General features: G+C 36.9%; 1 pseudogene; it reads right to left on the reverse strand.

Annotated features, from left to right (window-relative positions):
• Positions 1-10,645: 10,645 nt before the first annotated feature.
• On the reverse strand, positions 10,646-44,052 carry LOC118533541 (olfactory receptor 5J3-like; annotated as a pseudogene).
• Between the last annotated feature and the right edge of the window lie 28,037 nt (positions 44,053-72,089).

Consider the following 72,089-nt stretch of genomic DNA (forward strand, 5'->3'; position numbering starts at 1 on the left):
TTATATCAAGTGTTCTCCGTAATGCCCATTACCCAATTACCCCATCCCCCACCCACCTCCCCTCCAGCAACCCTGTTTGTTTCCTACAGTTAGGAGTCTTTTATGGTTTGTCTCCCTCTCTCTTTTTATCTTATTTTATTTTCCTTCCCTTCCCCTATGTTCATCAAGTTTTTTCTTAAATTCCACATATGAGTGAAATCATATGGTATATATTTTTTAATTTTTACTTCTTTTCTTTCTCTTTTCTTCCTTTCTACTTTTTTTCTACCAGGCATCTCATAACAAGACCAAGAGACACCTAGGATCTAGCTTCCTTTATGTGTTTTATTTTACCTTATTTTATTTTTAAATTAAAAAAAAAACTTATTATTTATTTATTTATTTATATTTCTTTAATTTTTTTCTTTTTTTCCCTCCAAAATGACAAGATGGAAGAATTCACCCCAAAAGAAAGAACAGGAAGAAATGACAGCCAGAAATGTAATCAGTGCAGATATAAGTAAGATGTCTGAACTAGAATTTAAATCAACAATAATAAGGATACTAGCTGGGCTTACAAAAGGCATAGAAAACACTAGAGAATCCCTTGCTACAGAGATAAAAGAACTAAAATCTAGTCAGGCCAAAATAAAAAATGCTACAACCAAGATGCAAACCCAAATGGAGGCCATAAAAAAGAGGATGAATGAGACAGAGGAACAAATCAGTGATATAGAAGATAAAATTATGGAAAATAATGAAGCTGAAAAGAAGAGGGAAAGAAAAGTAATGGCTCATGAAGGTAGACTTAAGGAACTCAGCAACTTAATAAAATGCAATAATATTCACATCATGGGAGTGCCAGATGATGAAGAGAGAGAAAAAGGGGCAGAAGGTTTATTCAAGCAAATTATAGCTGAAAACTTCCCTAATCTGGGGAAGGATACAGGCATCAAAATCCAAGAAGCACAGAGAACTCCCATTAAATTCAACAAAGCCAACCATTTCCAAGGCATATCATAATCAAATTCACAAAATACACAAACAAGGAAAGAAATCCTGAAAGCAGTAAGGGAGAAAAAATCCTTAACCTACAAGGGAAGACAGATCAGGTTTGCAGCAGACCTGTCCACAGGCAGGTAGCAGGCCAGAAGACAGTGGCATGATATATTCAACATGCTGAATGGGAAAAATATGCAGCCAAGAATTCTTTCTCCAGCAAGGCTCACATTCAGAAGAGAAGGAGAGATAGAGTTTCCCAAACAAAAACTAAAGGAGTTCATAACCACTAAACCAGCCCTGCAAGAAATTTTAAGGGGGACTCTTTGAGTGGAGAAAAAAAAAAAATACCAAAAACAACAAAAACTAGAAAGGACCAGAGAACATCATCAGAAATACCAACTCTACAGGTAACACAATGGCACTAAATTCATATCTTTCAATAATCACTCTGAATGTAAATGGACTAAATGCTCCAATCAAAAAACATAGGGTATCAGGATGGATAAAAAAACAAGATCTGTCTATATGCTGCCTATGAGAGACTCATTTTAGACCTAAAGACACCTGCAGGTTGAAAGTGAGGGAATGGAGAATGATCCATCATCCTAATGGGCATCAAAAGAAAGCTGGAGTAGCCATATGTAGACAAACTAGGTTTTAAAAGAAAGACTGTAACAAGAGATGAACAAGGGCATTATATCATAATAAAGGGGTCTATCCATCAAGAGATCTAACAATTGTAAATATCTATGTTCCCAACTTGGGAGCACCCAAATATATAAATCAATTAATAATAGACATGAAGAAACTCATGGATAATAATACAATACAAGTAGGGGACTTTAACACGCCGCTCACAGCAATGGACAGATCATCTAAGCAGAAAATCAATAAGGAAACAATGGCTATGAATGACACACTAGACCAGATGGACTTAACAGATATATTCAGAGCATTTCATTCTAAAGCAGCAGACTATACATTCTTCTCAAATGCACATGGAACATTCTCCAAAATAGATCATATATGGGATCACAAATCAGACACCTCAACAAGTACCAAAAGATTGAGACAAGACCATGCATATTTTCAGATCACAACACTATGAAACTTGAAGTCAACCACAAGAAAAAATTTGGAAAAACCTCAAATACATGGAGGTTAAAGAACATCCTACTAAAGAATGAATGGGTCAACCAGGAAATTAAAGAAGAAATATAAAACACATGGGAGCAAGTGGAGAAGAGGAAAAGAGACAGGACCCAAATAGATAAAATCATGAATGAAAGAGGAGAGATCACAACCCATACCACAGAAAGGCAAACAATTATAAGAGAATACTATGAAAAATTATATGCCAACAAACTGAGCAATCTGGAAGAAATGGACAAATTCCTAGAAACTTACAAACTACCTGACCTGGAACAGGAAGAAATAGAAAATCTGAACAGACCAAAGCCAACAAAGAAATTGAATCAGTAATCAAAAATCTCCCAACAGGCGTCACCTGGATGACTCAGTTGGATAAGTGTCTGCCTTTGGCTCAGGTCATGATCCCAGGTCCTGGGATCAAGCCCCACATTAGCCTCCCTGCTCAGCTGGGAGCCTGCTTCTCCCTTTCCCTCTGCTGCTTCCCCTGCTTGTGCTCATGCTCTCTCTCTCTAATGAATAAATAAAATCTTTAAAAAAAAAATCTCCCAACAAGCAAAAGTCCAGGGCCAGATGGCTTCCCAGGAGGATTCTAACAGACATTTAAGGAAGAGTTAATACCTATTCTCAAACTGTTCCAAAATATATAAATGGAAGGAAAACTTCCAAACTAATTCTATGAAGCCAACATTACCTTGATTCCAAAACCAAAGACTCCACTAAAAGGGAGAATTACAGACTAATATCCATAATGAATATGGATGCAAAAATTCCCAATAAAATGCTAACAAATCAAATTCAACAATACATTAAAAGAATTATCCACCACAACCAAGTGAGATTTATTCCTGGGCTGCAGAGGTGGTTCAGTATTCACAAATCAATCAATACGATACACCACATTAATAAAGGGAAGGATAAGAACCTATGATCCTGTCAATATATGCAGAAAAAGCATTTGACAAAATAAAACATCCTTTCTTGATAGAAACTCTCAACATAGTATGGATAGATGGAACATACCTCAAAATCATAAAGGCCATATATGAAAGACCCAAGCTAATATCATCCTCAATGGGGAAAAACTGAGAGCCTTTTCCCTACGGTCAGGAACAAGATAGGGATGTCCACTCTCACCATTACTATTTAACAGAGGACCGGAAGTCTTAGCCTCAGGATCAGACAACAAAAAAGAATAAAAAGCATCCAAATCAGCAAGGAAGAAGTTAAGCTTTCACTATTTGCAGATGACATGATATTCTATGTAGAAAACCCAAAAGACTCCTCCAAAAAATTGCTAGAACTAATACATGAATTTAGCAAAGTTGCAGGATATAAAATCAATGTGCAGAAATCTGTTGCATTTCCATACACCAACAATGAAACAACAGAAAAAAAGATCAAGGAATCAATCCCATTTGCAATTGCACCAAAAACAATAAGATACCTAGGAGTAAAATTCACTAAAGAGGTAAAGATCTATACTCTGAATCATGATATAGATTCAGAACTATAGAACACTTATGAAAGAAATTGAAGAGGACAGGAAGAAATGGAAAAGCATTCCATTCTCATGGACTGGAATATGAAACATAGTTAAAATGTCTATACTACCCAAATAAATTACACATTTAATGCAATCTCCATCAAAATGGCATCAGCATTTTTCACAGAGCTAGAACAAACAATCCTAAAATTTGTATGGAACTGCAAAAGACCCTAAATAGCCAAAGCAATCCTGAAAAAGAAAAACAAAACTGGAGGCATAATGATTCCAGATTTCAAGCTATATTACAAAGATGTAGTCATCAAGACAGTATGGTACTGGCACAAAAATAGACATAGATCAATGGAACAGAATAGAGAACCCAGAGTTGGACCCACAACTATATGGTCAACTAATCTTCAACAAAGCAGGAAAGAATATTCAATGGAAAAGACAGTCTCTTCAGCTTCCAGAACCGGCAGAAACTGAAAGAATATGTGAACACTAAGCTGGCCCTGCAAGAAATATTAAGGGGGGGAGCGTTCTATAAAAGGAGAAAGACCCCAAGAGTGATATAGAACAGAAATTTACAGAGATGATCGATAGAAACAGGGACTTCCCAAGCAACATGATGACAATAAATTAATATCTTTCAATAATCACCCTCAATGTGAATGGCCTAAATGCTCCCAAGAAACAGCACAGGGTTGCAGATTGGATAAAAAGACAGGACCCATCCATATGCTGTCTACAAGAGACTCATTTTGAACCTAAAGATACATCCAGACTGAAAGCAAAGGGATGGAGAACAATTTTTCATGCCAATGGACCTCAAAAAAAGCTGGGGTAGCAATTTTCATATCAGACAAATTAGATTTTAAACTAAAGTCTGTATAAGAGACATAGAAGGACACTATATCATTCTTAAAAGTCCTATCCAACAAGAGGACCTAACAGTTATAAATATCTATGCCCCCAACATGGGAGCAGCCATCTACATAAGCCAACTGCTAACCAAAATAAAGAGACGTATTGGTAATAATAGTTAATAGTAGGAGACCTCAATACTCCACTCTCAGCAACAGACAGATCATCTAAGCAGAAAATCAACAAAGAAACAAGAGCTTTGAATGACACACTGGACCAGATGGACCTCATAGATATTTACAGAACATTCCACCCTAAAACAACAGAATACTCATTCTTCTTGAGTGCACATGGAACTTTCTCCAGAATAGACCACATACTGGGTCACAAATCAGGTCTCAACTGATACCAAAAGATTGAGATTATTCCCTGCGTATTCTCAGACCATGATGCTTTGAAACTGGAACTCAATCACAAGAAAAAATTTGGAATAAATTCAAACACTTGAAAGCTAAAGACCATCCTGCTTAAGAATGTTTGGGTGAACCAGGAAATCAAAGAATAACTTAAACAATTCGTGAAAACCAATGAGAATGAAAACACATTGATCCAAAGCCTATGGGATATTGCAAAGGTGGTCCTAAGGGGGAAATACATAGCCATCCAAGCCTCACTCAAAAAAATAGAAAAATCCTGAATTCACCAACTAATTTTACACCTTAAAGAACTGGAGAAAAAAACAACAAATGATGTCTGAGCCATGCACAAGAAGAAAAATAATTAAGATTAGAGCAGAGATCAATGAATTAGAAACCAGAAATACAGTAGAGCAGATCAATGAAGCTAGAAGTGGTTCTTTGAAAGATTTAATAAGATCGATAAACCACTGGCCAGACTTATCCAAAAGAAAAGAGAAAGGACTCAAATTAATAAAATTATGAATGAAAGGGGAGAGATCACGACGAACACCAAGGAAATAGAAACAATTACAGAAATTATTATCAACAACTATATGCCAATAAATTAAGCAATGTGGAAGAAATGGACACCTTCCTAGAAACCTATAAACTACCAAGACTGAAACAGGAAGAAATTGACAACCCGAATAGACCAATAACCAGGAACAAGATTGAAGCAGTGATCAAAAACCTCCCAAAAAACAAGAGTCCAAGACCTGATGGATTTCTTGGGGAATTCTACCAAATATTCAAAGAAGAAATAATACCTATTCTCCTGAAGTTGTTTCAAAATATAGAAACAGAAGGAAAACTTCCAGAGTCATTCTGTGACACCAACATTACCTTGATCCCCAAACCAGGCAAAGACCCCATCAAAAAGGAGAATTTCAGACCGATATCCCTGATGAATATGGATGCCAAAATTCTCAACAAGGTCCTAGCTAATAGGATCCAACGATACATTAAAAAGATTATCCATCACGACCAGGTGGGATTTATCCCTGGGATGCAGGGCTGCTTCAACATTCACAAATCAATCAGTGTGATAGAATAGATTAATAAGAGGAGAGAGAAGAACCATATGGTCCTCTCAATTGATGCAAAAAAGCATTTGACAAAATGCAGCATCCTTTCCTGATTAAAACTCTTCAGAGTATAGGGATAGAGGGAACATTCCTCAAGTTCACAAAAACCATCTATGAAAAGCCCACAGCGAATATCATTCTCAATGGGGAAAAGCTGAGAGCCTTTCCCTTAAGATCAGGAACATGACAAGGATGCCCACTCTTAACACTATTGTTCAACACAGTACTATAAATCCTAACAACAGCAATCAGACAACAAAAAGAAATAAAATGTATTCAAATTGGCAAAGGAGAAGTCAAACTCTCTCTCTTTGCAGATGACATGACACTTTATGTGGAAAACCCAGAAGACTACACCCCTAAATTACTAGAACTCATACAACAATTCAGTAATGTGGCAGGATACAAAATTAATACACAGAAATCAGTTGCTTTCCTATACACTAACAATGTAACTGTAGAAAGAGAAATTAGGGAATTGATTCCATTTACAATAGCACCAAAAACCATAAGATACCTTGGAATAAACCTAACCAAAGAGGTGAAGGATCTATACTCTAGAAACTACAGAACACTTATGAAGGAAATTGAAGAAGACACAAAAAGATGGAAAAACATTCCAGGCTCATGGATCAAAAGAATAAATATTGTTAAAATAAATTTGTATAGAATCAGAAAAAAGATCGAATCACCAAAGAAATGCTGAAAAAGAAAAACAAAGCTGGGGGCATCACGTTGCCTGATGTCAAGCTATATTACAAAGCTGTGATCCCCAAGACAGCATGGTACTGACACACAAAAAGACACATAGATCAATGGAACAGAATAGAGAGCCCAGATATGGACCCTCAACTCTATGGTCAAATAATCTTTGACAAAGCAGGAAAAAATATCCAATGGAAAAAAAACAGTCTCTTTAATAAATGGTGCTGGGGAAATTGGACAGCTATATACAGAAGAATGAAACTCAACCATTCTCCAACACCATACACAAAGATAAACTCAAAATGGATGGAAGACCTCAATGTGAGACAGGAATCCATCAAAATCCTAGAGGAGAACATAGGCAGTAACCTCTTCGACATCGGCCACAGGAACTTCTTTCAAGACATGTCTCCAAAGGCAAGGGAAACAAAAGCAAAAATGAACTTTTGGGACTTCATCAAGATAAAAAGCTTCTACACAACAAAGGGAACAGTCAACAAAACAAAGAGGCAACCCACAGAATGGGAGAAGATATTTGCAAATGACACTACAGACAAAGGGCTGATACCCAAGATCTATAAAGAACTTCTCAAATTCAACACCCAAAAAACAAATAATCCAGTCAAAAAATGGACAGAAGACATGAGCAGACACTTCTCCAAAGAAGACATACAAATGGCTAACAGACATATGAAAAAATGTTTATCATCATTAGCCATCAGGGAAATTCAAATCAAAACCACATTGAGATACCACCTTACACCAATTAGAATGGCAAAAATTGACAAGGCAAGAAACAACAAATGTCGGAGAGGTTGTGGAGAAAGGGGAACCTTCTTACACTGTTGGTTGGAACGGAAGTTGATACAGCCACTTTGGAAAACAGTGTGGATGTTCCTCAAAAAATTAAAAATAGAGCTTCCCTACAACCCAGCAATTGCACTACTGGGTATATACCCCAAAGATACAGATGTAGTGAAAAAAGGGCCACATACACCCCATTGTTCATAGCAGCAACGTCCGCAATAGCCAAACTGTGGAAAGAGCCGAGATGCCCTTCAACAGATGAATGGATAAAGAGGATGTGGTCCATATATACAATGGAATATTACTCAGCCATCAGAAAGGATGAATACCCAACTTCTGCATCAACATGGATGGAACTGGAGGAGATTATGCTAAGTGAAATAAGCAGAGAATCAATTATCACATGGTTTCACTTATTTGTGGAACATAAGGAATAGCATGGAGGACATTAGGAGAAGGAAGGGAAAGATGAAGGGGGGGGAAATTGGTGGGAGAGATGAACCATGAGAGACTATGGACTCTGAGAAACAAACAGGGTTTTAGAGGGGACAGGGGAGGGAGGATGCGTTAACCCAGTGATGGGTGTTAAGGAGGGCACGTATTGTATGGAGCACTGGGTGTTATACCCAAACAATGAATTATGGAACACTACATCAAAAACTAGTGATGTACTGTATGGTCACTAACATAAGATAATAAAAAAAAAGTCTAGTTTGTAATTTAAAAAAAGACAGTCTCTTCAACAAATGGTGTTGGGAAAACTGGACAGCAACATGCAAAAGAATGAAATTGGACCACTTTCTTACACCACACACAAAAATAAATTAAAAATTGGTGAAAGACCTAAATGTGAGACAGGAATCCATCAAAATCCTAGAGGAGAACACAGGGAGCAACCTTTTTGACCTCAGCCACAGCAACTTCTTACTAGACACATTGCTGGAGGCAAGGGAAACAAAAGCAAAAATGAATTATTGGGACTTCATCAAGATAAAAACCTTCTTCACAGCAAAGGAAACAATCAATAAAACTAGAAGGCAACCTATGGAATGGGAGAAGATACTTGCAAGTGACATATCTGATAAAGGGTTAGTATCCCAAATCTATAAAGAACTTATCAAACTCAATATCCAAAAACAAATAAGGCAGTTAAGAAATGGGCTAAAGAGAGGTGCCTGGGTGGCTCAGTCAGTTAAAGTGGCTGCTTTAAGCTTAGGTCATGATCCCAGGGTCCTGGGATCGAGCCCCATGTCAGACTCTCTGCTCAGCAGGGGGTCTGCTTCTCCCTCTCTCTCTGCCTGCCGCTCCCCCTGCTTATGCTCTCTCTCTCTGTCAAATAAATAAATAAAATCTTAAAAAAAAAAAAAAGAAATGGGCTGAGGACATGAATAGATACTTTTCCAAAGAAGACATCCAGATGGCTGACAGACACATGAAAAGATGCTCAACATCACTTGGCATCAGGGAAATACAAATCAAAACCATGATGACATACTACCTCACACCTGTCAGAATGCTAAAATTAACAACAACACAAGAAACAACAGGTGTTGTCAAGGATGGGGAGAAAGGGGAACGCTCTTTCACTGTTGGTGAGAATACAAACTGGTGCAGCCACTCTGGAGAACAGTATGAACGTTCCTCAAATAGTTAGAGCTACCCTATGATCCAGCAATTGCACTACTACGTATTTACACAAAGGATACAAAAATACAGATTCGAAGGGGTACATGCACCCAATGTTTATAGCAGCATTATCAACAATAGCCAAACTATGGAGAGTGCCCAAAAGTCCATCTACAGATGAATGGATAAAGAAGATGTGGTATATATATATATATTTGCAGCGATGTGGATGGAGTTAGAGTGTATTGTTCTAAGTGAAATAAGTCAGAGAAAAACAAATTCCAAATGATCTGACTCATATGTGGAATTTGAGAAAGAAAACATGAACACATGAGAAAGATGGGGGGAAGATAGGGAAATAAACCATAGGAGACTCTCAGCAATAGAAAACAAATGGAGAGTTGGTGGAGAGAGGTGGGTGAGGGGATGGGCTGGATGGGTGAGGGGTGTTAGGGAGTGCAGTTTTTGTGATGAGCACTATGTGTTATACATACGTGATGATTACTGAATTCTACTCCAGAAACCAGTATTGTGCTGTATGTTAACGAAGTAAAATTAAATAAAAAGCAAAAACAAAAACCAAAACAAACCAAAGTCCTCCAAGATCTGACCATAAAAAAAAAATGTCATGCTCACAGTGTGTGTGTGTGTGTGTATGTGTGCGTGTGTATGTGTGTGTTTTATTGGGGGAGGTGCCATGTGTGTACTGTCCCATAAGCAAAAAATGGCAGATTGGCATCCAAGGCAATGTTGGTGGTGGGAATTTTGAGTAAAACAGATCACATTGGTCTGCCCAGCCAAGGCAAGCAAACTCAGAGTACTTATGTTGTCCTTATGTTTATAGGAGAAAGGACCCAGAGGTCTCTGGAACACTAGTGAACTTCCCTAAGCACTGTGTAACTACTAGAAGAAGGATGGATGCAAGGTTCTGAGCTTTGCTGGGAACCCCTTCACCTACACCTGTATCCCCAAACTCTGGAGATTCCCGTTAGTTGCAGGAAGCTGGTAGGTCAACCCTGGCTGGTTGCTAGCAAGCTCCACCATTAATTTTAAGTAGCCTAGTGGTTTTCACTTAGTTAACCCAGAGAATGTGTAGGGGAAGTACCTGCCTTTAGGGAATAGGATTGGCATGTGGAGACTGTGTCAGACCTGCCCTCTGAGCAAACTCTTCAGAAAAAAAAACCTGAGCAGCCCTCCAACAGGGGTCTCAAAAAAATATCTTCTCTTCCCTTATGGGGCAGCAAGGAGTCTAGATATCTGGGCTGTCTGGAAGCCAGGCTTTGGTGTGAGAATGGGCAGGAATGATTGCAGGGTATCAACAATGGCCCATAGATCACATTCTAGGTGAAGGTAGACTGGAAGCAGGCAGCATCTGGAGGGTAATGTCCTGTGTTTTAGAAAATTTTCAGTTTTGAGAAACTTATTAAATATCTATAGATCTAGAAGAAATATATATGTACCCATGCACAGAATCTTCCATGTCATTTCAATGGAGTCATATAATTGTGAAACCCACCTCCAGAGTCCTTTATAGTCCATGTGCCTTCAGTTAAAACACCTTTGTTCAATCTAAGAGAGTAGTCTGAGAACTAAAACCAGATCAAAATAAAATGTCTGTAACTGAAGCTATGGGGTTTGGAAGGTTGGAGAAAATCCATGAAGCAATAGTACACAGAGAAGGAGCTTGTTTGAAGCACTTTGAATATAATGGGTGGTGAGATCATGGTGAGGGCACTGAATTAGTTTAGGCAGGCAGGGATCATTAATTAAAACCTGAAATAAATGAGGTACAGCAGGTATGGGGAGGGAAGACAGTGGATTAAGATAAGGTTGAGTGTTAGGTACCAGTGGGATATCCACATGGAAATGCCCAACAGGCAGTTGAAAAAAAGATTTGTCCTCAGGAGACAGGGTAGACCTGTCTAGAAATGGATTTGGGAGTTATTGTTTTGAAGGTGGCTATTGAATCCATAGGTGTACATGAAATCAACCAAAGAGAATAGATGGAGTGAGAAGTCTAAGGTGGACTCTCACAATCCCCACAGTTCACAGGACGTATGGTGGAAGATGTGTCCAAGAAGGAGGTTTGCCTATATTCATCACCCTCTCTAGGTTAGTTGTGGGCATCACTTCACAGTAAAGGAACATTCGTGTTGGCTTGGCCATCTGTATGTCCTCTTAGAAAACCTTTATGTAATACATGTATTAGTCTTTATTTTCTCTATCAACTGCTTAGATAGATTTCACTTCATTAAAAATCAGTGATATGCATTTTCTCTCAGTTCACAATATTGAAAATGTAGAGGTAAAATGTTTTTTTATAGGTAAACACTTAGATTTATTCATAGAAGGAAATGAAATCCTTCACTAAAGGTGGTCCCATAAAGAGAAATTGATGCATGATCTGTGTATAACTAAATTGTAAAAGTGAATTTGAAATGTTTGACTTTAAAAAATATGGTCCCTGAGGTTGTATACACCGCTTATTATAATTGTTTTAAAATATGATATGGGGGCAGCTGGGTGGCTCAGTCATTAAGCGTCTGCCTTCGGCTCAAGTCATGATCCCAGGGTCATGATCAAGCCCCGCATTGGGCTTCCTGCTCAGCGGGAAGCCTGCTTCTTCCTCTCCCACTCCCCCAGCTTGTGTTCCCTCTCTCGCTGTGTCTCTTTCTGTCAAATAAGTAAATAAAATCTTTAAAAAATATATGATTTGAAGTTCATTCCTGAGGAACATATTGATGGAGCATTATACACACACACGCGTGTGTGCACACACATGTAGGAGAATCAGAACCATAATAAATTTCTTTTCTTGTTCTGACTCTCTAATTTTGGGGGGAGTCAGGAGGCTGGAGTGAAGAGTGACATCTGTTTCATTTTTTATATTCTTGATGCTCATACTGCTCATGCTGTTTGTATATGGTAACAATGCTGTATCATCATCATCATCATCATCATCATCAAAACTCAAAATTAACAAGCACCATTGGTACACTACAGTTTATGTGATACTCTGGACACTTGCCCCTTGGAATTTACATGTTATTGCATATGAATAGGCAATCTCAGTCTCAAACCCTCTGCTTTATGATAATGACCTTTCTCTCCACTTTTAAGTGAGGCTGTGTTTTATAGGGAAAAGAGGTTAGAGGATAAGGATTTATAGACTGACTCTACACAAAAATGTTTAGCTTGAAAGAAATCTTGTTGAGTTTAGTTTAAAAGAGGTATGTTTTTCTTTAAAGATTAAAATAAGTTCAGTATAACCTACCTAATCAAAAAATAAAACAAAACTCAGGATGGGGTAACTGGGTGATGGGCATGAAGGAGGGCATCTGATGTGATGAGCACTGGGTGTTACATGCAACTGATGAATAACTGAACTCTACATCTGAAACTAATGATGTACTATATGTTGACTAATTGCATTTAAATAAAATTCAAAAATTAAAAAATAAATAAAACAAAACTCAATGAGTTACTTTGGAAAGAAGCAACATTTTTACATACCTGAATTCAACCAGGATCTTCCAAGCTAAGTAATGAGAAGAGACACACATTGGGTAATAATAGCTAGCACTTATGAAATGTTTTGCTGACTAACCTTAAGGGTTTATTTCCTTCAAGGAAACAAAATAAGTATAATATAAACCAGGGTATTTGGTGTGATTGTGAAAACCTTAGAACACACAGGGAAAACATCTATTCATATTTCCAGTAATGCAAAGCAATGATTAAAATTTTTAAATATAATTTTCATGTTGCCCTGTAAATTGCTTATCTACTTAAAACACAAACACACAGGTACACACACACACACACACACACACACACACACACACAATGATTAGTAAGAGTAGTCAAGAAAATTTTTCTAAAAGAACATCCAGAATATTTGAGGTGTTTGTGGCAAAATTAATTTACTGCTATGAAATATAAGCTATTTTTGTTTTGCCCAGATTTCTGTTTGTACCCTTCCCCATCATATGGGCATGTAAAACCAGATAAAATATTCAGAAGTCATTAAATAGGCAATGCTTCTCAAACTTTAATGTGCATGTACATCATGTGTATTTACATCAGGTGAATTGGATGGAAGTCCCTTTCTTTTTTTTTTTAAAGATTTTATTTATTCATTTGAGACACAAAGATACAGAAAGAGAGCATGAGCAAGGGGAGAGGCAGAGGGAGAGGGAGAAGCAGGCTCCCCACTGAGCCAGGAGCCCGATGTGGGGCTCGATCCCAGGACTCTGGGATCATGACCTGAGCCTAAGGCAGATGCTTACCCATCTGAGCCACCCAGGTGCCCTTGGAAGTCCCTTTAAACTATGATGATAATGAAAAGATGACCCTGTTCTCACCTCTTCAGCTTTAGAAACCTTCCTACCAAATTTGTGATTATCTAGTCAAGGCCACCTCAAAGTGGGACACTGTGTTTTCTTGTCCTCTTGTACATACCATTAATAACATCACTACGCCTCCCACTTAATGCTAGTTGAACATGTCCGATGAGCCAGGCACTTTTCATGATTGTTCCATGAATTCTCAAACAACTTGAAAGTGTAAGTACTATTACTAGCAGTGAGAGAACAGAAGCTCAAATCTTCAAAAGGTTATCCTGGTAGTCTGTTTTGACCTCTGAGCAATACTCTCCTCCCCATACTACTATATGATTGATGTGGTACTTGCTCACAATTCCCTTCACTTGCTTCATTTCAAGAATTTCTTGGTAATCCACTTGGCCAAATTGTCAAATTCACGTTGAATTGCAATCCTCTCACCCTTGTGCTTAATTGGCCTGGTATCTATTCTTCCTTTATCTTATTTAGGCTTGCAACTTTTTGTTTTAGTAACTGTATTTCAACTATATATGCAAGAATTTTAAAATACATGGAGAATAATGAGACCCTATCATGGGAGATATTCAAGTAAGGTCTAGATTGCTATATCTCTTGCAGAGAATTGATTCAGGTCTCAAGTGAAGATCATTTGAATTGTTTGTACAGTTCCTTTCAGACCTGGTATTACATTGTTCTGCCAATGTTGTTACACACCTGAAAACATGGCATTATTAAGACCTTGAAATTTTCATATTCATAGGAACATATTCAGACCTAATATATCAATGTATCCTTAGTTTTCACCTACCTTGGGAAAATCCCCACTTAACATTTATGAACATACTCTGGAATGGTAACATTCCACATGACTGAAACATTCCTGGTCCAATGTTATATTACAGATAAATACATAGATAGATGGATAGATAGATCGATGGATAGATAGATCCCAAATTTTATTTAATAATTTACCTTTTATATTTTAGAAGACTTTTTATTTTATTTTATTTATTTATTTATTTATTTATTTATTTATTTTTATTTATTTGACAGAGAGAGACACAGCGAGAGAGGGAACACAAGCAGGGGGAGTGGGAGAGGGAGAAGCAGGCTTCCTGCTGAGCAGGGAGCCCGATGTGGGGCTCGATCCCAGGACCCTGGGATCATGACCAGAGCCGAAGGCAGACGCTTAACCATCTGAGCCACCCAGGCGCCCCAGAAGACTTTTTATTTTAAAATATTTATAGATTCATGGGGAGTTACAAAGAAATGTACAAGGAGGTCTTATTATATTTTTAAAATTAAAAATTTTACGTGATTTTAAATTTCAAAAGAAGCAGGACACCTGGGTGGCTCAGTCAGTTAAGCATCTGCCTTCAGCTCAGGTCATGATCCCAAGTCCTGGGATTGAGTCCCACATTGGGCTCCTTGCTCAGCGGGCAGCCTGCTTCTCCTCTGCCTGCTGCTCCCCCTGCTTGTGTGCTCTCGCTCTCTCTCTCTCTCTCTCTGAAAAATAAAATCTTTAAAAAAATAAATTTCAATAAAAGCATATACTTACTGAAAAATTTACCGGAGTCAAAGTCATATCAAATGAAAGTGAAATATCTTCATCTTCACACCACATTCTGCCTGGCACCACTGTTGGTGTGTGTCCTAGTTTTTTGTTTATATCATATAAGATTGACCATATAAAAAAGTCAGTTTACAAACAATCCCAGCTTCCTTTCCATCTCTGCACAGCTTTGTCTAAAAGTCCTATGATTGTTAGTAACAATATACAGGATACAAAAGAAAAAGTTACTTTTTTATAGGAAGACCTAAGTAACAGGAAAGATGAAAGATAGTCACCATTTATGGTAGGCAGAGTTCTTAAGATGACCCCCCAAAATCCTAGCCCTTGGTATACAGGTCTACCATAATCCCCTTTCCTTGAGTATAGGCAGGACCAGCCAATATGACTCACAAACTTCAGGGCTTTATGATAGTTAATAAATTGTTTGTAAGACACCTCCCAAACATCAATGGATTGTAATAGAGATATGAGAAGCCCTGGCATAGTGAACAAAAAGTTTCCAAATATGAGTTATGCAAATTTAATTATATTTTATTTAAACAAATATTTTTTATGTCCTTAATGTCATACTATAATGGACACATAGGAGATACACTTTCTACCTGAAAATTATTGCTTTCCATCTTGCTTGTAAAAATTAGAGTAGGAGTTAATACTATGCATTATTTATTATTTACCATGAACAAATTTTCCCTCATATTATCTTACCTAAGGAATTCAGGCACCTCTCAGGCTTTCGAGCTGATAATCTCTCAGGCCATTTCAATTCTGGTTTTATTATTACTATTGTAGACATTGATAACATGAAAATGATATTTAATATATGTCGTTACATAAATGTCATAAAAATGATAATGAAAATATGTACTATATTTTATAACATGCCCTTTAGAAGTAAGTATATTCTGATACTGGGCAGTTTTTCTCAATTCTGATGGTAAATAAGCTACTTACCACTAACTTTTGCCAAAAGCTTTGGATTTCTGACTTTGTGGCAGGGCTTCCTGTTTTCTACTCTAGTTCTTTCCCAGACTGGAAAGGATACTCCCTGGTAAAACAGGCTATCAATTCCATGTATCATGACAGAGACCTGCCATTCCAGGACCTGCCTTGAGTATACTCATTGCCCAATACAATAGTCAAAAATCTTTCTTCGATCTCTCAATGAATTCATTTTTCTAGAATGGACATGTATAAATGATTGTGGACTGACCACTTGGGAGTAACCATGTAATCTCTCTCTAAGCAGCTGTTTTGAGATTCCTCAGAGTACAAACACAACTCAAGGGCAACAGCCTGAATAGAAATTGTTAGAAATGAAAAACAATTAATTCTCTCATGTATTCATTAAAGTCATGGCTATCATCTTTGCCCAGCATACAATGAGGAGATAGCTTCCTTTCTCTTCTGGGACACATGCAAGTGAATTTCAGTACCAGATTTTTTTGTTAGGAATTGTGGGTATTGAATACTGGAAATCTGCTAAGAGAATAAATTTCAGGCGGTCTTATCACACACACATAAAAGTTGGTAACTACATGAGGAGATGATATGTTAATTAGCTTGACTATAGTAACCATTTCACTATGTATATGTATATCAAATTATCATCTTGTATACCTTAAATACATACAATTTTTAAATGTTCTAAAAATTAATAAGCATGGTACTTGAATAAAGTAACTAAAGGATTATATAAATAAAGGTGATCAACTGGAAAGAAGAAAGAAAGAAAGAAAAAGAAAGAGAGAAAGATTGATTCAGGGGGTGTCTGGAAGGCTCAGTCGGTTAAGCACCTGATTCTTTTTTTTTTAAGATTTTATTTATTTATTTTTGAGAGGGAGAGTACTCGAGCAGGGAGAGGAGGAAGAGGGGGAGGGAGAGGGACAAGCAGACTCCCCGCTGAGCACAGAGCCCAGTGCTGGGCTTGATCGCAAGACCCTGAGAGCATGACCTGAGCTGAAACCAAGAGTCAACTTCCCGACCCACTGGCCCCCTAGGCACCCCAAGCATCTTGCTCTTGATTTCGGCTCAAGTTATGATCCCAGGTCTTGGGACTGAGCCCCACATTGGGCTCCTGTTCTCAGTGGGGAGTCTGTTTGAGGATTCTCTCCCTGTCCCTCTGCCCCCCACCCCCACTCTCTCTCTCTCAAATAAATAAATAAATCTTTAAAAGAAAGAAGAAAAATTCTGATATTACTACAAAATCTACCTTCTCTAGCCAGCTTACTCAGGGCACCCTTGACTGACTTGTTTCACAAGCTGTAGATGATGGAGTTCAACAAGGGGGTCACAACACAGAAAAGCACAGAGACAAGGATGTCTGTGTATGGGTTGTAGCCTACTTTGGGTTGTCATAGTTGAAGTGAGCTGTCCCAAAGAAGGTCACCACCACAGTGAAGTGGGATGCCCCGATAGAGCCCTTGTTTCTGCCCTGAGGGAATCCTAAGGATGGCAGAGATGATGAGTATGTAAGACATTGCACTAAACAGGCAAGGGTTCAGGCCAGTGGTGGTGCTGGCAACATGGAGCACAGACTCATTGAGAAAGATGTCTGAGCGAGAGAGCTTCAGGAGCAGTGGAATGTCACAGAGAAAGTGGCTGATCTGGTTGAGCCCACACAGAGTGAACGTGACTGCCAGCACTGAATGTGTCACAGAATTATCTAGGCTACACAGCCAAGTTCCAGTCAACCAATACACACAGACCTTTGGAATCATGAGAAGCAGACAGTTAAAGAGGTGGCAAATGGCTACATAGTGTTCATAAATTATAGCAGCCAACAAGATTTCCTCAGCACAGGTCACAGGAACATCTGGGAAAGGCAGCCCTCATATGACATGGTCTTCTGGAATAAGTTCACCAGCATAACCAGAATGGTGGTGGACAAGTACCAGAAGTTCAAGAAGCTCAAGTTGCTAATAATACAGTAGAGTGTGGAGGACAGGATTGACTCTGATTACTGTTAATGTGAAAGCACTTCCCAGAAGAGTTATCAGATAAATGATCAAGAAGACCAAGAAGAATAGCCTTTGTAAATCAGGATGGTTGGGAAATCCTGGAAAGATAAATGCAGTGACCACAGTTCAATTTTCCATTTCTTTGAGCTTTTTCTTAATTGAAATGAAAAATAGGGAAGAAAACAAAAAGACAATGAGATATAGTGACAAACACTGGGAGAGCTAACTAACTCTTACTCATCCTTTGGTGGATGAGATGGCATCTCTTCTAAATAGTGTAAATCGACACTCTGAGACTGGAATATATGCACCCCCCCTACTGCTGTGCTCCTTTGCCCTATGTTTACTTGTCATGCCTATCACTATTAGCTATTAGCCTGTGAGCCTCCCTACCAGTCTGTAAGTTCTATTATCTCTCTCTTTACATGCACCCTGTAAAACTTCTGTTAAAAGGAAGAAAAGAAGGAACTTTAGTCTTCAGCAATAACACTGCAAAACAACAGCTGATGAGTTAAATTAGAACCCATATACTTTTCCTCCCAACCTTCCTCTTTCCTGGAATGAAGTCGCAATAACAAATTCTTAGTGTGAAATAGCCTCCATGACCTTTGCCTCCTAGTGTTACTCACCCAAATATGTTACATTATGTGACAGAAAGGATTTGTAGGAGTAATTAAGATTATTAATCACATGTTTTTAAGATATGGAGATTACATGGGTGGGACTAATATAATCACACAAACCCTTAAAAGCAGAGCAGAAGATGAAGTCGGAAATTTGGATCACAAATAGGATTCTGGGTGTCAGTTTTGGCTTGAAGATGAAGGGGGCAACATGTTAAGGAAAAGTAACATTGGTTCTCAAATCACAAGAAACTAAATTTTGTTAACAACTTGAATAAACATGGAAGGGTAATCTTCCCCAAAATCCCTAAATAAGAGCCCAGCTCAGCTGACATCTTGATTTTAGCTTGAGTCATGCTCATGCCTTACCTGTACTTCTGTGAGACAGAAGACCCAGTTGAGCCATGCTATGCCTGGACTTCTGACCCACAGAACTGTGAGGTAATAAGCGAGTGTTTAAACCACTAAATTTGTGGTAATTTTTTATGGTACCAATAGAAAATGAATACACTGATCATCTCACTTGCTGTGCAAAACTGATTATTATCAGGGGCTAATTATGACAGACCACCAATCTAGAATCCTCAGAAGTTATTTCATCCAATAAACTCTCAAATCTGTGACCACCATCCCTCTGTCTGCTCTTTTTTTCCTTCAGGATACCTGTGGCTAGTACTACCTTTCAAAAAAAAATTGATAAAGGGAATACAAAGGTGAAGTCAAATGCACACTGTTCAGTTTCCTAGTCAGTAACTCCTGTAACAGTTTGGGAGAAAGACAAATTTGGAGCTCTTAGGTAAGATGATATTTCTGGATTATTTTAGAATTTTAATTAGTGTCTTACCATTCTGCTTTACCATGAACAACAAATGTATGCTAGGCTGTGACATAACCATTGCAAATTCTAAGAAACATTAAAGTTCATTAACTTGCATCTGAAATAATTTTCTTAGTGGATTGTCTTTAAATGAGGCTTTGTATCTTGGCATCACCATTTTTCATAGAAACTGTTAAGCTGCCTCTTTTCCTTAGTGTAAGCCAGTGGTCAGCAGCCAAATCCAGTATATCAACTTACTTTTTTTTTTTTTTTTGATGTAGTGTTCCATGATTCATTGTTTGCGTGTAACACCCAGTGCTCCATTCAATATGTGCCCTCTTTAATACCGATCACCAGGCTAATCCCTCCCCCCACTCTCCTCCCCTCTAGAGCCCTCAGTTTGTTTATCAGTGTCCATAGTCTCTCATGGTTCATCTCCCCCTCCGATTTCCCCCCCTTCATTCTTCCCCTCCTGCTATCTTCTTCTTCTTTTTTTTTTTTTTAACATATAATGTATTATTTGTTTCAGAGGTGTAGGTCTGTGATTCAACAGTCTTACACAATTCACAGCACTCACCATAGCACATACCTTCCTCAGTGTCTATCACCCAGGCACCCCATCCCTCCCAACCCCCACCACTCCAGCAACCCTCAATTTGTTTCCTGAGATTAAGAATTCCTCATATCATTGAGGTCATATGATACATGTCTTTCTCTGATTGACTTATTTCGCTCAGCATAATACTCTCCAGTTCCATCCACGTCATTGCAAATGGCAAGATTTCATTCCTTTTGATGGCTGCATAATATTCCATTGTGTATATACACCACCTCTTTTTTATCCATTCATCTGTTGATGGACATCTTGGCTCTTTCCACAGTTTGGCTATTGTGGACATTGCTGCTATAAACATCGGGGTGCTTGTACCCCTTCGGATCCCTATATTTGTGTCTTTGGGGTGAATACCCAGTAGTGCAATTGCTGGGTCATAAGGTAGCTCTATGTTCAACTTTTTGAGGAACCTCCATACTGTTTTCCAGAGTGGCTGCACCAGCTTGCATTCCCACCAACAGTGTAGGAGGGTTCCCCTTTCTCCACATCCCCGACAACATCTGTCGTTTCCTGACTTGTTAATTTTAGCCATTCTGACTGGTGTGAGGTGATATCTCATTGAGGTTTTGATTTGGATTTCCCTGATACCGAGCGATGCTGAGCACTTTTTCATGTGTTTGTTGGCCATTTGGATGTCTTCTTTGGAAAAATGTCTGTTCATGTCTTCTGCCCATTTCTTGATTGGATCATTTGTTCTTTGGGTGTTGAGTTTAATAAGTTCTTTAAAGATTTTGGATACTAGCCCTTTATCTGATATATCATTTGCAAATATCTTCTCCCATTCTGTCAGTTGTCTTTTGGTTTTATTGACTGTTTCCTTTGCTGTGCAAAAGCTTTTTATCTTGATGAAGTCCCAATAGTTCATTTTTGCCCTTGCTTCCCTTGCCTTTGGTGATGTTTCTAGGAAGAAGTTGCTGCAGCTGAGGTCGAAGAGGTTGCTGCCTGTGTTCTCCTTTAGGATTTTGATGGATTCCTGTCTCACATTGAGGTCTTTCAACCATTTTAAGTCTATTTTTGTGTGTGGTGTAAGGAAATGGTCCAGTTTCATTCTTCTGCATGTGGCTGTCCAATTTTCCTAACACCATTTGTTGAAGAGACTGTCTTTTTTCCATTGGACATTCTTTCCTGCTTTGTCAAAGATTAGTTGACCATAGAGTTGAGGGTCCATTTCTGGGCTCTCTATTCTCTTCCACTGATCTATGTATCTGGTTTTGTGCCAGTACCATACTGTCTTGATGATGACAACCTTGTAATAGAGCTGGAAGTCTAGAATTCTGATGCTGCCAGCTTTGCTTTTCTTTTTCAACATTCCTCTGGCTATTTGGGGTCTTTTCTGGTTCCATACAAATTTTAGGATTATTTGTACCATTTCTTTGAAAAAAGTGGTTGGTATTTTGATAGGGATTGCATTGAATGTGTAGATTGCTCTAGGTAGCTTTGACATCTTCACAATATTTGTTCTTCCAATCCATGAACATGGAACATTTTTCCATTTCTTTGTGTCTTCCTCAATTTCTTTCATGAGTATTTTATAGTTTTCTGAGTACAGATTCTTTGCCTCTTTGGTTGGATTTATTCCTAGGTATCTTATGGTTTGGGGTGCAATTGTAAATGGGATCAACTCCTTAATTTCTCTTTCTTCTGTCTTGTTGTTGGTGTAGAGGAATGCCACTGATTTCTGTGCATTGATTTTATATCCTGCCACTTGACTGAATTCCTGTATGAATTCTAGCAGTTTTGGGGTGGAGTCTTTTGGGTTTTCCACATAAAGTATCATATCATCTGCAAAGAGTGAGAGTTTGACTTCTTCTTTGCCAATTTGGATGCCTTTTATTTCTTTTTGTTGTCTGATTGCTGTGGCTAGGACTTCTAGTACTATGTTGAGTAGCTGTGGTGATAGTGGACATCCCTGCTGCGTTCCTGACCTTAGGGGGAAAGCTCTCAGTTTTTCCCCATTGAGAATGATATTCGCTGTGGGTTTTGCATAGATGGCTTTTATGATATTGAGGTATGTACCCTCTATCCCTATACTCTGAAGAGTTTTGATCAAGAAAGGATGCTGTACTTTGTCAAATGCTTTTTCTGCATCTACTGAGAAGATCATATGATTCTTGTCCTTTATTAATGTATTGTATCACGTTGATTGATTTGTGGATGTTGAACCAACCTTGCAGCCCAGGGATAAATCCCACTTGGTCGTGGTGAATAATCCTTTTAATGTACTGTTGGATCCTATTGGCTAGTATTTTGGTGAGAATTTTTGCATCCATATTCATCAAGGATATTGGTCTGTAATTCTCCTTTTTGATGGGGTCTTTGTCTGGTTTGGGGATCAAGGTAATGGTGGCCTCATAAAACGAGTTTCGAAGTTTTCCTTCCATTTCTATTTTTTGGAACAGTTTCAGAAGAATAGGTATTAATTCTTCTTGAAATGTTTGGTAGAATTCCCCTGGGAAGCCATCTGGCCCTGGGCTTTTGTTTGCTGGGAGATTTTTGATGACTGCTTCAATTTCCTTAGTGGTTATAAGTCTGTTCAGATTTTCTATTTCTTCCTGATTCAGCTTTGGTAGTTTATACATCTCTAGGAATGCCTCAATTTCTTCCAGATTATCTAATTTGCTGGCATATAGTTGCTCATAATATGTTCTTATAATTGTTTGTATTTCTTTGGTGTTGGTTGTGATCTCTCCTCTTTCATTCATGATTTTATGGATTTGGGTCATTTCTCTTTTCTTTTTGATAAGTCTGGCCAGGGGTTTATCAATCTTGTTAATTCTTTCAAAGAACCAGCTCCTAGTTTTGTTGATCTGTTCTACTGTTCTTTTGGTTTTTATTTCATTGATTTCTGCTCTGATCTTTATTATTTCTCTTCTCCTGCTGGGCTTAGGCTTTATTTGCTGTTCTTTATCCAGCCTTTAGGTGTAGGGTTAGTTGTGTATTTGAGATCTTTCTTGTTTCTTGAGAAAGGCTTCTATTGCTATATACTTTCCTCTTAGGACTGCCTTTACTGCATCCCAAAGATTTTGAACAGTTGTGTTTTCATTTTCATTGGTTTCCATGAATTTTTTAAAATTCTTCTTTAATTTCCTGGTTGACCCATTCATTCTTTAGTAGGATGCTCTTTAGCCTCCATGGATTTGAGTTCTTTTGGACTTTCCTCCTGTGATTGAGTTCTAGTTTCAAAGCATTGTGGTCTAAAAATAGGCAGGGAATGATCCCAATCTTTTGGTACCGGTTGAGACCTGATTTGTGACCTAGGATGTGATCGATTCTGGAGAATGCTCCATGAGCACTAGAGAAGAATGTGTATTCTGTTACTTTGGGATGGAATGTTCTTAATATATCTGTGAAGTCCATTTGGTCCAGTGTGTCATTTAAAGTCTTAATTTCCTTGTTGATCTTTTGCTTAGATGATATGTACATTTCAGTGAGGGGGGGTGTTAAAGTCCCCCACTATTATTTTATTGTTGTCAATGTGTTTCCTTGCTTTTGTTATTAATTGGCTTAAATAATTGGCTGCTCCCATGTTAGGGGCGTAGATATTTACAATTGTTAGATCTTCGTGTTGGATAGACCCTTTAAGTAGGATATAGTGTCCTTCCTCATCTCTTATTACAGTCTTTGGTTTAAAATCTAATTTGTCTGATATAAGGATTGCCACCCCAGCTTTCTTTTGGTGTCCATTAGCATGGTAAATGGTTTTCCACCCCCTCACTTTCAATCTGGGGGGGTCTTTGGGTCTAAAATGAGTCTCTTGCAGACAGCATATTGATGGGTCTTGTTTTTTTTTTTCCAATCTGATACCCTGTGTCTTTTGTTTGGGGCATTTAGCCCATTTACATTCAGGGTAACTATTGAAAGATAGGAATTTAGTGCCATTGTATTGCCTGTAAGGTGATTGTTACTGTATATTGTCTGTGTTCCTTTCTGGTCTATGTTGCTTTTAGGCTCTCTCTTTGCTTAGAGGACCCCTTTCAATATTTCTTGTAGGGCTGATTTCGTGTTTGCAAATTCCTTTAGTTTTTGTTTGTCCTGGAAGCTTTTTATCTCTCCTTCTATTTTCAATGACAGCCTAGCTGGATCTAGTATTCTTGGCTGCCTATTTTTCTCATTTAGTGCTCTGAATAGATCATGCCAGTCCTTTCTGGCCTGCCAGGTCTCTGTGGATAGGTCTGTTGCCAATCTAATGTTTCTACCATTGTAGGTAACAGATCTCTTGTCCCGAGCTGCTTTCAGGATTTTCTCTTTGTCTCTGAGACTTGTAAGTTTTACTATTAGATGTTGAGGTATTGACCTATTTTTATGGATTTTAAGGGGGGTTCTCTGTGCTTCCTGGATTTTGATGCCTGTTTCCTTCCCCAAATTAGGGAAGTCCTCTGCTATAATTTGCTCCAATCTACCTTCTGCCCCTCTCTCTCTTTCTTCTTCTTCTGGGATCTCAATTATTCTAATATTGTTTCATCTTATGGAATCACTTATCTCTCAATTTCTGCCCTCGTGATCCAGTAGTTGTTTCTCTCTCTTTTTCTCAGCTTCTTTTTTTCAATCATTTGGTCTTCAATATCACTAATTCTCTCTTCTGCCTCATTTATCCTAGCAGTTAGAGTCTCCATTTTTGATTGCACCTCATTAATAGCCTTTTTGATTTCGACTTGGTTAGATTTTAGTTCTCTTATTCCTCCAGAAAGGGTTTGTCTGAGATCTTCCATGCTTTTTTCAAGTCCAGCTAGTATCTTTAAAATCGTCATTCTGAACTCTAGTTCTGACATCTTACTAATGTCTGTATTGATTAGGTCCTTAGCAATCAGTACTGCCTCTTGTTCTTTTTGTTGAGGTGATTTTTTCTGTCTTGTCGTTTTGTCCAGAGGAGAATAGATGAATGAGAGAACAAAATGCTAACAGGGTAACAACAACCCCAGAAAAATATACACTAAACAAATCAGAAGAGACCTGAAACTGGGGGAAAAGAAAGGGAAAGAAAGAAAAAAGAAAAAAAAGAAAAAGAAAAAGATAAAAAACAAAACAAAACCAAAAAAACAGAATATGATCAAATATGATCAGGCTGGTGTATAGATCAGTGTCATATACTAGATTTTGGGTGTATTTTGGTCTGTTAGAAGAAAGTGCCTCCCAAAATTTTAAAGAAAGAAAAGCTTATATATGTACAAAAATATGGGTAAATAAGAAAAAGGGATGGAATATGATTGTAAACATGAAAATTATAAAAAATTTTATAAAAGGAATTGATAAGATAAGAAGTTGGTTGAAAAAAGAAAGAAGAGGATGCAAAAAAAAGGGGGGAAAGAATGTGATCAGGCAGGGGACTAGAACAAAGCCATACACTAGATTTCGGGTATATTTTGGTCTGTTAGAAGAAACTGCATACCAAAATTTTAAAGAGAGAACAACTTATATATATATACCAAAAATAAGGTTAACTACTATGAAGGGATAGAATCTGACTCTAAAAATGAAAAATTACAAAGATTTTTTAAAAAAGGGATTGATAAGATGTTGGTTGAAAAAGGGAAAAAGAAAAATTAAAAAAAAAATTAACTTTGAAAGACTAAAGAATCATGGGGAAAAAGCCATGAATTCTATGTGCAGTATTCCCCTAGCGCTGGAGTTCTGGCAGTTCTCATTGATCAGTAAACTTGGTCTTGGCTGGCTGTTCTTGCTGATCTTCTGGGGGAGGGGCCTGTGCTGTGGTTCTCAAATGTCTTTGCCAGAGGAATTGCCCCGCCCTTTCCAGGTCCGGGCTAAGTAATCTGCTCGGGTTTGCTCTCAGGAGCTTTTGTTCCCTGCAAGCTTTCCGTGCAGCCTTGGAGGACGAGAGTGAAAATGGCAGCCTCCCAATCTCCTCCCGGAGGAGCTGAGAACTTGGGCCCCACTCCTCAGTGCGCCCCCAGAGAAAAGCAGTCAGTCACTCCCGTCTCCCTGGTCTCCAGCCACACTCCTTGCTCACCTGGCCTGTGACCAAGTGTTTCTCTCTGGCACACACCCCCCTGAGGAGTCTCCAAACCCAGCAGATCCCTGCGGTGTGCTCCCGTGCCACTCCTCCCAGGGGAGGAAGGAGAGTCTCCCCGGATCTGCCGCTTGTTGGGTCCCTGCTGGAAGAGCAGTGTCCTGACTGTGCCACGGATCATGGTTTATGACAACCCCAAACTGAGAGCCTGCACCTTGGCTCCGTCTCTGCAGCTGGCTTCCCCGATCCGATCCCTGGGAGCTCTGCCGCACTCAGGCACCCCCGGTCTTTCTGTGACCCCGAGGGTCCTGAGACCACACTGTCCCTGCAAGGGTTCCACCCCCCGCTTAGCCACTGGAGCGACGTCCCTCAGCAGAGCCGACTTCTGAAAGATCCGATTTTGTGCTCCGTTGCTCTATCACTTGCCAGAAGTGGCCAACGGAGGCCCCCTTCCCCGCCGTCTATCTTCCCAAATATCGCCTCGGATTCACTTCTCTGCATGTTCTACCTTCCAGAAAGTGGTCGATTTTCTGTTCAGAGAGTTGCTGCTATTCTTTTCTTCAATCTCCTGTTGAGTTTGTAGGTGTTTAGAATGGTTTGATTCTTATCTAGTTGAATTCCTGGGACCAGACGAAATTTAGGTCTCCTACTCCTCTGCCATCTTGCTCCTCCCCCCCAAACAACACACTTCTGAATAGTCCATGAGTGAAAGAAGTCTCAATGGAAATTAATAAATATATTGAATGGAATGAAAATAAAAATACAAAATATCAAACTTTCTAGGGTCCATCCAAAGCAGTGCTGAGAAGGAAATTTATAGCACTAAATACTTGCATTATGAAAGAGGAAATGTTTAAAATTATCAATCTTAACTCTCACTACACACACACACACACACACACACACACCAAAACAGAAAGAAAGAAAACTAGAAAAAGGAGAGTAAAATAAACCCTAATCAAGGAGAAGGAAAAAAATAATGAAGATCAGAGCAAACTCAATAAAACTGACAATAGGAAATAATAGCAAAAAAATCTATGAAAAAATCTGGTGATTTGAAAAGATTGATAAAATTGACAAACTTAGTAAGACTGACAAAGAAAGAAGACACAAATTATCAAAATCAGCAGTGTCACAAGGATATCATTACAGACCCTGTATTATAATTAAAAACTCTTTTGACTATAATTATTTCAAAATAATAAATGGAAGAGAAATAAAGACATTCACAGATAAAGCAGAGATAATTCATCATAAGCAAGCCTTTCCTATAAGACATACTAAAGGCAATCCTTCAGTATTAAAAGAAGACACTAGAGGGGTGTCTGGGTGGCTCAGTCAGTTAAGTATCTGCCTTCAGCTCAGGTCATGATCTCAGCGTCCTGGGATTGAGCAGGGAGCCCGCTTCTCCCTCTCCCTCTGCCTGACACTCCTCCTGCTTGTGCTTACTCTCTCTTTCTCTGTCAAATAAATAAATAAAATCTTAAAAAACAAAAAGGACACTAGAGAGTAACTTAACTCCACATAAGAAACAAAGTGTACCAGTATAGGTAATTAAATAAGTAAATACAGAAGACATTATAATACATATTTTAAATTCTTCTCCTGATTTAAAAGGCTACTATATAAAATAATAACTACAAGTCTGTGTTAATGAGCTGATAATAGGAAGATAAGGGAGTTATATTGAAGCAAAGTTTCTCCTACTAGAATGAAGTTAGTATTAATCTGAACTAGTTTGATTTAGATTAAGAAGCATACTGCAATCCTCATAGCAAACACTAAGAAAATAACTTAAAAATACATAGTAAAAAAAGCTACGCATATGGGAAATCTCATACCTCTCTCTCAATTTTGCCATGAATCTAAGACTTCTTTAAAAAATAAAATCCATTTTTAAAAAAGCAAATCACCAAAACAAAACAAACAAAAAAGCAATAAGGGAATTTAAATGGTATACTTGAAAACATCTGTTTAACACATAAGATGGGGGAAAAAAAAGATAAAATACATAGAATACAAATGGTCAAATAGCAGATGTAAATCCTACCATTTCAATTATTACATTAAGTGGATTAAACACTCCAAATAAAAGACAGAAGTTGTCAGACTAGATTAAAAAACAAGATCTAATTTTAAAGACACACTTTTGATTCAAAAACACAAATAGGTTAAAATACAAGGATGGAAAAATCCATGCAAACAGTAACTAAAAGAACTGGAATGACTATAATAATACCAGGAAAAATAGACTTTAAGGTTAAAAAAAACCTACTTGGGAGAAAAGAGACATTTTATAATGACATAAGGTCAATTCAGAGATAAGCTAATAATTGTACATATATATGTATGTAAAAATAATGCCCCCAAAATATATGAATGAAAAACTGACAAAGGTGAAGGGAGAAATAGATAATACAATAATAGTTGGAGACTTCAATACTGCACTCTCAATTTAAAAACTGGTCAGCTGGACAGAAAACCAGCAAGAATATAAAATATACTGATGACACTATCAATCAACTTGACCTAACAGATATCTATATAGTTCTTTATCCAATGACAGCAGAATATACCTTATTTTCAGTGCACACGGAATTTTCCCCAGGATAGACCACATACTACCCCATAAAGCAAAAACACATTTAAAAGAATTGAAATCATACAAAGTATGTTTCTTGACCACAACAGGATTAAATTAGAAATAACAACAGAACAAAATTTGAAGCTCCCCAAATATTTGGACATTAAGTAATATATTTCTAAATAATTCATGGATCAAAGAAGAAATTATAAAGTATTTTAGACTGAATAAGTATGAAAACACAATGTAACAAAATTTATGACATGCAGCTAAGGCATACCTAGAGGAAATTTCATGATTTTAAATGCCTATATTAGAAACATTCCAAGTTAAATTAAAAGATTATAAGTGAATATTATGAAAACTTTTATGTCAACAAATTAGAAAACTTAGATGAAATGGCCAAATTCCTAGAAAAACACAAATATCAAAACCAACTCAAGGAGAGATAAAACAACTGACTAGTAAGTAAAGAAATAAGTAAAGAAATTAAAAGTTAAAAATCTTCCCACAGCGGTGCCTGGCTGGGTCTGTCAGTAGAACATACAGCCCTCCAACTCAGGGTCATGAGTTCAAGGGCATGGAGCCTACTTAAAAATATATATATATATCTTCCCACAAAAACAATCTCAGGCCTATATAAGTTCCCTGGAAAATTCTTTCAAATATTTAAAGAAGAAACAGTACCGCTACTCCACAAGCTCTTCCAAAAAACAAGGAGGAACACTTTCCAACTCATTCTGAGGCCAGTATCAACCTCATACCAAAGCCAGCCAAAAACATCACAAGAAATGAAAACTACAGACCAATACCCCTCATCCCTCATGAGTACAGTTGCAAATATTAGGAAATAACATAAAAGGACATATAAAAAAGATTATACACCATGACCAACTGGAATTTATCCCAGGAATGCAAAGTTAGTTTAACAACCAAAAATTAATTAATATTTTACAACATATTGAACTGATATAGGACAAAATCCTCAGGAAAATCTCAATACACACAGAAAAAGCATTTGACAGAAATCTAACACCTATTCATGATGAAAACTCTAAAAAATTTTTGGAGTAGAATAAACCCTCAGACTGATAAAGTCCATCTACAAAAAAAAAAAGAAAAAACCTTGCACCAAACAATAATCTTAATGGTGAAAGGCTGAATGCTTCATGCCTAAGATTGGGTAAAAGGCAAAGATGTTCACTCTTACCACTTCCATTCAAATTGTTCTGGAGTTTCTACCAGCACAATATGGAAGGAAAAGGCGAGGAATAGGCATACAGATCAGAAAAAAAACAAACAAAATAATACATATGTATAGATGGCATGATGGTCTACATAGAAAATCCTAGAGAATCTACAAAACAAATAATAGCAACAACAAAAAAACAACTCCTAGAACCAATAAGTGAATTCAGTAAGGTCATAGGATACATGATCAATATACAAAAATGCATTATATTTCTATGTAACTTCAGTGAATGATCTGAAAATAAACTTAAGAATATAATTTCAGGGGCACCTGGGTGGCTCAGTTAGTTAAGCGTCTGCCTTTGGCTCAGTCATGATATCAGAGTCCTGGGATTGAACCCCACGTTGGGCTCCCTGCTCAATGGGGAGTCTGCTTCTCCCTCTCCCTCTGCCCCTTCCCCCCTGCTCATGCTCTCTCTCTCAAATAATAAAATCTTTTTAAAAAGAATATAATTTCTTTCCCTGTCCATTTTGCCATTCTAACTGGTGTAAGGTGGTATCTCAATATAGTTTTGATTTGAATTTCCCTGATGGCTAATGATGATGAACATTTTTTCATGTGTCTGTTAGCCATTAACAAATGTTGGAGAGGTTGTGGAGAGAGGGGAACCCTCTTACACTGTTGGTGGGAATGCAAGTTGGTACAGCCACTTTGGAAAACAGTGTGGAGGTTCCTCAAAAATTTAAAAATAGAGCTACCCTATGACACAGCAATTGCACTCCTGGGTATTTACCCCAAAGACACAGATGTAGTGAAAAGAAGGGCCATATGCACCCCAAAGTTCATAGCAGCAATGTCCGCAATAGCCAAACTGTGGAAAGAGCCAAGATGCCCTTCAACAGATGAATGGATAAAGAAGATGTGGTCTATATATACAATGGAATATTACTCAGCCATCAGAAAGGATGAATACCCAACTTTTACATCAACATGGATGGGACTGGAGGAGATTATGCTAAGTCAAATAAGTCAAGCAGAGAAAGTTGATTATCATATGGTTTCACTTATTTGTGGAACATAAGGAATAGCATGGAGGACATTAAGAGAAGGAAGGGAAAAATGAAGGGGGGGGAATCGGAGGGAGAGATGAACCATGAGAGACTATGGACTCTGAGAAACAAACAGGGTTTTGGGGTGGGGAGGGGGATTGGTTAGCCCGGTGATGGGTATTAAGGAGGGCACGTACTGCATGGAACACTGGGTGTTATACAAAAACAATGGATCATGGATCACCACATCAAAAACTAATGATGTATGGTGACTAACATAACATAATAAAATTTTAAAAAAAGAATATAATTTCATTCATAAAAGCATTAAAAAGAATACCATGTTTAAAAATAAATTTAATAAAAGAAATGCTGCAAGTCTTGTACACTGAAAGTTACAAAACATTGCTGAGAGACTGTTTTAAAACATCTAAATAAATGGAGAAACATTCAATGTTCCTGGATTGGAAGACACACTATTAAGGTGACAATTTTTTCCAAATTGATCTATAGCTTTTATTCAATTCTTATCAAAATTCCAGCATATTTTCTTCAGGAACTGACAAGCAGATACTAAAAGTTATATGAAAAAAAAATGTTATATGAAAATGCAAGACTCAAAAAGCCAAAACTATTTTGAAAAGAACAAAGTTGAGGACTTGTTTATGTATAGGAAGACTCAATATTGTTAAAATGTTAATTATTCCCAAATTTCTTTACAGATGATACACAATCTCAAGCAAAATAATGGGTTTTCTTAAAAGGACCTTGACAATTTAATTCTAAAATTTATATGGACATTCAAAAGACCTAGGATAGCCAAAACAATTTATGTGTACTACATAAAAATTATCTCCATCTACTGATGAATGAATAAAAAAGATGTGGTACACACACATACACACACACACACACACACACACACACACACACTAGAATATTACTCAGCCACCAAAAAGAATGAAATCTTGCCATTTGCAACAACATGGATGGAGCTAGAATGTATTATGCTAAGCGAAATAAGTCAGAGAAAGACAAATACCATGATTTCACTCATATGTGGAATTAAAAAAAAACCAGATGAACATATGGGAGGGGGGAAAGAGAGAAAGGGAAATAAATCGTAAGAGACTCTTAAAGAACAAACTGAGGGTTGATGGAGGGAGGTGGGTGGGGTATGGGCTAGACAGGTGATGAGTATTAAGGAGGGCACTTGTTATGATGAGCATTGGGTGTTATATGTAAGTGATGAATCACTGAATTCTATTCCTGAAACCAATATTACATGGTATATTAACTAACTAGAATTTAAATTAAAATTTGAAAAAGAAAAAAAATTGTCTTGTAATGGTCCATAGACTTAAATATAAGTTCTAAAACTATTAAAATGTTAAGGAAAAATAAGAAAAATCTTAATAGCATTGGTTAGGCAAAGATTTCATAGATATCACCCAAAAAGCACGAGCTCTAAAAGAAAATATTTATATATTTGTTTTCATTAAAAATTTTTAAAAGTTTTTATCTTCAAAAAGATACGATAAAGAAAATGAAAATCAAAGCCACAGACTGGTAGAAAATATCTCCAAACATATATCCAAAAAAAGACTTGTATCTGGGTGCCTAGGTGGCTCAGTCGTTCAGCATATGCCTGCGGCTCAGGTCATGGTCCCAGGGTCCTGGGATAGAGCCCCGCATCGGGCTCCCTGCTCGGCTGGGAGCCTGGTTCTCCCTCTCCCACTCCCCTTGCTTGTGTTCCCTCTCTCACTGTGTCTCTCCTGTCAAATAAATAAATAAAATCTTTAAAAAAAAAGACTTGTATCTCTAATATAAAACAGTTCAACAATGAGAAGACAAACCATCAAAAAATGGGCAAATATTTAAATAGACATTTCACGCAAGAAGATGTACAGATAAGTACATGAAATGTGCTCAAAATCATTAGTCATTAGGGAAATGCAAATTTAGACCAAAATGAGATACCAGCACATTTCCTTTAGAGTGGTAAAAGTTTAAAAAACTGACCAAAGCAAGTTTTACCAAGGACATGGAGCAACTGGAACATACACTGAAAACAAGAATATAAAATAATTCATTTAGAAAGCAGTTTGGTATCTTCTTAAAAAGTTATACATACATCTATCATAGTACCAATAAACTCACATGTAGATATTTATCCAAGAGAAATAAAAGTATATATCTACTCAAAGACTAGTGCATGAATATTTATAGCATCTTTGTAAAAGCCCCAAACTGAAAACAACTCAAATGTTTATCAACAGGTAAATGGTTAGACAAATTGTGGTATGCCCATACAATAGAATACTAATAGAAAAAGGATAAACGAAGAGAAAGAAAAGAACAAAAAAGTACAAACTATTGATACATACAACATGGATGAATCTCAAAATAATTATGCTGAGTGTAAGAAGCCAGATTCTTTTTAAAAAAATTTTTTTATTTAAATTCAATTTAATTAACATATAGTGTATTATTAGTTTCAGAGGTAGAATTTAGAGATTCATCAGTTGCATATAACACCCAGTGTTCATTCCATCAAGTGCCCTCCTTAATGCCCATCACCCAGTTACCCAAACCACCCACCCACCTCCCCTTCAGCAACCCTCAGTTTGTTACCTACAGTTAAGAGTCTCTTATGGTTTTCCTCTCTCTCTGTTTCCATCTTATTTTATTTTTCCTTCCTTTCCCCATGTTCATCAGTTTTATTTCTTAAATTCCACATATGAGTGAAATCATATATTTGTCTTTCTCTGACTGACATTTCATTTAGCATAATACCTTCTAGTTCCATCCATGTTGTTGCAAATGGCAAGATTTCATTCTTTTTGATGGCTAACTAATATTTATATATATATAATCACATAAGATATATATATATCACATAAGAAGCCTGATTTTTTTAAAGAGTACTGTATGATTACATTTATATCAAATTATAAAAACTGAAAAGAATATATAATGGAAAAAAACAGATCAGTGTTTGCCTAGGGCTTTGGGGGACTGATAGGGGCAAAGGGACTCTTTTGGGGGTGATGAAAATATTCATCATCTTGTAGTGATGGTTTCACTGGTGTATACATATATCAAAATTCATCAAATTGTACAATTTTTAATTTTAATTTTATCTGTTTATTTTAGAGAGAGGGAGAGAGTGCAGTGGGGGGAGGGGCAGAGGAAGAGGGGAGAGAGAATCCTAACCAGACTCTGGCTGACCACAGAGCCTGAGCGGGGTTCGATCCCATGACCCTGGGATCACGACCTGAGCCGAAACCAAGAGTTGGACACTTAAATGCCTGCACCACACAGGCATCCCAAATTGTAGACTTTAACTGTGTGCAGCTTATTGTATATAAATTATACCTCAGTAGATCTATTAAATCAAGATTGTAGTAATCACTTGCAATATGTACATATATCAAAATTACCACAGTGCACCTTAAACTGATACAGTGTCATATGTCAGTTATATCTCAATAAATGGAAAAAATATGTAGAATGTAAAAAAAAAATCTTTCCTTGTATTTTAAAGCCATCTTGAAAGTTCTAAAGTAGAGATAATGGAAATGTGTTCATTCAGAAAATAGTGAGTATTCTAAACACCTCAGCTCTGTGCCAGTTGCAGTTTACCATTCGGACGGTAAAACATATGAATTAGAAAAACAATCTTGCCACTAGTGCTTTAATGTCCATGACAGAGAATGGTTCGACTAGAAGAATCACTGGAAGAAAGCAAGCAATTTACACAAACTAATACAAGCTTGTATGTAAGTGCAGGGCCCAGGCAAACTGTATTGGCATTTTAACCATTGGCATTTTGACATTGGCAAGAGGTGAGTAAAGGAACGCTTCACAGGGCGGACAAGTTTTGTTTTGTTTTGTTTTAAAGATTTTATTTATTCATTTTAGGGAGAGAGAGAGTGAGAAAAGGGGGGAGAGGCAGAGGGAGAAGCAGACTCCAGCTGAGCCAGGAGCCCGACGTGGGGCTCTATTCCAGGACCCGGAGATCATGACCTGAGCTGAAGGCAGACGCTTAACCATCTGAGCCACCCAGGTGCCCCTTGGGTGGAGAAGTTTTGATTGAGGATTTATCAAAAACCAGTGCTTGAGCTGATTTTTTTACATATTTAGATTTTCTATAGCATAATAGATGGTGCACAATTAAGTCTCTAGGTCTGAGAATGGTGTGGAACTTTATCAGGAAGCTAAGAATCAGTCAGGGTATCAAGGTAGACTCCAGAAACATCTCATATGTTCTTGCCACTGCGTAGGTGAATTGGTAGTATATTATTCTTTATGAAGGTGTACCTAATATTTGGTATAGCCCAAGAAAAGTTTCTGGAAGAAATTGGAAGTTATTCTCTAAAGACTTATTCCATATACTGATTTGATTCTTTTTAAAAAATAAAATACTAGTGATCAACAAAAAGAGAACTAGAAATGAAATATAGTACTCTCAAAAACAATAGCCCCCGAAACAGTGTGTGAATTTCTGATAGCTGACCCTCAGTAATAAGAAAATGGGATAAGTGAAGGGCAAGAAAAATGAGCAGAGGGATGAGGAGAAAAACTAAAAAGATTGAAAAGATTAAAGAAGAAAAATGATATGACTAAAAACTATCAAATCATGAAAGGTATGCATAAGGTGAACATAGAATCATTTAACAGGCTTGCAGAAATCCTGTGAGGAAGACAGACTGAACATTATTGACTTCAACTTACAAATAAGAAAACTAGGGTTTAGAGACATTAAATGAACGGTCATACAACCATCAAGTAACACAACCATATCTTCCACTCATGTGTGCTTTCTACTCCACTAGTCAATTTCTGTGACTTAGTGCAACAGATAATAAACTTATTACCCTAACAAAGTAATACTTAAAGGAAGTGTAGGTAGACAGAATGAAAAAGGTGACACAAATTGATGAAGTTTGTTGAACTTCAAATTCTTTCTTGCAATAACCAGGATATGCTAACTGAATAAGGTAAAAATAAATGGAACAAAAGGGAATTCTAGTATAGTAGGACCCTTGAGTTGAGTACCAAGGAGTAAAGGGAAAGTGCCATCAGGGTAGAAGAGGGCCAAAGAAGGAAAGTTTTCTATAAAGCAGATTATTCATATGTAAAAAGTGTAGCAAATCCCTTAGGAAGTTACACACCAATTACCCATAGCACTTTAAATCAGTCTGGATTTTCTCTTTTCAAGTTTTCAGAGGCTACAATCTTTTCTTTGGAATATTGGGAAAATGTGATTCTTTATGGATAATTCAAAATGGATGATTTTGGAAAACATCCCAAAATTATTTGAAACAAGTTGCTCTTGTAACAAGTCCAGTAAATCACATGACCAATAAAGTTGGGTAATGCCATCTGGATGTATATGCTTATGAGACTTGTGTTCTTGTGTGGCTACAAAGTTGACTTGAAAGGAAGTAGGGCCAAAGCCAGGCTTCTCTGTAAGACCTGATTGGGATTGTGGTCCCACTCTTACACATCATCTCCCTCCCACAGCGACCCAGTGCTTGGTGGATTTTCTGGGAGACAGCGGGTGTTTCATGATTCCCTTCGTTGGAGTGAATAATTGAAAGTGAAGAGTGATATGTTAGTGCTTCTTTGAAGGATGTAATTAGGTAATATCATGCAAGAAGGAAACTGTCATAAAGCTAATAAAATGCAAATGAGAAGGAACTGCAGCACTGCTCATCTGCATCATCTCCTTTGCAGAATTTAAGATGAAACAATAGAGATGAACCAGGAAGTTACATATATTCATCAGAATTGCTGGAGAGTCCTGACCTCTGGCCATCAATCAAAGAGGAACATCCACTGTTGGAAGTTCTTTTCACTGTACCTGGAGCTGAAATAGAGAGGTAGAGGGATGAAAAGTAGTATGCTGAATGAATTTGAGGTAATCCTGTTATTATATCAGTAATTCTCAAACTTCTTTAACTCATGAGCTGTTTGGAAACATTTGACCCATTCATACCTGAATTCTCTTGTCCACAGAAAGGTTAAGAAAATACTTCTATTGCCCCATCTTAATTCCAGGAGCTGAATTTATCTCAAAGTCATTGATGACTGTATTAGTCATAATTTATCCAAATACTTTTGAAATGCATTTATATTTCCTGTCAGACCTACCTCTTGGGCTAGTACATTTATTTTATGTTTCAAAAGTTGCCATTTCCCTGTCCTGGGACTTTGAGGTTAACAAGTAAGCAAATCTCTGTTCACCTAATTCATGTTACTTATTATTATGTAGATTTAATTACTCCCAAGTAATTAGATTTCTCATTTTCAGACTGAAAGTCCAAATCTAACCTTAAACAAAAGACTCTTTTAATTCCAATATCTCCAATTATTTTGGACTCTTCTTCTCCAGGCCTTTTCATGTTATGACAAACTTATTTCTGAGGCAGAGCAGCAAGAACTATATAAATCCTTTCAAGCAGAAATATACCAGGATAAAGCTTTGCTTCCAGTACAATTTTAACAGTTTTCTTCATTTTTTAGGCCTTTTTGGCTAATGCAGAATATTGGGTCCATATTCTAGGATCAATCTATAATGACTCTTGGTCTTTTTCTTGAGTGCAATCTGATAAGGAAGAGTCTTATTTTATAGATGTATTTTAGATTATTTATTTCTAAATTCATTATTTTTCCCTCACACTCATTATAATATCACTTAAGTCTCTGCTTACTGACACAGACTCCTAAGATTATTCTGTAGTCTATCTCATCTGGGGTGGCTCTCCACTATCTAGAGAGATTTGTGTGTCTTGGAATCTAAGACTTTGCTGTGTACTCCTTCCTCACTATCATTTGTAAACATGTTTAACTGTCTCTGCCCTAGTATGGACTCCTGAGTGGCCTTGTGCCTTACTCTTCTTTATCTGGTGATGGGACTATCTCTATTCTTTATTTCCTGAGCTGGTATCCTGATGATGAAAACAAAAACAAAAACAATCCCCCATCACTGGCCTATAATGGTTCCACTTTGAATCATCTTTGAATATTTAAATGAGTATCCAAAGATACTGATTTCAGGAAAGCAAGGTTTGGTGGGCGCATGTGTAGTTACTAATAACCCTTAAAATCTAATATAACCAAATCTGTGGCTCAAGAAACTCTAAGAGCGGGTGTCTGGCTGGCTCAGTTGGTAGAGCATGCAATTCTTGATCTCAGGGTAATGAGTTTGAGCCCCACGTTGGGTGTAGAGATTACCTCAATAAGTAAACTTTAAAAAATTCATTTAAAAAAATGTGACAATTACCTATACTATCTCTCTAGGTTGAAACCCAAGAAGAAATAAAAACAAATCCACTGGATTTTATTTCCTTTATTTATCTATTTGTTTATTTGGACAATCCAGGAATTATGTTGTCATGGTTAAATAATTTATTTTTGTTTTAGTCTTGAATCATCTAATTTTTTTCAACTTTCCAATATGGATTCACCAATTGGTCCCCTTATAAGTGAGGGTCACATCTATAATTCTCTGACTTCATGTTTCACTAATAAGCTATGATCTCTCATTTTCATCCTGGGAGTCATTCTATAGGATTGTGATATTATATCACATTTACATGTATATTTTCCCTTTATTTACCAATGTTATTTTTAATGTGGGGATTTTACCCCCATTACACTTCTTCCCTAGAGGAAATTTGTGATGGCAGCAATATTCATTTGGAAAATTTTGGTCAGAGTAATTACACAGAAAGTATTTATTTTATGAAATTTAATACATAAAGAGATGATAAATGACAGACATATAAAAGAAATGATAAAAGTTATTCACTGCTCTATATAAATTTGGCAGTAAATAATCTGGAGGTAAGTCTCAAAATTCACTGGTCCTGAGTTTATTACTACTTTGAAATAACTTCTTAATATAAACAACTCAAAGAGGGAAAAACATAGAGTTATGTACCAAATAATGAGGTAACAATTTTTTGCTTTTCCTTTCATTGTTGGGAGCCATAGAAATAGGGATCTTTGTTTCTTTTAAATTTTGGTCTAAGCTACAAGCGAAATTGTTCATCTTTGTCCCTGAGTTTAGGTTGCCCACACTGATTTTGCTCTGCATTAAAGCTTAACTACTACAAAAGGGACTTGGCCATACCTCATGGAGAAAGAAAGTGTGTGTGTGTGTGTGTGTGTGTGTGTGTGTGTGTAGGAGCTCATCCCAGGACTCACAGAAGATGGGCATGATGTCTGTGAAGGTCACATGTTACAGTGGAAAGTACCATTTATTGGCTTAGGAGTCAGACAGGACTAGGTTTGAATGCCAGCTTCTTTCCCCTATAACTGTATCACTCATACAGAAATTAGCTATCACCTCCTGGCTGACATATTGTCTGCTCTAGTACACTGCATCTCCCCTGCTGCCTCATCTAATATAGTCTCTATTAGAAAAGACAGCTTGCGCCTGTTCCTGATGATTCAAAGTTCCCCTTAAAAAGATATCTGGAAGCAGCAAGGAACTGGAAATCAATAGAAAAATCATTCCACTCTCAAAACATTGTTTTTCTTTAGCTTCTCTAATAGAGAAGTACCTCAAGCTGTTTATTCTCCCACCCCTTTTATATTGAGTCAGGACATAAAATACTGTTTATCCTACTGATGCCTTATCCATGCTGGGTTACTTTCATTACTTTTCTTGAGATAAAAAGAAACACAAATATCACGGAATCTCAGTGTTATGGACTGAATGTTCATATGTTAAAATTCGTATGTGGAAGCCACATTGTGATGGTATATGGAGATGTGATGGTATATGGAGGTGTGATGGTATATGGAGGTGGGGCCTTGGGAAGGTAATTAGGTTTAGATAAGGTCATGGGGATAGGGTCCCCATAATGGAATCATTGTCCTTATAAGAAGAGAAATAGGGACCAGAGCTCCCTCTTCCATGTGAGGATATAACAAGAAGAAAGCCATCTGCAAACCAGCAACCAAATCTGCCAGCACCTTGAACTTGGACTTCCCAGCCTCCAGAACTATGAGAAATTAAATATCCATTGTTCATGTCACCCAGTCCATAGTATTTCATTATAGCAGCCTGAGCTACACTGTTACATATTATTTCTCTGGAAATTAAGTTCCTAACAACTTTATATATCCAAAACACATTTGAGAAACAGAAAGGGTTTTTTTTTTTTTTTTTTTAAAAAAAGGCCATGAAAATCCCCTACTACCATAACCACTTCCCCTGCCAAAATTAAGATGCTAAAAGCTGACAAGAAATGTAGAGCTCTGCTGATTCCAAGTGCAACAGCTGACAGCCTGAAAACAAGGTAAGAGCCAAAAACACTTCAGAAACAGGGGCAACTATTTTTTTCATTTTTTATTAAATATAATTGCCACATAACATTGTGTAAGTTTAAGGTGAACAACATGTTGCTTTGATACATTTATATTGCAATATGATTACCAAACACCTCTAGCAAGTGATAGAGCTCACACCTCATCAAGTTACACAATTATCATTTCTTTTTTATGGTGGGAACAATTAAGATCCAGTTTCTTAGCAACTTTGAAGTTTATAATGCAGTATTGTTGACTATATTCACTATGCTGTGCATTAGCTTTCCAGGATTTATTTATCTATCAGTTCCTAGTTTGTATCCTTAAATAACCCCCTCAGCCTCTGGTAACTACCATTCTACTCTCTGTTTTTATGAGTTTTGTTTTTTTAGATTCCACATATAACTGATATCATACAGTATTTGTCTTTCTCTGTCTAACTTACCTCATTTAGCATAATACCCTTAATGTCCATCTATGTTGTTGCAAATAGCAGGATTTCCTTCTTTCTCATTGCTTAATTATATATATATACACATACATATTTATTTCACATTCTTGATCCATTCATCTGTTGAAGGGCACTTGGGTTGTTTCCATATCTTATCTATTGTGAATAATGCTACAATAAACATAGAAGTGCAAATATCTTTTCAATACACTATTTTCACTTCCTTGGGCTATATACTCAGAAATGAGATTGCTAAATCATATGGTAGTTCTATTTTTAATTTTTTGAAGAATGTACATATTGTTTTCTATTCATACATTCCTCAAATTTACATTCCCATTAACAGTGCCCAAGAGTTCTCATCTCCACATCCTCACTAACACTTGTTATCTTTTATCTTCTTGATGATAGCCGTTCTAATAGGTGAGGTGATATCTCACTGTGGTTTTGATTTGTATTTTCTTGATGATTAGTGATGTTGAGCATCTTTTCATGTATCTGTTGGTCATTTGGATGCCTTCTTTGGAAAAATGTCTATTTAGTTCTGTCCACTTTTAAAATTGGATTGTTTGTTTTTTGTTACTGAGTTGTAATCCAGTTTTTATATTTTTTGGAAGTAACCTCTTATCCAATGTATGGTTTGCAAATATTTTCTCCAATTCTATAGTTCCCTTTTCATTTTGTTAATTGTTTCTTTTGTTTCATAGAAATTTTTTAGTTTGAAACATTCCCATTTATTGATTTTTGCTTTTGTTGCTTGTGCTTTTGGTGTTATATCTAAAAAAAGTCATTCCCAGTACAATGTCAAAGAGTTTCTTCCCTATGTTTTCTTCTAGGAGTTTTACAGTATTAGATCTTGTGTTGAAGTCTTTAACACATTTTGAGTTAGTTTTTATGAGTGGTATAAGGTAGGGATACAACGTCATTTTTCTGCATGTGGCTATCCAGTTTTCCCAGCACTGTTTGTTTAAGAGACTATCCTTTCCCCATTGAGTGTTCTTGGTTCCCTTTTCAAATATTAGTTGACCACATGTGCTGGATTATTTCTGGACTTTCTATTCTGTTCCATTGGCCACTGGTCTATGTGTACACTTTTATGCTACTACTGTTTTCATTACTATAGCTTTGTAGTATAGTTTGAAATCAGGAAGTGTGATACCTCCTTCTTTGTCCTTTTTCTCAAGATTGCTTTGGCTATTTGGGGTCCTTTATGGTTCTATACAAATTTTAAGATTGTTTTTTCTATTTCTGTGAAAAATGCAATTGGAATTTTGATAAAGATTGCATTGAATCTATAGATGGCTTTGGGTACTATGAACATTTTAACAATAATAATTTTTCAGATCTATAAATGTGGAATATTTTCCCATTTGTTTGTAAGAGAGACAACTGCTTTATAAAGCAGAACAATCTGAGCCACTCAGCCCAGGAACAAACTTCCTTAGACACCCCAATAGTGATTTTTTACATCACTATATTATAACAGAGGATGCAATTTTTTTTCTTTTTTTTATTATGTTATGTTAATCACCATACATTACATCATTAGTTTTTGATGTAGCGTTCCATGATTCTTTGTTTGCGTATAACACCCAGTGCCCCATGCAGAACGTGCCCTCTTTAATACCCATCACCAGGCTAACCCATCCTCCCACCCCCCTCCCCTCTAGAACCTTCAGCTTGTTTTTCAGAGTCCATAGTCTCTCATGGTTTATCTCCCCCTCCGATTTCCCTCCCTTCATTCTTCCCCTCCTGCTATCTTCTTCTTCTTTTTTTTTTTAACATATAATGTATTATTTGTTTCAGAGGTACAGATCTGTGACTCAACAGTCTTGCACAATTCACAGCGCTCACCATAGCACATACCCTCCCCAATGTCTATCACCCAGCCACCCCATCCCTCCCACCCCCTACCACTCCAGCAACCCTCAGTTCCTTTCCTGAGATTAAGAATTCCTCATATCAGTGAGGTCATATGATACATGTCTTTCTCTGATTGACTTATTTCGCTCAGCATAATACCCTCCAGTTCCATCCACGTCATTGCAAATGGCAAGATTTCATTCTTTTTGATGGCTGCATAATATTCCATTGTGTGTGTGTGTGTGTGTGTGTGTGTGTGTGTGTGTGTGTGTGTATACCACATCTTCTTTATCCATTCATCTGTCGATGGACATCTTGGCTCTTTCCACAGTTTGGTTATTGTGGACATTGCTGCTATAAACATTGGGGTGCACATACCCCTTCAGATCCCTACATTTGTATCTTTGGAGTAAATACCCAGTAGTGCAATTGCTGGATCGTAGGGTAGCTCTATTTTCAACTTTTTGAAGAACCTCCATACTGTTTTCCAGAGTGGCTGCACCAGCTTGCATTCCTGAGGATGCAATTTTTTTTTTAAAAAAAGATAACCCTATGCCATCAATAAATTATTAAATTGTGTTTTACCTACTTTAAGAAAGCAGAAAAATGGGGCACCTGGGTGGCTCAATCGTTAGGCGTCTGCCTTCAGCTCTGGTCATGATCCCAGGGTCCTGGGATCAAGCCCCATGTTGGGCTCCCTGCTCCACAGGAAGCCTGCTTCTCCCTCTCCTAATCCCCCTGCTTGTGTTCCCTCTCTCGCTGTCTCTCTGTCAAATAAATAAAATCTTAAAAAAAAAAAGAAAGAAAAATATCTATTTTTGGAAGATCATTTATGAAAACAATTAAAAATTTAAAATATTTGGTATTTGAGGGAATACTTTCCCAATATATAGAAAATCAATTTACATTATCCAGCTTATTCTGGGATAATAGAAGTACCCCTGTCCTTGATAAGCTCTACCAGTGAATCTCATAAGATTTTGAAATGTGAGCTCCTTTTCCTCTTATAAAAATAAGTGTGTCTTGTAATATTTAGGCCTGCAATTCTGAATATTATTCAGGTGAGAACTTATGAGTGTTTCTTTGTGTCAGTTCTAATCACATGAATAAATAATTCATTTGGTCTTTCTTGTGATTACCAGATTTCGTCATCATTGGTTTATCTCTGGCACATAAAGTAACTGGGATATGGCCTATGTGAGGCTAGAAAAAAAAGAGATATTACCATAGTATTAGAGCTAGAAGAGGCTAGGGATACTTAACCGAAGAACTTTAATTTGGAGATGGAGAAACTGAGGTCCAGCAACTTGTTCAAAGTTACATGACTGGTTAATCCACAGCCCAAACAAGAATCTAAGTCTTCTGATTTCCAGTCCAGTCCAATACTTCTTCCATAATGCTTACCATCAATTGTGAGATAATGATGAGGCATCTGTGGTAAATTTGAGATATCTTCAAGACGAGATCGGGCGCGTTCAGGGTGGTATGGCCGTAGACGAGATATCTTCAAAAGTGTCCCAGAACCCATGAGTCAATTGAAATCATTATTTATACTTTTAATGAAAGCTACTATACAAATAATAAGAATAAGAAATTATTTCTACTCATTAACCACTCCAAGAATGGTTTACTAAGTACCTAGTACAACATACCACATTTTACTAAAAGTGAAGTCAGTAAGAGAGATAAAGAAATCATTTCAATTCATGCTAATCATTAATTAATAACTTATTTCTCAAACCGTGTTCCCAGGACCAAAGTTCCAAGGCATCAGAGTAAACAGGGGTTCTTACCAATGAAATAGCTCTTCAATTAACTGTTGTCTGTTTTAGAGTTTTGCATAAAGCTTTTTTTAACTTTCTTTTTTTTTTTAATTTTATTTTTTTATTAAAAAAAAATCTGTTGCTAGAAACAATCTCTGAAAACCACAAAAGTGCTACTTAAATAGTTCACAAACAGGGGCCCTTGGGTGGCACAGTCGGTTGAGCTCGATCTCTTGGTTTCAGCTTAGGTCACGATCTCAGTGTCTTGAGATCAGACCCCTTGTTGCCCTCTGAGCTCAGCGAAGAGTCTTCTAAGGTTTCTCTCTCACTCTCTCTTTGCCCCTCCCTGCTCTCTCTCTCTCTCAAGTGGATGAATAAATCTTAAAAAAAAAAAAAAAAAGAACCAAACAGTTCAATAAGGCTGATTAAGAAAAACATCATAAATAAATAAATAAATAAATAGTTCATAAACAAAAGAATTTTGAATGCCATTGATATAAAGAGATAAGGGAATAGGTTATTCTATATCGGAATGCTGCTATCTCATTTTTCTTGGGTAATTACTTAGGTGTAGAATTGTTGGGACAGATGGTGCATGTAAGTTTAATTTTATAAGAAATGGCCTAAGTGTTTAAAAAAATGGTTGTATCGTTTTCAGTTTTCAGCAGGAATATATGAGAATTTCAGTTTCTCAACCTCCTCAATACTTGTTATTGTCAGTCTTGTAAGTTTTAGATCTCCACACCAAAACCTGTACATGTATGTTCATACCAGATTTATTCATAATAGCCAAAGGCCGAAAAAAGCCCAAACATTCATCAAAAAACAAATGCATAAGCAAAGTATGATCTATCCATCCCATGGAATATTAATCTGTAATAAGAAGGAAGTAATTATTGTTACATACAACAACATGGATAATTCTCAAAAACATTTTGCTGAAATAAACAAACAGACAAAGACTAAAAAAAAAAAGAATGCTGCTATCTCATTTCTAAAAATTTATTGAAATTTCTCATCTGCTAATGCCTACTCCTGGGCTCTTCTTGTTTCCTTCCTTTTGCTCATGTCAACTAGAGAAAGCTAAATTAGAGGGTTAAAAAAATAAATGTATATTAACTGTAGCAAATAAAGAAAATATAGCAAAACACAAAAAGAAAAACCATCTTATTCCACACCCAGAGAGGGCTAATCACAAGAAGATATACACTTCCATTTTTTTCTCAACATATGTATATATGTAACAGCCACACACACACACACACACAATTTCACACACATGTGTATGTGTGTATAATTTTATAATCTGACTTTTTCTACTCATGTATTTAAATATTTCCTCATTTAAATAAATTCTATTTTAATTAATCTAATAGTTTAACATAAATAATTTATAAATAAATTTAATGATTTACTTAATTCATTCTAATTAAATAAATAACCCATGACTTTAAATGGCATAATTATAACTAATTTAATAAATCTATTGGTGAGCATTTAAGCTGTTTCTAATTATTCCCTATGTAAATATCCTGTGATGAACATCCCTGTTAAATAGTCATATATACAAACATATACACTAGATTATTTCCTAAGCATATAGTTCTACAATTAAAATTGATAAACCTAATTATGCAACCACTTTTAAAGCCTTCAATCCCTATTGCTAACTTGCTCTACAGAAAGGAAATGCCAATTTATACTCCCCAAAGTACATTACAAGAATGCCCTTTCCTCACAGACTGTTTTTCCAATTTTAATATGGGAGAGACTTGAGCTTTTTAGATGTTGAATGGGAAAACTCAATAGATTTTCAGTGACTAAAAATAAGAGAGAGTGGGAGGGATAATTGATAAAGCCAAGCAAGAAGTGGTCAAATTTAAAATACATGAGAAGGGGTCAGCTTTAGACAGGATGAACCTCTCTTTCTTAGAGTGTTGTTACAGTCAGGCAGGTGGCTGGTAGGGGCATGATGTTGAGGAAATCCCCCTTAATACCTCTAGTTTTTCTTTGAAGTAAGAGGCAAGGCTCAAAAGGCTAAGTAATTACCCTTGCATTACATTACTAATGAGGTATCAAGCCAAGATTTGAAATCACCCCTCCTATTTCAGTGATACACTATAGCAGTCTCATTAGAATTACTTACAATTTTACTTAAGATAATTTTACTTAAGATAATTTTGTGTCAGCTAAAGATGATCTTGACAGACTGACATCAGCATCATGGGTAGCATAAATTTCTGGGTTTTGTATCCCCTCCTAAACACAACAAAAATTTGGCATTCATCCCAAAACAAAAATGCCTTTGTAGGGATCATGCAATTCAGCACCATATGCCAGGGACCTGGGAGAACTCTCACCCAACTGTGCACTGGGTAATAGGCAGACAGACCTCAGTACAGGCTGTGGAACTGGCAAAAGCCTGTGAACTATATTCATCCCCTCTCAGCCACGGTCTGGGAGTAGAGATCATGAATTCAGATAGATATCAATGGATAAGAGTGCCTTTGTGGAAGTCCAGGTTTCCAAAAAAGTTCCAGCACTCCATTAGAACAAAAAAAAGTGAATTTAGATGCATTGGAGTGGGTAAGAGGAATGACTTGATTTTGCCAACATCACTCCTTCCTCAGAGTGGCAGAGTGTAGGGTTAAACTATCTGGCCAGTTGTCTCTTTCACAGGGGAAAGGGAGAGTGATGAGTGAGTGCATGGCTTCCTCGGCTGTTCAGGATGTTGCTAAAGAAACTAACTTCTCTCTTTCAGCACCCAGAAAATTAAATTAGGAGCTCCATGACTGGGAGAAGGGAAGAGATTGGAAAAGAAGCAGATAAAAACATCAGAGGGCATTAAAGGGATGTGGTTCCTGCTGACTGCATTCTGGACTCCAGCAAGAAGTCTGCCCACAAGCCACTGGGAAAACCTCATTTGAGCATTCCTCCATTTGGCTCTTGTGCTCTCCCAAAGTCCCAAGTGTCAAACCTAAACCTCCCCCCATTCTGTAGCCAGCTCCCCATGCATGCTCTTGAAAGAAGTGGGGAGAGCAAACTCAAGCAGACAGGGAACATACACAGAAAACAGATCAGGGTCTCTGGACAAGGGAGAAATCACAAACCTGAGCTGTAGTGTTACCTTCAAGAAAACAAAAGAGAAGTTAGCAGCAGCCAGCCTGGTATATTGTAGGTTTGAGAGAAGACATACAACCTTAACTATTGCATGGAGCAGTTATCCATTCAAAGTCAGAGAAAACCCCAGAATCTGTAGCTGGACTGACAAAAGATACCTCTCAGCTGAAGGCTGTTAGTAAAGATTGGAGCAAGTGACTGCTACTTCAAATGCAAAACTCCAAAGTACATGAAAAATCAAGGAAATATGATATCACCAAAGCTCACAATATAATCCTCCAGTGACTGAACCCAAAGACATGGAGATCTGCAATTTACCTGACAAAAAATTTAAAATAGCTGTTTAAGGAAACTCAGTGAGTTACACGAAAGCACAGAAAGACAATTCAATGAAATCAAGAAAACAATACACAAATAAAATGAGAAATTAAAGAGATATAAATCAAAAAGAACCATGCAGAAATTCTGGAGCTGAAGAATTCAGTGAATGAAATAGAAAATGCAATAGAAAGCATCAACAGCAGCATAGATAAAGTGGAAGAAAGAATCAGTGAGTTGGAGAATAGAAACTTCGAAATAACTCAGAGAAGAACAAAGAAAAAAGAGTGAAAAAGAGTGAAAAAACCCTATGTGATCTACCAAACACCATAAAAAAAACAAAAACAAAAACACCCAATATCCAAGTCATTGAAGTTACAGAAGGCAGAAAGCTTACTTAAAGAATTAATAGCAGAAAACTTCCCAAACCTGGGGAGATATTTGGACATCCAAATATATGAAGCAAATAGATTACCAGTTATTTCAATCCAAAATGATCATATTCAAGATACATTATAATAAAAATGTGAAAAATCAAAGACAAAGAATCCTAAAAGCAACAAATGAAAAAAAGATTGTAACCTAAAAAGGAACCCTCACTATCAGTGGATTTCTTAGCAAAAATCTTACAGACCAGGAAAAAGTGGGATGACATAGTCAAAGTGCTGAAAGAAAAAAAGAAATGCTAGCCCAAAGTAATCTATCTAGCAAAGTTATTTTTCAGAAATGAATGATAAATAGATTCTTCCAGAAAAACAAAAGCTGAGGGAGTTCATCACTACTGCACCTGCCTTACAAGAAATGTTGAAAGAATTTCTTCAAGCTGACATGAACAGACACTTGCCAAAGAAGACATACAAATGGCTAACAGACACATGAAAAAATGTTCATCATCATTAGCCATCAGGGAAATCCAAATCAAAACCACACTGAGATACCACCTTACACCGGTTAGAATGGCAAAAATGGACAAGGCAAGAAACAACAAATGTTGGAGAGGTTGTGGAGAAAGGGGAACCCTCTTACACTCTTGGTGGGAATGCAAGTTGGAACAGCCACTTTGGAAAACAGTGTGGAGGTGCCTCAGAAAATTAAATATAGAGCTACCCTATGACCCAGCAATTGCACTCCTGGGTATTTACCCCAAAGACTCAGATGTAGTGAAAAGAAGGGCCATATGCACCCCAATGTTCATAGCAGCAATGTCCACAATAGCCAAACTGTGGAAAGAGCCGAGATGCCCTTCAACAGATGAATGGATAAAGAGGATGTGGTCCATATATACAATGGAATATTACTCAGCCATCAGAAAGGATGAGTACCCAACTTTTGCATCAACATGGATGGGACTGGAGGAGATTATGCTAAGTGAAATAAGTCAAGCAGAGAAAGTCAATTATCACATGGTTTCACTTATTTGTGGAACATAAGGAATAGCATGGAGGACATTAGGAGAAGGAAGGGAAAAATGAAGGGGGGAGGGAATTGGAGGGAGAGATGAACCATGAGAGACTATGGACTCTGAGAAACAAACTGAGGGTTTTAGAGGGGAGGGGGGTGGGGGAATGGGTTAGCTCGATGATGGGTATTAAGGAGGGCACATACTGCATGGAGCACTGGGTGTTATACGAAAACAATGAATCAAAAACTAATGATGTATGGTATGGTGACTAACATAACATAATAAAATAAAATTTAAAAAATCTATGTGATGTTTTATGTAAGCTTTATGGTAATCACCAAGCAAAAACTTCTAATCTATTCACAAAAGATGAAGAGAAAGGAATCAGTGCATATCACTACAGAAAATCACCAATTCATAAAGGAAGGCAGCAAGAGACGAAAAAAGGACCAAATGAACTACAAAACAGCCAGAAATCAATTAATAACATGGCATTATTAGTAAGTCCTTATATATCAATAACTACTGTAAATGTAAATGGATTGAATTCCCCAATCAAAAGGCACAGAGTAGCTGGATGAATGAAAAAATAAGACTTAACCATGCCTACAAGAGATTTACCTCAAGAGATTTACTCATAGGCTCAAAGTAAAGGGATATAAAAAGACTTTCCATGCATGTGCACAGCAAAAAATAAATATGAAGAAGCATGGTGAGCTGTACTTATATCAAACAAAAATAGACTTTAATCTGAAAATGACAAGAGACAAAGAAGGTCATTATATATGATAAAGGGGTCAATTCATCAAGAGGTTATAATAATTGTAAATATATACACATGCAACATCAGAGCACCTAAATATATTAAGCAAATATTAAGAGATATGAAGGGACAAATAGACAACAATACACTGATAGAGGACTTCAATACCCCAAATTTCAGTGATGGGTAGATTATTCAGCCAGAAAAATCAACCAGGAAATGTTGGACTTGAACCATACTTTAGACCAAATGGACCTAACAGACATGTATAGAACATTTCATCCAACACAAAAATACATATTCTTCTCAAGTGAACATGGTATATTCTCAAAGATAGATCATAAGATAGGACACAAAACAAGTCTTAGCAAACTTGAGAAGATTGAAATCATACCAAGTATCTTGTCCAACAACAATGGTATGAAACTAGAAATCAACAAGAGAAAAGGTGGAAAGTTTTTAAATATGCATAAATTAAACACACTCCTGAACAACGAATGGGTCAAAGAAGAAAATAAAAGGGGAATCAAAGAATATCTCAAAACAAATGAAAATGGAAACATAACATATTAAAACCTATGGGACACTGCAAAAGCCATTTTTGTTTTTGTGTTTTAAGATTTTATTTATTTATTTGACAGAGAGAGAAAGCACAAGCAGGGGGAGCAGCAGGCAGAGGGAGAGGGAGAAGCAAGCTCCTGGCTGAGCAGGGAGCCTGATGTGGGACTCAATCCCAGGACCCTGGGATCATGACCTGAGCCGAAGGCAGATGCTTAACCAACGGAGGCACCCAGGTGCCCCCAAAAGCAGTTTTGAGAGGCAAGTTTATAGCAACAGATGCATATATTAAGAAAAAAGAAAGACCTCAAATAAACAATCTAACTTTATACCTCAAAAAACTAGAAAAAGAAGTGCAAACAAAGGCCAAAGTTAGAAGAATGAAGGAAATAACAAAGATCAGAGCTGAAATAAATGAAAAATAGAGACCAGAAAAACAATAGAAGAAGTTACAAAACTACAAGCTAGCTTTTTGAAAAGATAAACAAAATTGACAAACCTTTAGCCAAACTGAGAAAAAGGAGATATTCAAAAACATAAAATCAGAAATGAAAGAGATGTTACAACTGATAGCACAGAAATATATAAGATCATAAGAGAGTACTATGAACAACTCTATGTTGACAAATTGGATAACCTAAAAGAAATGGATAAATTCCTAGAAACATACAACTTACAAAGACTGACTTGTGAAGAAATAGAAAATATGAACAGACCAATAATGACTAAAAAGATTGAATCAGTAATCCAAAATCTTCCAACAAAGAAATGCACAAAACCAGATGGTTTTACTGGTAAATTCTACCAAACATTTAAAGAATTAACACTAATCCTTTTCAAACTCATTTAAAAAATTGGAGAAGAGGGGACACCTCAAACTCATTCTATGGAAACTGGAGAGGAGGGGACACACCCAAAGTCATTTATGAGGCCAGAATTATCCTGATACCAAAGGCAGACAAGGGTACCACAAAACAAAACAAAACAAAACAAAACAAAACAAAACAAAACAAACCGAAACAAAAACCTATAGGCCAATATCCCTGATGAATATAGATGCAAAAGTTCTCAACAAAATATTAGCAAACCAAATCCAACAGCACATTAAAAAGAGTGTACATCATGATCAAACAGGATTTATCAGTGGGATGCAAGGATGGTTCAATACATGCAAATCAATAAATGTGATAGACCACATTAATAAAATGAAAAGTAAAAATTATGATCATCTCAGAAAAAGCATCTGACAGAACACAACATTCTTTCATGATAAAAACCTTCAACAACATACCTCAACATAACAAACATAATAAAAAATAATAAAAATAAATTGAAAATTTATTGGACTATCAGAGAGACACAGTCAAAAAAGATTGTTTTGAAATGTAAATCTGAAAAGTTTCATTAAAGTTTTCAACTTAAAAAAATAAATAAATGAAGGTCATATACAACAAGCCCATAGCTAACATCATACTCAATAGTGAAAGGTTGAAAGCTCTTCAAAGATTAGGGGCAAGACAAGGGTGCCCCCTCTGGTTATTCTAATTCAACAGAGTACTGGAATTCCTAGCTGGAGTAATCATGCAAAATAAAGAACTAAAAGGCATCCAAATTTGGAAAAGAAAAAATAAAATTGTCTTTATTTATTATAAAGGTGTCAATTCATCAAGAGGTTATAATAAGTGTAAATACATACACATGCAGCATCAGAGCACCTATTAAGCAATACTAAGCAAATATTAAGAGATATGAAGGGAGAAATAGACAACAAAATGTTAATAGTAAGTGACATGAATAATCTAAATTTCAATGATGGATAGATTATTCAGTCAGAAAAAGTGATCAGGAGTGTGTTGTTTAATTTCCACACATTTAAAAACTTTCCTTTTCTCTTGTTGGACAAGATACTTGGTATGATTTCAATCTTCTCAAATTTGCTTTTTCTTTTTGTTTGTTTTATTTATTTATTTTTTTAATTTTTAAATTTTATTATGTTATGTTAGTCACCAAACAATACATCATTAGTTTTTGATGTGGTGATCCACGATCCATTGTTTTCGTATAACACCCAGTGCTCCATGCAGTACGTGCCCTCCTTAATACCCATCACTGGGCTAACAAATCCCTCCTCCCCCCTCCCCTCTAAAACCCTGTTTGTTTCTCAGAGTCCATAGTCTCTCATGGTTCATCTCTCCCTCTGATTCCCCCCTCCCTTTCATTTTTCCCTTCCTTTTCCTAATGTCCTCCATGCTATTCCTTATGTTCCACAAATAAGTGAAACCGTATGATAATCAACTTTCTCTGCTTGACTTATTTCACTTAGCATAATCTCCTCGAGTCCAATCCATGTTGATGTAAAAGTTGGGTATTCATCCTTTCTGATGGCTGAGTAATATTCCATTGTATATATGGACCACATCCTCTTTATCCATTCATCTGTTGAAGGGCATCTCGGCTCTTTCCACAGTTTGGCTATTGTGGACATTGCTGCTATGAACATTGGGGTGCATATGGCCCTTTTTTCACTACATCTGTGTCTTTGGGGTAAATACCTAGGAGTGTAATTGCTGGGTCATAGGGTAGCTCTATATTTAATTTTCTGAGGCACCTCCACACTGTTTTCCAAAGTGGCTGTTCCAACTTGCATTCCCACCAAGAGTGTAAGAGGGTTCCCCTTTCTCCACAACCACTCCGACATTTGTTGTTTCTTGCCTTGTCCATTTTTGCCATTCTAACTGGTGTAAGGTGGTATCTCAGTGTGGTTTTGATTTGAATTTCCCTGATGGCTAATGATGATGAACATTTTTTCATGTGTCTGTTAGCCATTTGTATGTCTTCTTCAGAGAAGTGTCTTTTCATATCTTCTGCCCACTTTTTGACTTGATTATTTGTTTTTTGGGTGTTGAGTTTGAGAAGTTCTTTATAGATCTTGGATTCCAGGCCCTTTATCTGTAGTGTCATTTGCAAATATCTTCTCCCATTCTGTGGGTTGCCTCTTTGTTTTGTTGACTGTTTCCTTTGCTGTGCAGAAGCTTTTTATCTTGATGAAGTCCCAAAAGTTCATTTTTGCTTTTGTTTCACTAGCCTTTGGAGATGTATCTTGAAAGAAGTTGCTGTGGCTGATGTCAAAGAGGTTACTGCCTATGTTCTCCTCTAGGATTTTGGTGGATTCCTGTCTCATATTGAGGTCTTCCATCCATTTTGAGTTTATCTTTGTGTATGGTGTTAGAGAATGGTCAAGTTTCATTCTTCTGCATATGGCTTTTCCCAGCACCATTTATTGAAGAGACTGTCTTTTTTCCATTGCATGTTTTTTCCTGCTTTGTCTAAGATTATTTGACCATAGAGTTGAGGGCCCATATCTGGGCTCTCTATTCTGTTCCATGGGTCTATGTGTCAGTTTTTGTGCCAGTACCATGCTGTCTTGGTGAGCATAGCTTTGTAATATAGCTTCAAATCGGGCAATGTGATGCCCCCAGCTTTGTTTTTCTTTTTCAACATTTCCTTGGCGATTCAGGGTCTTTTCTGATTCCATACAAATTTTAGGATTGTTTGTTCCAGCACTTTGAAAAATGTCATTGGAATTTTGATTGGGATGGTGCTGAAGGTATAGATTGCTCTGAGTAGCATAGACATTTTAACAATGTTTATTCTTCTGACCCATGAGCATGGAATATTTTTCCATCTTTTTGTGTCTTCTTCAATTTCTTTCATGATTCTTTTGTAGTTCCTAGAGTATAGATCCTTTCACCTCTTTGGTTCGGTTTATTGCAAGGTATCTTATGGTTTTTGGTGCTATTGTAAATGGAATCGTTTCTCTAATTTCTCTTCTACAGTTGCATTGTTAGTGTATAAGAGAGCAACTGATTTCTGTGCATTGATTTTGTATCCTGCCACATTACTGAATTGCTGTATGAGTTCTAGTAATTTGGGGGTGGAGTCTTTTGGGTTTTCCACATAAAGTATCATGTCGTCTGCAAAAAGAGAGAGTTTGACTTCTTCTTTGCCAATTTGAATACCTTTTATTTCTTTTTGTTGTCTGATTGCTATTGCTAGGACTTCTAGTATTATGTTGAACACTAGTGGTGAGAGTGGGCATCCTTGGCATGTTCCTGATCTTAAGGGAAAGGCTCTCAGCTTTTCCCCATTGAGGATGATATTCACTATGTGTTTTTCATAGATGGATTTTATGAACTTGAGGAATGTTCCCTCTATCCCTATACTCTGAAGAGTTTTAATCAGGAAAGGATGCTGTATTTTGTCAAATGCTTTTTCTGCATCAATTGAGAGGACCATAGTTCTTCTCTCTCCTCTTATTAATGTGTTCTATCACATTGATTGATTTGCGAATGTTGAACGATGCTTGCATCCCAGGGATAAATCCCACTTGGTCGTGGAAGATGATCCTTTTAATGTATTGTTGGATCCTATTAGCTAGGATTTTGTTAAGGATTTTGGAATCCATATTCATCAGGGATATCGGTCTGAAATTCTCCTTTTTGATGGGGTCTTTGTCTGGTTTGGGGATTAAGGTAATGCTGGCCTCATAGAATGAGTTTGGAAGTTTTCCTTCTGTTTCTATTTTTTGAAACAGCTTCAGTAGAACAGGTATTATTTCTTCTTTGAATGTTTGGTAGAATTCCCCAGGGAATCCATCGGGCCCTGGACTCATGTTTTTTGGGAGGGTTTTGATCACTGCTTCAATCTTGTTCCTGCTTATTGGCCTATTCAGGTTTTCAATTTCTTCCTGTTTCAGTCTTGGCAGCTTATAGGTTTCCAGGAAAGCATCCATTTCATTCAGATTGCTCAGTTTATTGGCATATAGTTGTTGATAATAATTTCTAATAATTGTTTCTATTTCCTTGGTGTTAGTCATGATCTCTCCCCTTTCATTCATAATTTTATTAATTTGGATCCTTTCTCTTTTCTTTTGGGTAAATCTGGCAAGTGGTTTATCGATCTTATTAATTCTTTCAAAGAACCAACTTCTAGTTTCGTTGCTCTGATCTACTGTGTTTCTGGTTTCTAATTCATTGATCTCTGCTCTAATCTTAATTATTTCTCTTCTAATGTGTGGCTTAGGCATTGTTTGTTGCTTTTTCTCTAGTTCTTTAAGGTGTAGAGTTAGTTGGTGAATTTGGGATTTTTCCATTTTTTTGAGTGAGGCTTGGATGGCTATGTATTTCCCCCTTAGGACCGCCTTTGCAGTATCCCATAGGTTTTGGACCGATGTGTTTTCGTTCTCATTGATTTCCATGAATTGTTTAAGTTCTTCTTTGATTTCCTGTTTGACCCAAACATTCTTGAGCAGAGTGGTCTTTAGCTTCCAAGTGTTTGAATTTCTGCCAAATTTTTTCTTGTGATTGAATTCCAGTTTTAAAGCATTATGGTCTGAGAATATGCAGGGAATAATCTCAGTCTTTTGGTATCAGTTGAGACCTGATTTGTGACCCAGTATGTGGTCTATTCTGGAGAAGGTTCCATGTGCGCTGAAGAAGAATGAGTATTCTGTTGTTTAGGGTGGAATGTTCTGTAAATATCTATGAGGTCCATCTGGTCCAGTGTATCATTCAAAGCTCTTGTTTCCTTGTTGATTTTCTGTTTAGATGATCTGTCCATTGCTGAGAGTGGAGTATTGAGGTCTCCTACAATTAATGTATTGTTATCAATGTGACTCTATTTTGGTTAACAGTTGGCTTATGTAGATGGCTGCTCCCATGTTGGGGGCATAGATATTTACAATTGTTAGATCTTCTTGTTGGATAGACCCTTTAAGAATGATATAGTGTCCTTCCGTGTCTCTAACTACAGACTTTAGCTTAAAATCTAATTTATCTGATATAAGAATTGCTACCCCAGCTTTCTTTTGAGGTCTGCTGGCATGGAAGATGGATCTGCATCCCTTCACTTTCAGTCTGGATGTATCTTTAGGTTCAGAATGAGCATCTTGTAGGCGGCATATGGATGGGTCCTGTCTTTTTATCCAATCTGCAACCCTGTGCCATTTTATGGGAGCATTTAGGCTGTTCACGTTGAGAGTGATTATTGAAAGATATGAATTTATTGTTATCATGTTGCCTGTGAAGTCCTTGTTTTTATAGATTGTCCCTGTAAATTTCTGTTGTATATCACTTTGGGGTCTTTCTCTTTTTATAGAACCCCCCTTAATATTTCTTGCAGGGCCGGCTTAGTGGTCACGTATTCTTTCAGTTTCTGCCAGTCATGGAACCTCTGCATCTCTCCATCCATTCTAAATGACAGCCTTGCCAGATAAAGTATTCTTGGCTGCATGTTCTTCTCATTTAGTACCCTGAATATGTCTTGCCAGGCCTTTCTGGCTTGCCAGGTCTCCGTAGATAGGTCTAATGTTATTCTGGTGTTCCTCCCTCTGTACATAAGGAATCTCTTCCCCGTAACTGCCCTTAAGATGGTTTCCTTGGTTCTAAGATTTGCGAGTTTTACTATTACATGCCAGAGTGTTGGCCTGTTTTCCTTGATCTTGGGAGGGGTCCTCTCTGCCTCTAGGACTTGAATGTTTGTTTCATTCCCCAGATTAGGGAAGTTCTCAGCTACGATTCACTCAAATACATCTTCTAGTCCTCTCTCTCTCTCCACTCCCTCTGGGATTCCAATAATTCTGACATTGGAACGCTTCATGGTGTCACTTATTTCTCTGATTCTATTTTCATGGATTCTGAGTTCTTTTTCCCTGGCCTCCTCTTTTCCCTTTTATCTATTAAATTGTCTTCCAGGTCAGTGATTCGTTCTTCTGCCTCACTTACCCTGGCTGTTAGATTATCTAGATTAGATTGGATCTCATTGATAGCATTTTTAAGTTCTGCCAGTTCAGCTTTCATTTCTGCCCTTAGAGACTCTATGTTGCCATTAATTCATTTCTCCATTCTATCTATTGTCTTCACAATTGCTAGCCTGAATTCCATCTCTGACATCTTGGTTATAACTGCATCCATTTTTAAATCTGTGGCATAAGTCATAATCTCTGAGTCTTTTCTATTTTGGGGTTCCTCCTCCTAATCATTCTGTTGAGGGGTGTTTGTGGGAATGTATAGAGTCCAAATTATTGACCAGAACCCAAGCAAGATGCACCTGTGTTCTAGGGACCTTAGGGTTGCTGGTCTCTTGTTCCTCCAGCCTGTCTTCTGGGGGAGGGGCCTGCTGCGCTGTTACTCAGGCAACCCTCTTTGGGCAGAGTTGCCCTGTCCCCCTGTGGCGGGGGATGGGCTCAGTGGGAACCAGTTTTGGGGGCTTTTGTTCTCTGGCGGCTTTCCCTGGTGGCTTTCCGCGACTTCTGGTAGAGCAGAAGAGACCGTTTCCAACCCTCTGCATCAGAGCAGAGAGATTGCAGTCTGTTCTTCAGTGAGCTCTCCAGGCCACACTCTCTCCGTTTCTGTCTGTGTTGCTATAAACTGCAGCGTCCTGGGTTGTGCCCCCCCACACAGCGCCCCCAGTCCTGCCTCCAGGTCGGGGCACGTCTCTGCCCTTTGTGCTTCTAAAACCACCAGCCACTCCCAGTTTTTACAGGCGACACCGCCGCTCTGGTTTCCATCAGGGGGGCCACCCTAAAGTCCTTTTCCTGCCGCTACCGTTCTGCAAATCTGTGCCCCGTTCCCAGAGAGCAAGGCTGTCGCTCACCCGTGGTGTCAGATCCCCGTGGCCAGACTCCCTCCCCCTGCCGTTTATCCTCTGATATCTGCCCATGGAATCACAGTTCCCTGCTTCATACCTCAAAACCACCACCTGTGATATTCTGTTTGTACAGATCCAGATCTTCTTACATCTTAGGCTGATTTCATGGGTGCTCAGAGTGGTCTGGTAGATATCCACCTCAATTCCGGGGACCAGTTGGATTAGGGTCGCCTACTCCTCCACCATCTTTTCTCTCAGACCTCAAATTTACTTTTTCAAATATCAAATATATAGAAAATCCTGAAGACTCAAACAAAAAAAATTTTTGAACTAGTCAATAACTTCATTAAAGTTGCAGGATATAAAATCAACATACAGAAATCTGTTGCATTTCTTTACACTAACAATGAAATATTTGGGGGGAAAGAATATCTCATTCAGAATAGCATCAAAAATAATATACTTCGGAATAAATTTAACCAAGGAGGTGAAAGATCTGTGTACTCAAAACTATAAGACTATAAGATAACTATATAACTATAAGATAAAGATAATTAAAGAATACACAAACAAATGGAAAGATATCCTGTGTTTGTGAATTAGAAGAATTAATATTGCTATAATGTTCATGCTATCCAAAACCATCCTTAGATTCAATACCATCCCTATCAAAATTTCAATGGCATAAATAGAAAAAAAAATCCTAAAATTTACATGGAACCACAAAAGACCCCAAACAGGCAAAGCAACCCTGAGAAAAAAGAACAAAGATGGAGGCTTCACATTTACTAATTTCAAACTATACTGCCATACTAATAAATAAAACAGTATGGCACTGGTGTAAAAAATAGATACAAAGGCCAATGGAACAGAATAGAAAGCCCAGAAATAATCTAGTGCATATATGGTCAACTAATATTTGGCAAGGGAGGCAAGAATGCTCAATGAGGAAAAAATAGTCTCTTCAATACATGGTGTAGGGATAAGTGGACAACCATATGCAGAAAAATGAAATTGAACACCTATTTTACACCACTGACAAAAATTAACTCAAAATATATTAAACACTTAAACATAAGACCGAAAACTTTAAAACTCCTAGAAGAAAACATAGGGGAAAGTCTCCTTGATATTGATCTTCACAATGACTTTGGATATGACATCTTAAAAGCACAAGTAACAAAGCAAAAGTAAATATGTGGGACTAGATCAAACTAAAAAGCTTCTGCACGTGTCTGTTGGCCATTTGTATGTTTTTTAGGAGAAATGTCCTTTCATGTCTTCTGCCCATTTCTTGACTGAATTTTTTTGTTTTTTGGGTGTTGAGCTTGATAAGTTCTTTATAGATTTGGGATACTAGCCCTTTATCTGATAAGACATTTGCAAATATCTTCTCCCATTCTGAAGGTTGTCTTTTAGTTTTGTCGACTGTTTCCTATGTTGTGCAAAAGTTTTATCTTGATGAAGTCTCAATAGTTCATTTTTGCTTTTGTTTCCCTTGCCCTTGAAGACATATCTAGCAAGAAGTTGCTGCAGTTAGGGTCAAAGAGATGGTTGCCTGTGTTCTTTAGGATTATGATGGATTCCTATCTCACATTTAGGTCTTTCATCCATTTTGAGTCTATTTTTGTGTATGGTATAAGGAAATGGTCCACTTTCATTTTTCTGCATATGGCTGTCCAATTTTCCCAACACCATTTGTTGAAGAGACTGTCTTTTTTCCATTGGATAGTCTTTCCTACTTTGTTGAAGATTAGTTGACCATAGAGTTGAGGGTCCATTTCTTGGGTTCTCCATTCTGTTCCATTGATCTATGTGTCTGTTTTTCTGCCAGTACCATACTGTCTTGATGATTACTGTTTTGTATTACAAGTTGAAGTCTGGAATTGTGATACCTCCATGTTTGGTTTTCTCTTTCAACATTCCTTTGGCTACTCAGGGTCTTTTCTGGTTCCATAGAAATTTTAGGATTGTTTGTTCCAGCTCTGTGAAAAATGTTGATGGTACTTTGACAGGGATTGCATTGAATGTGTAGATTGCTTTGGGTAGCATAGATATTTTAACAATATTTGTTCTTCCAATCCATGAGCATGGAACATTTTTCCATTTCTTTGTGTCTTCCTCAATTTCTTTCATAAGTGTCCTATAGTTTTCAGAGTACAAATCCTTTACCTCTATGGTTAGATTTATTCCTAGGCATCTGATGGTTTTGGGTGCAGTTGTAAATGGGATCAATTCCTTGATTTTTCTTTCTTCTGTCTCATTGTTAGTGTATAGAAATGCAACTTACTTCTGTGCATTGATTTTATATCTTGCGACTTTCCTGAATTCCTGTATCAGTTCTAGCAATTTTTTGGTGGGGTCTTTTGGGTTTTCTACATAGATAATCATGTCATCTGCAAAGAGCGAGAGTTTGACTTCTTCTTTGCCAATCTGAATGCCTTTTATTTCTTTTTATTGTCTGATTGCTGAGGCTAAGACTTAAAGTACTTTGTTGAACAACAGTAGTGAGAGTGGACATCCCTGTCCCACTATGTATTTTTAAAACTGCACAAACATGCTCTTCTTTAAGAGTTGGAAATTTATATCATTTAATGTTGATATTAATCTTGCATCTTATGAGAATTTTATCTAAATGTAACATACTTTATGCTCTGAAGTATATAAATTGAAATTAAAGTTTTAAAATTTCCCATCACCATAAAGCTCTAAGTACTAAAAAATTTCTTCTGGATTGAGTTATTATCATAAAAAATAACAGTACACATTTGGTCAAAACAACAGAAATTTATTTCATATTTTGAAATATATTGTTAAACAAAAGAAGTAAAATTTCATCAGGAATAGGACTTGTTTTTAAAAGTTGGTTCATCAATGAATCATGGAACACTACATCAAAAACTAATGATGTAATGTATGGTGATTAACATAACATAATAAAAAAATGCATGCATAGTAGGTAAAATTATAACTAAAGGCACAGAGAAGTATCTATCACAAAATCAGGGTAATGATGACCTGCAGCAGGAGGGAAAGGGTCATGATTATGGGGAGCATGCAAATGACCTCTGGGGTGTTAGTGATGAGATAGGTATGTGTGTCATGTTTATCTCCTTCCGTTTCTTGGGTATATATACATATCTGGAAAAGGAAGCAGGGTTAGATATGATGTGAGGCCAGGAAAGTAAGAACAGCGTCCTAGACAACAGAACAAAAAATACCAAGGGACGGTGGCAAGAGAGTACAGAGGAATTGAAAGACGGGTACTATAAATAGATCCACCCTCTTACATATTCTTAACTTATGTTACACTATTTCTCTTTCAAAATATTGATTCAAATATTCATTTCATAATCCTTAATTTCTCTTTATAAATACATTGACACATCAAATAACGTTGTAAAATAAATATATCACTGTTTTGCATCTGCAGATCAGAAAATACTTATTGCTAACAGCATATAATTAGTAAATAGCACATTATTAGTACATGATACTAATTTCTATTAGACTTAAAAAGATGTTACTTTCTTCCCAGACATTAATGTTTGTTATTTATTCCTTTTAAGATAATAATTTACACCTCCTTTCACTATTCTAGTAGTAATCTTCTTATCCATTAAACATGGCAAAAAATTATATTGCATAATAAATATGTAAACAGCTAGCATGCATATTTTATGACATCCCAACAAAAAACTAAAAGAAATAAATTTCTTCTGAATAAATAAATAAATAAATAAATAAATAAAATAAAAAGTTGGTTCATAAAAAAAAAGTTGGTTCATGTATCCAATATTACTTATTGCTAAATGAAATAAGGTTAACTATCAATTCTACTCTTACTTTTTGTTTTCATAACTTTTAAGCAATTAAGCTCAAGTAAATAAGTGGCTGAAAATGGAGAGAGTTTTGCTCTACCACTGTCACTCAAGTCTTTTATTCCTTCTAAACTATATGCCAAAATCACATGGTATTGTATAATCAATTATATTAATGTATATCAGCTAATACCTAACTGTAGCTGAAAGCAAAGAATTGGAAATCTCCTGACTTACAAAATGATTTATTACCCAGTCATTGTAGTCATTCACTTTCTCTTTTTCTGGGAAGTATCTCAAAAAGACTTTATTAAGATTTGTCAATTACTATTAATTATGCCTGTTACTCTTTCACTTAGAAGTATTTGTTTTACTCAATAAACTCAGAAAGGATTCAGAAATCAAATTACTGTTCATTTTAATACATCTTTGCAATGTAATGTTTTTTATAAAATGCTTTTATTTTATCATGTGTTTTTATCAAAGTCTTAGAGCTATGATTTGATACCCACCTCATTCAATTTATGGTAAATATCTGCATAATCTAGTTGACAATGTCAGCTCTCATTTTCAACTCAATCAGCCAAATCAGAAAAAAAAAAAGTGACCTCATTTCTTAATTTAAATAAACATATTACTATGCATCCCCATGATAGTCATCTAACTAATGATATTTTATTCTGAGATAGATAAATACACAAAATATACAGACTTCCCAAGAATAAAACACAGCCTTGCTGCCTTCCCTAGTTCTTACTAATGCTCTCCTTGAGACCAGCCCTCAGGAAAGATATGTTTTTGACCAAGGAGTTGAAGAGGTGAGATTGTATTGAAGAAAAATTGTCATCACTTCTGCTGCAATCTATAATATAGACATTAGATTGCCCTGGATCACATTGCTAATGAGGGATTAAGCCAAGATTTGAAATCACCCCTCCTAACTCAGTGATACACTAGAGCAGTTTCATTAAAATTATTTAAAAATTTACTTAATATAATCCTGTCTCAGCTAAAGATGATCATGGCAGATACAGATCTAAATTTATAACACCTAACATGGGTCAAAATGACACAGTTTTTAATGAGAAGCTTCACCCTTAACAGAAATGTGTGAAAACAGACCGGCACACTAAGGTAACTTGAAAAGGAAGATTTGCCTAAGTCAATATTGTAAATTGTCCCTTTGTTTGGTACCCTGAGGCAATGAGCTTATTTAGATTTGGGGTGTATGAGTAATATGTTTGGCTTTGTAGACTAGAAGAAAGGCAAATGAAAAGTAAAGGTGTGAAAGGAGAAACAACAGGGGGCCTCCAGCCCAGAAAAACTGACCTAGCACAGTGCAAGTCATTCTATAAACCAAGAGGGTTTGAGCCTTAAAAGAAAAAATGCATATGGGTATCACAGGCTAGAAGAAAACTGATTTGTAAAGGGCACTATTATCGTAACAAATTGATAGTCCAAGGCCTGAAATACTCAAATCTTTATTTCAAATAGTACTCCAAAAATGCTATCATTAACCAGATGGTTTTTGTGTTCAGCAAATGCATAACCAGTGATTCTCTAAACATTCATTGAAATTAACTAATGAAGCAATTAACTAAAAGACAAAGGAAAATATGGTAGATGAATTTTTTATTCATACTTTCAGATGAACATACTGGACTTTCCAAAAATGTTTTAATTAAATTATTTCCAGGTCTCTTAAAGAACAAAGGAGAAAGAATGCACAGCAAAACTAATTAATTTTTCAGAAAAATATGATAGAAACTACATCATGATAAGAAGCTGGAAAAACCACAAAAATGATCAGTGCAATAGGCATATCTATAATCAGTCAAGTTCTCTGTAAATCAGCAAGAACATAATTCTTTTTTTCCACTTCCCTGTATCCACAGGTCCTACCTAAATTTATTTTTGACAGGCTTATTTTTCTAGTTTCTCCAATTTTCTTTCCTTGATTCTAAGAAATTCACCGAATCTGGAACTTCACAAGTGGTTCATTCAGGAAAACATAGGCCCTATCCCTTTTCCCCATTTATTTCCTGCTCCATTAATATTGCCTACAATTTTCCTAAAATTCATTCTGATTATTAGTCTCATTACCCACAATTATTCCAAATCAAATATAGATTACATAACAAGATTTTGATAAGGTGGAATGCAGTGACTTTCATATTCTGACATTAGCTTTGCCATTGAAGGTCTGGTTCTAAAATAGATAAAAGGTAAATCAGGGCTGATGAGACTTGGGTTCAAAGAAGTAGAGGTTAAAGCTTTTAAACTATAAATATATAGTGTCAGAATTTAGGTTGAAATTATTATGTTCTTTGCTTTTCTGCTCTGGCTATGGATTTCTAACAGGCATCTGAGATGAGAATAAATAAAAACTAAAAATAAGTCAGCAGATCTTCAAAAATAGATATTGAACCTTTTATGCAAAAAGGGGGATAGGGGAAGACACAGATGATTTTGTGTTTCATATGTTCTTCATCCAAGACCTCTGCAGTCAATTCTTTGCAGAGCCTGGCTGTAAGCCCTAATAGTCTGTCTCAGGAAACCTAAACACTAATCAGTGGCAATTAAAAGTTTCATTGGGCACTATTAAACTTTCAAAGTCAATGAGTTGGAGTAGCAGTGGCAAATGAGTGGCAATGGGGATTGTTAAATAGTCACTGTTTGCAAGATACATCAGTGGTAGGAGTGTGCAAATTAGAAGATTTCTCCTGCGACACCAAGTCACTGGGAAACTCATTTAACAACATCCCTAAATAATTAGAAGCTCCGTGCCTTCATTAAGAACCAAAAATAAGTGCTTGCACCATGTGCGGGTAAATGACAGCAGGGACATGCAAAAGTTGTTTTCTAGTTCAGGCTCAGAAAAATGTGTCATTTTTATTGGTTGAAGAAAAAAATTCCCTATAATAATTTTGTGATTGTGCTCTCATTAGGAGTCATGAGCGAGCTCAAGAAGCCCAGAGCTCTCATAAAGTATCCTGTTATTTCCATCTACTCCTCAACAACAGTTTTATAATAAAACTAACATAATGAGACTTATTACTCTTAAGCCCTTCTACCTGAGGATTCTCAGTGACATTAAACACATATATGTTAAGATGAGCTTCATACCAAAAATACCAAGTGGCCAGATATCTGTATGGCTTGCATTGGACAGATTTTTTTTTTCAAAGAAATTATGTCTGAATTTCTTTGGAGGTTGGTTTGGAAAGAAAGAGTGCAGGAGAAACTAGGGGAATATGCCATCTTTTAGTCATTCTTTAAGGGGAAATAATATGTCCATTTGACCACTGGTGATGGTCTTTTTGCACCAGAATGTCAACTCTGCTGGGATAAGTCTCTGATACAAATGCTAATTTCTATACAAACTTGGCAAGACCTTCTGTTTGAGTGGAAGCAAAAAGAAGCCACTCATTCCCTTTGCAGATATTTACTGAGCTCCTACCAGGCACAAAATCCTGGGATAAGTTACCAAGGGGGATAGTGTTGAATCACTTTTAAACCCTGACTTCAAGAGCTTATGCACTGATAGAGAAGATAAAGCAAATTTCTTCAACACTGATAATGCAAGATGTAGAGAGAGGGTGCTTGTAAGTGCCTAAAAGATTTTTAGAAAACTATAGAAGACACTGTTAAAGTTGTCCAGGATAGAGAGATTGTATCACCCAACAACAGCAGAATACACATTCTTCTCAAGCTCACATGAAATATTCACCAAGATAGACTACATTCTGGGCCATAAAACACACCTTAACAAATTTTAAAAAATAGAAATCAGATAATGTCTGCTCTCAGACTACAATGGAATTAACTAGAAATAGATAACAGAAGATAACTAAAAAATCCCCAAATACGTGGAGATTAAACAATACATTTTTAAATAACACATGGACCAAAGAAGAAATCTCAAAGAAATTAAAAATATTTTTAATTAATCAAAAATGAAAACCTACTTATCAAAATTTTTGAAATGCTGTGAAAATAATGTTTTGAAGGAAACTTATAGCATTGAATACATACGTTAGAAAAGATGAAAGATCTAAAATCAATAGTCCAAGTTTCTACCTTAAGAAACTAGAAAGAGAAGAGAAAATTAAATCCAAAGTAAGCAGAAAAAAAGAAATAATATGAATCAGGGCAGAAATTACTGACACTGAAAAGAGGAAATCAATAGAGAAAATCAAAAAAACCAAAAGCTGGTTCTTTGAAAAGATCAATAACATTGATAAGCCTCTAGCCAAACTAAGAGAAAAAGAGGACATAAATTACTAATATCAGAAATGAAGGGGGGACATTATTACAGGTCCTATGCACGCTAAAAGGATAATAAAGGATTACTGTAAACAACTCTATGTCCACATATTTGATAACCTAGATTCATTCAGACCAATTCCTTGAAAGACAGAAGCTGCCAAAACTCAAAAGAAGAAGTAGTCAATCCGAATAGGTCTATATATATTAAAGAAATTGAATAAATAATTAATAACACTCTAAAACAGAAAATGCTTGGCTCAGATGGGTTCACTGGTGAATTTTACCAAACAATAAAGTAATTATACCAATTCTCTACAATCCCTTTCAGAGAGAATCTTCCTAACACACTTAAAACTCAACAAAAAGAAAACAAACAACCTGATTAAAAAATGGGTCAAAAACCTTAACAGATACCATCTAAAAAAGATATACAGATGGCAAATAAGCATGTGAAAAGATGCTCCATCTCATATGTCATCAGGGAAATGCAAGTTAAAACAATGAGATATTACTACACACCTACCAGAATGGCCAAAATCTTTTTTTTAATTTTTTATTGTTATGTTAATCACCACACATTACATCATTAGTTTTTGATGTAGTGTTCCATGATTCATTGTTTGTGCATAACACCCAGTGCTCCATGCAGAACGTGCCCTTCTTAATACCCATCACCAGGCTAACCCATTCTCCCACTCCCCTCCCCTCTAGAACCCTCAGTTTGTTTTTCAGAGTCCACCGTCTCTCATGGTTCGTCTACCCCTCCGATTTCCCCCCCTTCACAGAATGGCCAAAATCTTAAACACTGACAACAATAAATGCTGGTGAGGATGTGGAGCAATAGGAACTCATATATCCCCGGTGGGAATGTAAAATGTTATAGCTATTTCGGAAGATGGTTTGGCAGTTTCTTACAAAGCTAAATAAACTCTTACCATATGATATAGCACTCATGCTTTTTGGTATTTACCCAAAGGAGTTGAAAACTTATGTCCACACAAAAACCTGCACACTGATATTTATAGCATCTTATTCATTATTGCCAAAGCTTGGAAACAACCAAGATGTCCTTCAATAGGTGAATGGATAAATAAATGCTGGTGCATCTAGACAATGAAATATTATTCAGATCTAAAAAGAAATGAGCTATCAAGACATGAAAATACATAGAGAAACCTAAAATGCATATTACCAAGTGAAAGAAGCCAATCTGAAAAGGCTACATACTGTATGATCCAACTACATAATATACTGGAAAAGACAAAACTATGAAGATGGTGAAAAGATCAGTGGTTGCCAAGAGTTGAGGGACAATGAAAACACTATATGATACTAAAAAGATGGATACATGTCATTATTCATTTGTCCAAACCCACAGAATGTACATCAAGGGTGAACTCTATTATGTAAACTGTGGACTTTGGGTTAATTATGTTGTGTTAATGTAGGTTGATCAATTGTAACAAATGCACCACTCTGGTGGGGGATGTTTATAATGAAGGAAGCTATGCATATGAGGTAGGAGCAGAAAGTATATGGGAAACCACTGTACCTTCCTCTCAATTTTCCTATGAACCTAAAACTGGTCTAAAAAATAAAGTCCTTAATAATAATTTTTAAAGACTGAAATACTGATACATGCTACAACATAGATGAACCTTGAAAACATTATGCTATTGAAAGAAGCCAGACACAAAAGGTCACATATTATATTATTCCATTATATAAAATGTCCCAAACAAGCAAATTCACAGACATAGAGAGTAAATTTGTGGTTGCCATGGACTGGGGAGGGACCGGCATGGAGAAGGGTGGCTGCTATGGGTAAGAGTTTCTTTTTGGTGTGATGCAAATGTTTTGGAACTAAATAGTGGTGATGACTACATGACCTTGTGAATACATGAAAAACCACTGAATTGTAAGCTTTACAAGAGTGAATTTTAGGGTATGTAAATTATATCTCAATAATTTTTAAAAATAACAATTAACCCTTGAATTTTAATTAGTGGGGGAAAATCAAGCAAACCACTTTCTTTGTTACATTATCTGGTTATTTGACTAGATCATACTGTATTATCTGGTCAGTCAACCGCCCACATACTTTTAGTCAGAGGTAGAAGAGAAAAGGATCATTTTCTGTCTGGATTGCCTATTAGACTATAAGCTATAATGGCTGAGGCTGTCTCTTTTTATTGCACTTGTAAATATGCACTGAGGCTCTCAAATAATGGACAGAGCCAATAAACATAATGAATAGATTAATAATAAAACCAAATCATGAAAGAAAAAGAGCAAATAACTGGCGTGCACTGTTGTCAGAACAAATTCACTGAAGTGAGAAAAACAGCCTGTTGGATTCAGCTGCTAAGAAACAGCAATTTATTTAGAAAGCAGCTGCCTTTCCAGAATGGATTATCTTCTGATAAAAGTGATGAATATGTATGTATGAAAAGGGAGGGAGCTGGTTAAAGATTGCACCCAGGATAATTCAATTGATTCCTTTCAGAACTGTGCAAGTTGGCAGTGAATCAGCATTGTTGGCAGGACATTTGCTTTTCTGAAGTAATGTGTAGTTGAAACACACTTTTCTACCTTGCCCTCCATGTTATACTAACTAACCCCAACTCACAAAGTGAGGAAAAAGATTATTCCCATAAGGATTTAGGATTGGGTAATTTATATCACCAATATATTTTATGAATATAAAACAATCATCATACTTCTCTGAACCCCTCAGTTGAAAAGGGGGATTCAAGAGAAGGTTATGCATAAGGTCTTTGCAAAAAAAAAAAAACAACAAAATTTAACAGTAACCTTTAAACACTCCCTACCCCCTAGAGTAAGTGAAATGCAGAGGTATGACTGAAACTGCCAGCCTTGGGTAAGTAGGTAAAGAGACCCTTCTATCTTCCTGGTTTCCTTTGTTTGCCTTACTAACCCTTAGATAATAGTGCAAAACTCCCAGCTTCTCCAAGTGGCCCCATTCAGAAGAGCCTAAATATTGTGGGGCAGAATCAGAGGCCCTGCCCTACCACTGGCCATATCTTCTTGGGTTATGCCAGCAGGGGCTATGAAAGACCTGAGTGGGAATAAAGGAAAGGTCTTATCCCAGGTCTGCATCTTAGTTATAACAATTATTTGACCTTGGGCAGGTTACTATTTAAGCCTCGGTTTCCTCATCTGTACAGTAGAGATAATAATAGTATTTAATATACAGCAGTGTTGGGGGGAATTAAATGAATAATGCATGGAGTTTGGGACATAGAGTACTCAGTAAATACTAGCTATTGTTGTTGATATTTCTATCTCTTCTTACTTAAGTACCCCCCCTACATAAATGTAAGGGGAAAGATTAAGTTACTAGTTTAGAATATCAAGTGATAAATATAAATTACTAGAAAAAGAATGGGTCTCTACCAGTAAATTTTGACTGTATTCTGAAAACATGGACCCCTACTGAATTAATGAAAAGAAAATGTTCTCTGTCTGGCATTCACCTCCTCTGGAATTACTTGGCTCAGTTTCTTTTTTTTCTTTATTTATTTTAGAGAGAGAGAGTTAGTGAGAGAGGGCACAAGCAGGGCGGAGAGGGAGAAGCAGACTCCCCATTGAGCAGGGAACCCGATGCAGGGCTCGATCCCAGGACCCTGGGATCATGATCTAAGCCAAAGGTAGCCGCTTAATCCACTGAGCCACCCAGGCGCCCCTGGCTCTGTTTAATAACCCAAAGGCAGGTACAGGCAACTGTGGAAAACCTGTGGGTCATGTCCTCCATGGACTCAACTTGTGATACACATAAGAGATAGGGACTCCAAGGGAAGAACGCTGAATGTAGGAGAGTGGGTGAAAAGGAGGCTTCTCACATGGCCATTCTGCCCCTGTAAATGACCCTGGACGCAGAGGAGATTAATCAACTTCCCAAGGGTGGAGTGACTCAGTGGCTCAAATAGACATTTTCCTGACAGCCTTAGATATTTCTGCACTTTTTTGGAGTTGAGGTGAAAAATGAAATTAGAAACCACACACACACTAAAATCTGTGATATGATCATGGCACACGAGTGTTCATTTGACTTTCTTCATGGAGGATTGTGGTAGAATGGAATTACTGAGCATGTTTGCTGTAAAGCATTGCCAAATTTTCAACTTGCATGTTTTTTTTTTCTTAAAGCTTGTCTTATATGAAAAGGCACATGGTTCCTTTAACTAAAGCACTTTGTTTCTGCAACAGCTTCATAGAGCAATTGCTATGAAAACATCATTTTGTGCAAAATTAAGGGCTTCCTAATGAGAAAAACCTGTTTCTGAAGAGAAATAGTTCCTATTCCTTCACAGAGGAGGATAAAATATTATTCCCTTATCATGGAAAAGATAGTCACAGAGGTTCCCACTACTGACACAAAAAATTAATCATGTTAATTGTTCTCTCTCCACTTACACTGTTTGGAAGAGAAGAAGTAAAGGAAGGAGGAGCCGAAGAACCAGAGAGGAAGAGGAAGGCAGAGCAGTTCTATACTTAGTCCTAATAGTCAAGTAGGCAAGTAGGGTAAAGAAATCACTTGTGGTTGTGACTGAGAGAAGTAGTGGCAGACAGGTAAAAATTGAAACCATGATCTCCTGAAATCCCTGATTTATCCCAATAAAATATTCCAGGAATGAAAACAATATGAGAACTCAAATGAGTTAGAAGGAAATTTTTACCAAAGCCTAAGAACACAAATCCAGGTTAGACTGATCAGTGATAGATAATGTGAGAAAGATCCCTGAATTTACCTGAGTGTTTGACTTATTTGAATCTTGTACTTTTCATATACTTGGAATGTTGGCTATTTAAATAAGAAACTTTGCCTTTGTTTTAAAAAATGAAGAATAATATAATAGAAATTTTGCCAATCATTCTCTTCTGTTGCCTGTACACAGTGGGAAATTAAGTCAAAAACACAGAACACAGAGATGTGAGTGGGACAAGATTGCATACTGGGTGGTGAGAAAGGATAAATGGTTTTGTGGTAAAATGGGCTTAACTAATTAGGATCCTTTTAGGTGGAAGTAATAGAAAGTTCCTTGAATCTATATATTATAAAAAAGGAATGTAGGAAAATTTGGTAGAAGGATGCAGAGATCTCTCATGAAACCAAGGGTAAGAAATGCAGTGGGACCTGAGGAAGTGACTGGAAGCAAGAACTATTGTCTTTGTTTCTCTCTGTCCATTTGCTTTCTTCTTATCTCTATCTACATACACATCTCACCTCTACATCATATCTCTACCTTCTCTACAATTATTTTTTCTCTGTTCCTTTGTCCACAGAGTGGACACAGATCTCAAATTTACATGTTCTGTTTCTAACCAAACGAGTTAGCAAATTGTAACCAACTTCGGACTGAACTCTAAAATCCCAGGAGAGAAGATCTGAATGTCACAGCCTGGGTAGGTGTCCATCCCTGTTCCTACTGGCCAGAACAGCAGAGTCACATGGGACACACATGACAGCTAGCTCTGAACTCCAGTGGGTCAAGAGCACAGTCCCGAATTGTGATCCAGGAAGTTAATTCCAATGCACTCAAGATAATTAATTCTTTTAAGTGCTTTTTGGATACAGGGTTGGCAATAGTGGGGGACTCTCTGGCCTCTCAGGAATTAGCTGACTCCTGGATAGGTTATCTTGCTGAGGCATTTCAGAGGTCTGATGGCTGTGAAGACCCAGTTTCTCTGTATGATGTCCCCTATGGTCCAGAATGAATGAGACTTTCAAAGTGCATAGCTTCCAAGGGGTTTGAGGTCTATAGTAGATGTGTGTAAAGGTAGGTGTGGTGAAGTTCCCTCTCTTTCCTTCATGCAGTGGCTGTCTTTCACCCTCTGGGCACCTGTTATACCACAGAGATTCTCAGTCTTTTGGGTACACCA

The sequence above is a fragment of the Halichoerus grypus genome, chromosome 5 (genome assembly GCF_964656455.1).
Source record: "Halichoerus grypus chromosome 5, mHalGry1.hap1.1, whole genome shotgun sequence".
NCBI lineage: Eukaryota > Metazoa > Chordata > Mammalia > Carnivora > Phocidae > Halichoerus > Halichoerus grypus.